This window comes from Thalassophryne amazonica, chromosome 2 (assembly GCF_902500255.1).
Source record: "Thalassophryne amazonica chromosome 2, fThaAma1.1, whole genome shotgun sequence".
NCBI lineage: Eukaryota > Metazoa > Chordata > Actinopteri > Batrachoidiformes > Batrachoididae > Thalassophryne > Thalassophryne amazonica.
The window spans coordinates 2,695,471-2,767,559 of NC_047104.1; the positions used below are offsets into that span (position 1 = coordinate 2,695,471).

General features: G+C 42.4%; 1 protein-coding gene across 3 annotated transcripts; it reads right to left on the reverse strand.

The window, feature by feature from the left end:
- Positions 1–10,141: 10,141 nt before the first annotated feature.
- On the reverse strand, positions 10,142–44,279 carry si:ch73-204p21.2. 3 transcript variants are annotated; one of them, XM_034160617.1, is made up of 6 exons: positions 44,140–44,279; positions 43,037–43,097; positions 28,464–28,533; positions 21,277–21,339; positions 21,116–21,187; positions 10,142–10,558 (listed from the first exon to the last, which is right to left on the reverse strand). In XM_034160617.1, exons 1-6 carry the CDS (start codon positions 44,259–44,261, stop codon positions 10,254–10,256), a joined length of 693 nt encoding a protein of 230 aa, XP_034016508.1. In that variant the 5' UTR covers positions 44,262–44,279; the 3' UTR covers positions 10,142–10,253. The 3 variants fall into 3 exon arrangements, with proteins under 3 accessions (XP_034016508.1, XP_034016499.1, XP_034016515.1); XM_034160608.1 differs by having other exon boundaries at positions 10,142–10,582; XM_034160624.1 differs by lacking the exon at positions 21,277–21,339 and having other exon boundaries at positions 10,142–10,582.
- Positions 44,280–72,089: the final 27,810 nt, after the last annotated feature.

The window sequence follows — 72,089 nt, forward strand, 5'->3', positions numbered from 1 at the left end:
TGCTGGATCACGCACAGAGAAATGGGCCACATGGACAAAATGTCCCAGCTGACGCTGCCTCACAACGTGATGCTTCACAAGAGGCAGCTCACTGTCTCCTAGAGAGCTGGGTCCCTAACGTAGGCCTGCTTATGGTTCTTGTTAGCATTAACCCTGAGGCCGTTAGCTTTGGCCTGTCGGCAGATGACGGCTGTCACACTGCAGTCAGGTGAACAAACGTGTTCAAAGCAGGAAACCAGTTGTGTTGTCCAGCAGTTTGCTGTGCGTTACCGACTGCAAACTGATTTTCGAGGCATGTTGGTCGTCCTGTTGGTTTAGCGGACTCCAGCCTTGTCAACAGGCAGAAAAGCTGCACGTTAGGAACAGAGGATTCCACGACATCAGCGTCACCCACCTGCTTTAAACGCAGGCTGGTGGCCAAGTGGTTAATGCGCTTGGTTTCAGTGCAGAAGGTTCCGGGTTCAAATCCCACCCCTACCACATTTCTCCATGTAATGTGGAGTTGCGTCAGGAAGGGCATCCGGCGTAAAACCGGTGCCAATTCAACATGCAGATCCACCTTGGATTTGCTGTATATTTGTGACTTTAAACTCTCAAATGTAATCTCCATTTTTTTCTCCATCTTTAATGGCCCTAATACGCCGTTGTATAAAACATTTAGCACTTTTCAAACATTTCTCTCTGCTCAGCTGTCAGTCTGTCTGTCTGTCAGTCAGTCAGTCCTTCTCGAGCATCGCATAACGTTTCAAAACAGACTTCAACTGCTGCTCACCTTCTAGCCAATCAGAGGCCAAAAGGGTGGAACCTTCCTCTACCATCCTCCGTTTCGCGCGCCGGAATCCTGCTGAGCCACTCCTGGTTTTCCCAGCAGCCCCCGCGGCAGCACTGCGGCCCGTAGTAAACAAGCGGACCACGTGGGGAGGAGCCTTGCTGTGATTGGCTCAGCTCCGCTGGGCGCGGACACACCCCACGGAGGGCTGCTGTTTACCGCGCGGCGGAACCACGGACACGGACACGCTGCAAGCGAGTTACTGCAGGAAAACTGCAGTACTTCGTTATCACAGTACAGCGGAAGTACTGCGGTACTGCAGTGCGAGCTGGTACTTAATGGAACCTTCAGATATACGAAATAAAAACTGGATCAGTGTTTCCAAAAGAAAGAAAGGAAATATTCCACAGTACTGCACATAGTACTGTGGAATATTTATTTGCTATGGAAATTTTTATTACAGTTACTACGGAAAAAGCTTGGAAGGTTCACAAATATTTGGACATTTGTACTGTACAGACACACACACATAGACAGACACGCACACACACACGCACACACACACACATTCAACGATATGTTGGAGTTGAAAGCAAATTATGAACAAACGGTGTTGAATTTTCACTACTCCCTTACCAAAAAGTAGTATATGCAAGTATGTTTCAAGTATACTTCTAGTTTACTTTTTATATACTTATCAGTACTATTTTTTGGTAAGGGCTTGCATCATTTTTAAAAATAGTTTCAAAAGTTAAGTGGACAGTTTTTGATATGTTAATCTGAAACAGACACGAAAAACATATTTGGATTTGGTGGCCGAGAGAAGCCACTATACGACGGCGTGAGACTAGCACATGGAGAAAATGCTTATAAACTGAAAAAAAAAAAAAGGTCAGATTTGCCAAGGGTCAGTCATTGGGGCAAAGGTCATGCTTGTCTGTTGGTCAACTTCTCCCAGGTCCTTTTGCAGATTTTGTCCAAATTTGGCAAGTCAATGAAGGTTGACTACAAAATTGCCCTTAAAGAATTAATTCTTGTAAAGGTCAAGGAATTAGATTTGCCACCTGATTGGGCCAGAGGTCAATCATTTGGGTGAAGGTTAAGGTCACCGGGGCCAAATGTCAGACTGGTGTAACCCGTACCACAGGTACTATTATTGATTCATGTAAAAATATATATAAAACAAAATACCAGCTTGTCTGAATATCAATCAATCAATCAATTTTTTTTATATAGCGCCAAATCACAACAAACAGTTGCCCCAAGGCGCTTTATATTGTAAGGCAAGGCCATACAATAATTATGTAAAACCCCAACGGTCAAAACGACCCCCTGTGAGCAAGCACTTGGCTACAGTGGGAAGGAAAAACTCCCTTTTAACAGGAAGAAACCTCCAGCAGAACCAGGCTCAGGGAGGGGCAGTCTTCTGCTGGGACTGGTTGGGGCTGAGGGAGAGAACCAGGAAAAAGACATGCTGTGGAGGGGAGCAGAGATCGATCACTAATGATTAAATGCAGAGTGGTGCATACAGAGCAAAAAGAAAAAGAAACAGTGCATCATGGGAACCCCCCAGCAGTCTACGTCTATAGCAGCATAACTAAGGGATGGTTCAGGGTCACCTGATCCAGCCCTAACTATAAGCTTTAGCAAAAAGGAAAGTTTTAAGCCTAATCTTAAAAGTAGAGAGGGTGTCTGTCTCCCTGATCTGAATTGGGAGCTGGTTCCACAGGAGAGGAGCCTGAAAGCTGAAGGCTCTGCCTCCCATTCTACTCTTACAAACCCTAGGAACTACAAGTAAGCCTGCAGTCTGAGAGCGAAGCGCTCTATTGGGGTAATATGGTACTACGAGGTCCCTAAGATAAGATGGGACCTGATTATTCAAAACCTTATAAGTAAGAAGAAGAATTTTAAATTCTATTCTAGAATTAACAGGAAGCCAATGAAGAGAGGCCAATATGGGTGAGATATGCTCTCTCCTTCTAGTCCCCGTCAGTACTCTAGCTGCAGCATTTTGAATTAACTGAAGGCTTTTTAGGGAACTTTTAGGACAACCTGATAATAATGAATTACAATAGTCCAGCCTAGAGGAAATAAATGCATGAATTAGTTTTTCAGCATCACTCTGAGACAAGACCTTTCTGATTTTAGAGATATTGCGTAAATGCAAAAAAGCAGTCCTACATATTTGTTTAATATGCACTTTGAATGACATATCCTGATCAAAAATGACTCCAAGATTTCTCACAGTATTACTAGAGGTCAGGGTAATGCCATCCAGAGTAAGGATCTGGTTAGACACCATGTTTCTAAGATTTGTGGGGCCAAGTACAATAACTTCAGTTTTATCTGAGTTTAAAAGCAGGAAATTAGAGGTCATCCATGTCTTTATGTCTGTAAGACAATCCTGCAGTTTAGCTAATTGGTGTGTGTCCTCTGGCTTCATGGATAGATAAAGCTGGGTATCATCTGCGTAACAATGAAAATTTAAGCAATACCGTCTAATAATACTGCCTAAGGGAAGCATGTATAAAGTGAATAAAATTGGTCCTAGCACAGAACCTTGTGGAACTCCATAATTAACTTTAGTCTGTGAAGAAGATTCCCCATTTACATGAACAAATTGTAATCTATTAGACAAATATGATTCAAACCACCGCAGCGCAGTGCCTTTAATACCTATGGCATGCTCTAATCTCTGTAATAAAATTTTATGGTCAACAGTATCAAAAGCAGCACTGAGATCTAACAGAACAAGCACAGAGATGAGTCCACTGTCCGAGGCCATAAGAAGATCATTTGTAACCTTCACTAATGCTGTTTCTGTACTATGATGAATTCTAAAACCTGACTGAAACTCTTCAAATAGACCATTCCTCTGCAGATGATCAGTTAGCTGTTTTACAACTACCCTTTCAAGAATTTTTGAGAGAAAAGGAAGGTTGGAGATTGGCCTATAATTAGCTAAGATAGCTGGGTCAAGTGATGGCTTTTTAAGTAATGGTTTAATTACTGCCACCTTAAAAGCCTGTGGTACATAGCCAACTAACAAAGATAGATTGATCATATTTAAGATCGAAGCATTAAATAATGGTAGGGCTTCCTTGAGCAGCCTGGTAGGAATGGGGTCTAATAAACATGTTGATGGTTTGGATGAAGTAACTAATGAGAATAACTCAGACAGAACAATCGGAGAGAAAGAGTCTAACCAAATACCGGCATCACTGAAAGCAGCCAAAGATAACGATACGTCTTTGGGATGGTTATGAGTAATTTTTTCTCTAATAGTTAAAATTTTGTTAGCAAAGAAAGTCATGAAGTCATTACTAGTTAAAGTTAATGGAATACTCAGCTCAATAGAGCTCTGACTCTTTGTCAGCCTGGCTACAGTGCTGAAAAGAAACCTGGGGTTGTTCTTATTTTCTTCAATTAGTGATGAGTAGAAAGATGTCCTAGCTTTACGAAGGGCTTTTTTATAGAGCAACAGACTCTTTTTCCAGGCTAAGTGAAGATCTTCTAAATTAGTGAGACGCCATTTCCTCTCCAACTTACGGGTTATCTGCTTTAAGCTACGAGTTTGTGAGTTATACCACGGAGTCAGACACTTCTGATTTAAAGCTCTCTTTTTCAGAGGAGCTACAGCATCCAAAGTTGTCTTCAATGAGGATGTAAAACTATTGACGAGATACTCTATCTCCCTTACAGAGTTTAGGTAGCTACTCTGCACTGTGTTGGTATATGGCATTAGAGAACATAAAGAAGGAATCATATCCTTAAACCTAGTTACAGCGCTTTCTGAAAGACTTCTAGTGTAATGAAACTTATTCCCCACTGCTGGGTAGTCCATCAGAGTAAATGTAAATGTTATTAAGAAATGATCAGACAGAAGGGAGTTATCAGGGAATACTGTTAAGTCTTCTATTTCCATACCATAAGTCAGAACAAGATCTAAGATATGATTAAAGTGGTGGGTGGACTCATTTACTTTTTGAGCAAAGCCAATAGAGTCTAATAATAGATTAAATGCAGTGTTGAGGCTGTCATTCTCAGCATCTGTGTGGATGTTAAAATCGCCCACTATAATTATCTTATCTGAGCTAAGCACTAAGTCAGACAAAAGGTCTGAAAATTCACAGAGAAACTCACAGTAACGACCAGGTGGACGATAGATAATAACAAATAAAACTGGTTTTTGGGACTTCCAATTTGGATGGACAAGACTAAGAGACAAGCTTTCAAATGAATTAAAGCTCTGTCTGGGTTTTGGATTAATTAATAAGCTGGAATGGAAGATTGCTGCTAATCCTCCACCCCGGCCCGTGCTACGAGCATTCTGACAGTTAGTGTGACTCGGGGGTGTTGACTCATTTAAACTAACATATTCATCCTGCTGTAACCAGGTTTCTGTTAGGCAGAATAAATCAATATGTTGATCAATTATTATATCATTTACCAACAGGGACTTAGAAGAGAGAGACCTAATGTTTAATAGACCACATTTAACTGTTTTAGTCTGTGGTGCAGTTGAAGGTGCTATATTATTTTTTCTTTTTGAATTTTTATGCTTAAATAGATTTTTGCTGGTTATTGGTAGTCTGGGAGCAGGCACCGTCTCTACGGGGATGGGGTAATGAGGGGATGGCAGGGGGAGAGAAGCTGCAGAGAGGTGTGTAAGACTACAACTCTGCTTCCTGGTCCCAACCCTGGATAGTCACGGTTTGGAGGATTTAAGAAAATTGGCCAGATTTCTAGAAATGAGAGCTGCTCCATCCAAAGTGGGATGGATGCCGTCTCTCCTAACAAGACCAGGTTTTCCCCAGAAGCTTTGCCAATTATCTATGAAGCCCACCTCATTTTTTGGACACCACTCAGACAGCCAGCAATTCAAGGAGAACATGCGGCTAAACATGTCACTCCCGGTCTGATTGGGGAGGGGCCCAGAGAAAACTACAGAGTCCGACATTGTTTTTGCAAAGTTACACACCGATTCAATGTTAATTTTAATATGTTAATATTAATAATAATATGTTAATATGTCCTCAGTTTAAGAAAATCATCACTTTTACAGCCAGCTGTTTTTACACAACTCAGTGGAAGGACACAAGAGCACATCAAGCTGGGTAACAGAATGATGTTACCTGATGAATATTTGAATAATGAATGAATTAGTGTTCATTTGCCAACACAGCTACAAGACATGGCTGGCCACCAGAGGGCACCATCCCTCTTGATTAAGTAAAGCGCTGCACAGAGGCGCGAAGCTCCCTCTGTTAGTGCAGCAGATAAATGAAACAATCATGTAAATGGTGATAAAAGCATCAAATTCAACAGAAATACTCCTTAGACACTCCTCTTTTGAAAAAAAAAAAATGATTGGCCACTTGACTTTTCAATCAGTGGTCAGGTAGGGGTCAATTGAAGAATTACACAGAGGTCAAAATTAAAAGATGCTCCAATCATATTGAAAAATATTCCACATTATTTGCCTGATCATAACAATTACAAAAAGGTATAGTTTGGACTATCTGTGACTGGATTCTATGGAGTTATGGGATAAAAACAGCAAGAATGGTGACAAAGGTCAGTGTCATTTTGTACACGGCTCAAAAGTTGCTCCAATTTTGGTAAAAAGTGATGCAAATTATTGGTTGAGCTAATAGGATTAATAAATGGAATAGTGTTGACAGTATTGTTTTGAAAATATAATTTATTTACATCTGCAAAAAAAAAAAGATTTAAATGCTTAACTTTTAATAAACCTTTATTTTCATTTCAAATCATTAGTTACAAATGTGTTGAACGTTTAAAAGTCATGTTTAGAAATATTTGAACACGTTAGCCCGCTCAGCTACGCTACTTTATATGCTCCCTAGCTGAGCGACCTCACTTAGCATGATGTTAACTGGCTAGGCTAGCAGAGTCATTATCAACCTGATAAACAAATAACTCAAAGAATGTAAACAGTCTTGGCTTACACTAAACTACAAAATCTATCCATCTGTTTTTGGAATAGTTCATAGTTACAGCAGGATTTAATGAACTTAAGTGGCATAGTATCACGCTAACATGATAGTTGCCATTTTGATGAGCTAACATCTGTTACCTCAGCTGTTTGTGACTGGGCGTTGATGTAAACTGTACGAGGTCTGTCAATATAGTATAGGTCCTTTTTATTTTTTTCAAAAACTATATGGATTTCATTCATATGTTTTTACGTCAGACATGCTTGAACCCTCGTGCGCATGCGTGAGTTTTTCCACGCCTGTCGGTGACGTCATTCGCCTGTGAGCACTCCTTGTGGGAGGAGTCGTCCAGCCCCTCGTCGGAATTCCTTTGTCTGAGAAGTTGCTGAGAGACTGGTGCTTTGTTTGATCAAAATTTTTCTAAACCTGTGAGACACATCGAAGTGGACATTGTTTGAAAAATTAAGCTGGTTTTCGGTGAAAATTTTAACAGCTGATGAGAGATTTTGAGGTGATACTGTCGCTTTAAGGACTTCCCACGGTGCGAGACGTCGCGCAGCGCTCTCAGGCGCCGTCGTCAGCCTGTTTCAAGCTGAAAACCTCCACATTTCAGGCTCTATTGATCCAGGACGTCGTGAGAGAACAGAGAAGTTTCAAAAGAAGTCGGTTTCAGCATTTTATCCGGATATTCCACTGTTAAAGGAGATTTTTTTAATGAAAGACATGCGGACGGGTCTGCGTGTCGGGACGCAGCCGGCGCGGTGTGGCGGCACAGGAAAAACACCTCCGTGTTGATAACCATTTGTAAAATCCAGGCGGCTTTTGATGGCTTTCAGTGGAGTGAGTATATGAGAAATTGTTTAACAGCTGGAGATGTTCCAACTTGTCCTTTAGGCTTCCAACAGAGGTGTTTTTCCTGTGGCGGAGCGTCGCGGCGGCTGCGAGCCGACACTGCAATCCATCCGCACGTCTTTCATTAAAAAAATCTCCTTTAACAGTGGAATATCCGGATAAAATGCTGAAACCGACTTCTTCTGAAACTTCTCTGTTCTCTCACGACGTCCTGGATCAATAGAGCCTGAAATGTGGAGGTTTTCAGCTTGAAACAGGCTGACGACGGCGCCTGAGAGCGCTGTGCGACGTCTCGCACCGTGGGAAGTCCTTAAAGCGACAGTATCACCTCAAAATCTCTCATCAGCCGTTAAAATTTTCACCGAAAACCAGCTTAATTTTTCGAACCGTGTCCACTTCGATGTGCCTCACAGGTTTAGAAAAAAGTTTGATCAAACAAAGCGCCAGTCTCTCAGCAACTTCTCAGAGACAAAGGAATTCCGACGAGGGGCTGGACGACTCCTCCCACAAGGAGTGCTCACAGGCGAATGACGTCACCGACAGGCATGGAAAAACTCACGCATGCGCACGAGGGTTCAAGCATGTCTGACGTAAAAACATATGAATGAAATCCATATAGTTTTTGAAAAAAATAAAAAGGACCTATACTTTATTGACAGACCTCGTACAAATTTACGATTAATGTTCACCCGAATGAGGCAATGAATTATCAAATATATCACCTGTCTCAGTGAATTTGGGCAGATCTCATGATTATAAGGACTGAGACACTGTAGTTATAACTGCAGCATTAGTATGTTAAAGTGCATAAATCAGTATGTTAATGTGATAAAAAAAAGTAAAAGTTAATGCTAAAATATCATTTGTATGTTCATGCTAACGTGTATAAGCTTAATAGTTTATCATATTAATATCTGCAACACAGCCTACATGCTAACTGGAAAGTCCACAGACACACTGGGGAGGAGAGGGGAGGTGATGGTCTAGTGCAGTGATTTTCAACCTTTTTTGAGCCGCGGCACCCTTTTTATATTTACAAAATCCTGCGGCACACCACCAACCAAAATAATATTATAATGCTATTACCTCTGGTTTTGCGCAAAACCCAATTATCGCAATAGAAAATCGATACAGAAAACACCGCATTTCGAAAATCCTCAAGCATTTTGCGCTCTGATCTCAAGTAGGGCTGTCACGATTAGAAATTTCTGGAGACGATTAATTGTCAGACAAATAATTGCGATTGACGAATATATTGTCTATTTTTTTTTTCTTTTTTTCCCCCCTTCTTTATATTCTACTATTGTAGTATAATTACACAACTCTGGAAGAACGTTTGGCTTCTGTGAGTGGAGAAACTGGGAATGGTGCAACATTTTTATTTTTATCTTCATTTTACATACAGTCCCAACTTTTTCTGAATTGTGGTTGTTTCTGTTGCATTTCTGAAATTGTTTCTCCTCATCAGTCACGTTTTGTGCTTAAACACTGCATTAAGCTCAAGATTGAACAAATAAATACTTTTGGAAAATAACAGCTGTTAAAGTTCAATCAATCAATCAATCAATTTTTTATATATATTTTTATATAAGTTCAGAGTTCTCACCTGCTTTATGTGATCTGTGCGTCTGAACATTGTTTTTTTTTTGTGGCTCAGTTCATTCATATATTCTCATTTTTTCAATATGTTTTTAAAGATATTTGACCATTTATTTCATCTCATGATCTCATAAATTCAGCATACGACGCGCACATGGTGTGAACAGGACGGTAATGGCAGAATCACACCTTTAGAGAAAGTTCAGAGAGAAGTAAAGGCAGCTTCACGTTCACGTGGGACCGTCATGTGACTATCAGAGAAATTGTGGAAGAGGTGGACATCAGCACTTTTTCGGCACATTCCACTGTGACAGAAGATTTTGCCATGAAAAGAGCTGCAGCGAAATTCATCGGCACGAAGCTGATGGCGGAACAAAAGTGCCACCATGTTGAAGTCTCACAGGACATGTGACATGCTCACCTCGTCCACAATTTCTCGGATAGTCACACGACTGAAAAGTCACAGAAAGCTGTCTGAATCTTCTGAATGGTCTGAATCTTCCCACATCACCACAGCGTTCACTTTGGAAATGATCTGGTCATTTCAGCATGTTGATGGCTGACCGGAGCGCGGCTTGCTCTCCACCGTTGTGCGGCCATCTTTAAACCGGTTGTGCTGCTCCTTAGTCTGTGTGATGCCCAGAGGATCATCACCGAAAGCCGTCTGAATAATCCGAATGGTTTCCACCTGGCTGTTGCCCAGTTTGTGGCAAAATTTGATGCAGTCGCGCTGCTCCAGTCGTTCCGCCATTTTTCTTGCAAAGAAAAAATGACGAGAGACTCCACCCATCCTCACACAAAGGCTGCTTACAAGCAAATGACGCAATCGACAGGCGTGAAAGAAATCACGCATGCACACGAAGGTTCAAGGTTGGCTCATGCAAGCACACGTGATTCAAATCCAAAAGGTTTTTGAAAAAAATAAAAAGGTCGGATACTTTTCTAACAGACCTCGTATTTACAAACCAGTTTGAAGGACGTGAGCTCACATTGCTTATCTTTTTTTTGTTTGTTTTGTTTAGGTTTTTTTAATCATTGTCCTCTATTCCTGTACAGTTTGTCTTCTCCGTCCGTCATGTCTCCAGCACTGCCTTTCGATTGGGTAGCGGAGGTGAAGACTCCGCCCACTGCTCTTCCTTTGTGTGACGGACAGGGAGCGGCGTTGGACTCTTCTCCTTCCTGTCAATTCTTGCATAGGTATTCCTGCTGTTTGTGTCCCTCACGTCTTCATTGAGCTTGTCTCCACCGTCCTCACTGTGCCAAGTAGGAGCTGGTTTGTGATTGGTTGCTAGTGAAGGTGGGAGGGTTTCACTCTGGGTTGCCCCCACAACATGGTAAATGGGGGTGGAGTCTGAAGAAGTGGAGGTGAGAGGCGGGGCTTCGCACGGCTCCCGGTTTAGAACTGTAACGAGAGTGACAGGTGTGTGAAGGACCTTGAGGCAGCTTTGCTGTGATTTGATGCGATACAAATAAAATAAATTGAACAGACTGTTGTTACAATCTCAATGCAAATCTACTAAATATTATCTTTTTATTCTGATTGTCACATCTGAGACATGTTTAAGGGACTTTGTTCACTTTTCTTTGGGAGCATTACAGACGTTTGTCTCAGTGTTAGTCCATAGATTCTGTCATGTCTGTGTATTGACGTCCACATTAATTTCAATTTCAATTTATTTTCATTTATATAGCACCAAATCACAACAGAGTTGCCTCAATGTGCTTCACACAAGTAAGGACTAACCTTACTAACCCCCAGAGCAACAATGGTAAGAAAAAACTCCCTCTGATGATTTGAGGAAGAAACCTCAAGCAGACCAGACTCAAAGGGGTGACCCTCTGCTTGGGCCATGATACAGACACAAATTACAGAACAATTTACAAAACGAATATACAGGAAATGTTGCCGGTGCACAGGAAAGGAGGGTTACAGAAACAGACACCACACCCATCTCTGGATGGAGCTGCACCTCAAACAGAGAGAAAAAAACAGAATCAGGCATCAGAAAGACAAGAAATACAGTATAATTTGTCAGCATTAATCAACAAGAAGAAAAACAGAGAAATACTAAGGTGATTGCCGGCCACTAGCCCCAAACTTCACTAAAAGACCCAGAATTTAGATAAAGTTGAGGCAGAGGCCCGCTCCAATTACTAATAAAATGAATTAAAAGAGTAAAAAGCATAGTAACAGACTATACCAGTATGCTGCCATATGAAAGGGAAAATAAGTGCGTCTTAAGTCTGTACTTGAAAGTCTCCACAGAATCTAACTGTTTTATTGATGGAGGGAGATCATTCCACAGAACAGGGGCACGATAAGAGAAAGCTCTGTGACCCGCAGACTTCTTATTCACCTTAGGGACACAAAGTAGTCCTGCACCCTGAGAACGTAAAGGCCGGGCTGGTACGTAAGGTTTAATTAGGTCAGCTAGGTAAGGAGGTGCCAGTCTGTGAACAATTTTATAGACTAGTAGTAGAACCTTAAAATCTGATCTCACTGGGACAGGAAGCCAGTGACGATCAAAAATTACCTTAAGGTTTCTCACTTTGTCAGTGTCATGTATGACACACGAGCCTAGGCTAAGTGTTAACTGGTCAAGTTGATGCCGATGTCTCACTGGACCAAGAACCATCATTTCAGTCTTATCAGAGTTTAAAAGTAGGAAGTTTCTAGACATCCATCTTCTCACTGATGTAAGGCAATCTTCTAAGGATTTTATGTGGATGAGATTACCAGCAGTTATCGGCATATATAACTAAGTATCGTCAGCATAGCAGTGAAAGGTAATCCCAAAACGCTGCAATATGTGCCCAAGGGGTGCTATATAAAGGGAGAAAAGCAGGGGGCCTAAGACAGACCCCTGTGGAACTCCAAATTTCATGTCACTAAGGTTCGAGGTAGTGTTAGTGTACAAAACACTAGAAGAACATGTTCCCTGCACAATGAAATGTGTCTACTGCATTTAACCCATCCTAATTGCCAGTAGGAGCAGAAGTCGCCATTAGGCGCCCAGGGACCAGCTCCAGATGTACATCCCTGCCTTGGTCAACAGCAGGGCTGAGCAAACCAACACCGACCCATAACAAACAACACACACACAACACACAACACATAGGCTGGCCCGGTACATAAAACATATATATGAAAGCAAAACACGAGGGAAAAGGAGAAAAAAAAAACCTCATAGCCGCTGCATTAGCGGCAATGAGGAAAAAAAATCCCCATCAGCACAGAAAAACAATAATCACACAGACTAAAACAAGGACACAGGACGACAACCGAGATTTGAAAAGGTCCAGTTTATCAGAACACTCCGGAGGCAGCCTGTTTGGCGCCGTCAACGGCCTTGTCCGACAATCCTGGAGGGGGAGGGGGCAGCCCTGCGCAGTCTGAGCAGTCCTGAACAGTTCTAACACAGTCAACGTCGGAGCTGGACAAGCTGAGGGGAGGGGGGAAGACCAGGGAGCGAGGCTTAAGTGTTGATCTTCTGAGGAGGTTTTATCACAGCGACCTTGAAGTGCAGCTGTATTTGGGGAAGCCAAATGAATAGCCAGATTAGCAGACGTCTGAAAGATTCCACAGTTCTGAGAACAGAGTGGCTCTCAATGCATCTGAATGTAGAATGTGGTCTTCACAGACGGTCAGAGCGGGTTTCCAGGGCTGCAATTCTGCTCGAGATGTTTCCAACGCGCAGTTAACCCCCGCCGACTGCGCAGCCACTGCCTTCCCAATCAAATCAATCATGTAGGGCAGCCTGGAAGGACCAATCAAAGCTGCTTCCACTTTCTTGATTTTCCGGTAGACCAGCATAGTGCCCGCTCCACACATCAGAAAGCCGGTCACCACCAAGCCGAATATGTACACATCTTCGACGTCCTCCCCAGAAAGCATGTAAAGGCACATGACCTGCCATCTCCTCCACGAGTCCAACACGTAACCCATCGCATGCGTCCCGGCAGGACAGGTCAGGTCCTCCGCCCCCGAATGTCTTGTAGAAAAAATAGTGTCAATTGCATTCAGAGACCACTTTAACAGATCCATTTTTGTCATTTTCCAGAAGAGCAAAGCTGCAGCCTCACAGACAACACGCCACAGAAGCAGGAAAGATAAGGAGGGAGGGAGAAGAGAAAAGTGCGTCCGTCTCGGCCGAGTGCAAGCTGGCAAAAAAAAAAAAAAAGCTCCTGTTTACTACATATTTTGCAGCAGTCAAGGAGTTGAGAAGACCTAAGCTCAACTCCACGCACACACACACGCACACACAAACACTCAAACACAAAACAAGCCATTATTCCTTAACAGAATACAGTAGATGTGGGAGAATCAATCCTAATATTGATAATATTGATACCAACACTGGTATTGATATTGAACGATCCTCCTGCAAAAAGATAGATACTCAAGCTTTTTTTCTCTCCCGCACGCACTGACTGCTGCGGACGCAGATTCATCAAAGTCTACTCTCTGTCTGTAAGAGCAGCGCTGCGCTGTGTCACACAACACGGAGCTAGGCCTGTATTTACTTGGTATCAGGTCCATACCAAAATTCCCGGTATTGCCCACCTCTAGAATACAGCAGTGCCACAGTGAGGCAGAGGTCTTGAAAAATACGAGGTCTATTAGAAAAGTATCCGACCTTATTATTTTTTTCAAAAACCATATGGATTTGAATCACGTGTGATTACATCAGACATGCTTGAACCCTCGTGGAACCCTTAACGGCTGATGAGAGATTTTGGTCTGGTAGTGTCGCCGTAAGGACGGCCCACGGCACCTGACGGCGATCTGCGCTTCGAGGCGGCAGCGTCTCACCGTTTCAAGTTGAAAACTTCCACATTTCAGGCTCTGTTGACCCAGTAAGTCGTCAGAGAACAGAGAACTCAGAAGAAGTCGGCATGAGGAGTTTATTCGGACATTCCATTGTTAACGGACATTTTGTAATGAAAGAACGTGCGGGCAGAGTCGCATGTCGGGCCGGACCCGACCGCGGGGGGTCGCAACAAGAAAAACACCTCCGTTGGAAACCTTAACGGGCAAGTTGGAACATGCCCAAGCTGTTAAACAATTTCTCAGTTACTCACTTGTTGAAAGCCATCAAATGCCGCCTGAATTTTACAAATGGTTTTCAACACGGAGGTGTTTTTCCTGTCGCGGCGCACACAGATTTGCAGAGTCGTCACAGAAACGACTCGGGGAATTTGCGCGCACGTCTTTCATTAAAAAATGTCCTTAAACAGTGGAATGTCTGCATAAAGTCCTCATGCCGGCCTCTTCTGAATCTTCTCTGTTCTCTCATGACGTCCTGGGTGAATTAAGCCTTAAATTAGGATGTTTTCAGGTCGAAACAGGCCGACGACGGCGCCTGGAAGCGCTGCACGACGTCCCGCTGCGTGGGAAGTCCTTACACCGACAGAAACACCCTATAATCTCTCATCAGCCGTTAAACTTTTCACTGAAAACCAGCTTAATTTCTCGAATAGTGTTCACTCGGATATTCCTCACAGGTCCAGAAAAAATTTTGATAAAGCAACGCGCGCAGTCTCCAGCAGCGTGTGAAACAAAAGGAATTCAGCTGAGAGGGCGGGACCACATCTCACTCAAGGCCTGCCCACAGGAGGTCTGCAGTTTCCTGGGCCGTCGGGAGCTTCGAGAGGGCCATGAAGTGGGCCACCTTGGAGAACCGGTCCACTATCGTGAGGATGGTGGTCATGCCCTGGGACGGCAGGAGGCCCGTGACGAAGTCCAGGCCGATGTGGGACCAGGGGCGGTGGGGCACAGGTAACGGCTGGAGGAGACCCTGTGCCCGTTGGTGGTCTGCCGTTCCCCTGGCGCAGGTGGTGCAGGCCTGGACATACTCCCAGACGTCGGCTTCCATAGACGCCCACCAGAAGCGCTGCCTGACCACTGCCACGGTTCTTCGCACCCCTGGGTGACAGGAGAGCTTGGACCCGTGACAGAAGTCCAGGACAGCAGCTCTGGCTTCCGGTGGGACGTAGAGTCTGTTCCTTGGGCCGGTCCCCGGGTCCGGGTTCCATGCCAGGGCCTCCCGGACGGTCTTCTCCACATCCCAGGTGAGGGCTGCCACGATAGTGGACTCGGGGATGATAGGTTCCGGTGGATCTGACAGCTCGACCTTGACCTCTTCTTCATGGACCCGGGACAGGGCGTCAGATCGCTGGTTCTTAGTCCCGGGGCGGTAGGTAATCCGGAAGTCAAATCGCCCGAAGAACAGTGACCAGCGGGCTTGCCTGGGGTTCAGACGCTTGGCGGTCCGAATGTACTCCAGGTTCCGATGGTCCGTGAAAACCGTAAATGGTACCACAGCTCCCTCCAAATGGTGTCTCCACTCCTCAAGAGCCTCTTTCACCGCAAGAAGTTCCCGATTGCCGACATCATAGTTCTGCTCCGCCGGGGTCAACCTGCGGGAAAAATAGGCACATGGATGGAGAACCTTGTCGGACTCTCCGCTCTGGGACAGCACGGCTCCTATCCCTGAGTCAGAGGCATCCACTTCAACAACAAACTGGCGATTGGGATCGGGTTGCACCAGAACGGGTGCAGACGAGAACCGATGTTTCAACTCCCTAAACGCGGCTTCGCACCGATCCGACCAGGTGAAGGGGACTTTAGTGGAGGTCAGGGCCATCAGGGGGCTAACTACCTGGCTATAACCCTTAATAAATCTCCGGTAGAAATTTGCGAAGCCGAGGAACTGCTGCAGCTTCCTACGGCTTGTCGGTTGGGGCCAATCCCTCACCGCCGCAACCTTGGCTGGATCGGGTGCGACGGTGTTGGAGGAGATGATGAACCCCAGGAAGGACAAAGAAGTGTGGTGGAACTCGCACTTCTCGCCCTTCACAAACAGCCGGTTCTCCAATAACTGCTGCAGGACCTGACGTACATGCTGGACATGGGTCTCAGGATCCGGGGAGAAGATGAGGATGTCGTCCAGGTATATGAAGACGAACCGGTGCAGGAAGTCCCGCAAGACATCATTAACCAATGCCTGGAACGTCGCGGGCGCATTGGTGAGGCCGAACGGCATGACCAGGTACTCAAAGTGACCTAACGGGGTGTTAAATGCCGTCTTCCATTCTTCTCCCTTCCGGATCCGAACCAGGTGGTACGCATTTCTAAGATCCAATTTGGTGAAAATTTGGGCTCCATGCAGGGGCATGAACACAGAATCTAACAGAGGCAGCGGGTATCGATTACGAACTGTGACTTCGTTCAGCCCTCTGTAGTCTATGCATGGACGGAGTCCGCCGTCTTTCTTGCCCACAAAAAAGAAACCTGCACCCATCGGGGAGGTGGAGTTCCGGATCAACCCGGCAGCTAAGGAGTCCCGGATGTAGGTCTCCATTGATTCGCGCTCAGGACGAGAGAGGTTGTACAGCCTGCTGGACGGGTACTCAGCGCCTGGGATCAAATCAATGGCACAATCGTACGGACGGTGCGGGGGAAGAGCGAGTGCCAGATCTTTGCTGAAGACGTCAGCAAGATTATGGTACTCCTCAGGCACCGCTGACAGATTTGGGGGGGACTTTAACCTCCTCATTAGCTGTCACACCAGGTGGAACCGAGGATCCTAAACATTCCCGGTGGCAGGTATCGCTCCACTGCATCACTACCCCAGACGGCCAATCAATCCGGGGATTGTGCTTTAATATCCATGGAAACCCCAAAATCACTCGGGAGGTAGAAGGTGTTATATAAAACACAATCTCCTCCCTGTGATTTCCAGTCACTGGTTGTGTCTGGTGTGTGATTAATGGGAGAAGGGTGCCATCTAGTGCCCGTACCTTCAATGGGGAAGGTAGTGCCACTAGAGGGAGCCCTACCTCCCTGGCCCATCTGCTGTCCAGCAGATTCCCTTCAGACCCCGTGTCCACCAGTGCTGGGGCGTGAAGGGTAAGATCCCCACAAAGGATCGTCACTGGGATGCGTGCTGATCTACGGGCTTTTCCCGTGTGGATGTTATGGCCCACCCTTAACCCAGTCTTTAAGGGCGGGCGTTGTAGTTTAACCGTTTGGGGCAGTTTCTTTGTATGTGCTCGTCAGAGCCACAGAAAAAAACACTCCCCATGAGTCAGCCTCCATTGTCTGTCATGTGATTTTACTTTGGCCCTGCTCGTGTCCATAGCTTCGTCAGCAGGGGGAGCTGTGGCTCCACGGAGCTCTCTGACTGTGGAGCGTGGAGACGGCGACACCCTTTCGTACCCGGAAGGAAGAGGGACAGCTCGTGCCCGGCCACGCCCTTCGCCCCGCTCCCGACGGTGTTCTTCTAACCGGTTGTCCAACCGTATAACCAGGTCGACAAGCCCGTCAAAATCCCGCGGCTCATCCTTAGCCAGCAGGTGCTCCTTCAGGACCAGAGACAGTCCATTTACGAAGGCGGCGCGGAGTGCAACGTTATTCCAGCCGGACCTCGCAGCCACGATGCGGAAGTCGACTGCGTACTCGGCTGCACGCCGACGTCCCTGTCTCATAGACAGCAGCACAGTCGAAGCGGTCTTGCCTCTATTGGGATGATCAAACACTTGTTTAAACTCCCTCACAAACCCAGTATATGTCATTAGGAGCCGTGAGTTTTGCTCCCAGAGCGCCGTAGCCCAGGCGCGTGCCTCTCCTCGAAGCAAATTGATGACATAAGCCACTCGGCTAGCATCTGACGCGTACATGACGGGACGTTGTGCAAAGAGAAGTGAACACTGCATTAAGAAGTCCGCGCACATCTCGACACAACCTCCGTACTGTTCTGGTGGGCTTATGTATGCTTCACGGGATGGGGGGGGGGGTTCGTTGAATCACCACTGGAATGTCTGTATTTTGTGCTCGGTTGGCTGGAGGAGGTGCTGCAGCAGCGCCTGGAGTGCGCGCTTCTACCTGAGCGGTGAGAGCCTCCATCCTCCGATTGAGTATGACGTTCTGCTCGGTTACTAAATCCAACCGAGCAGTGAAGGCGGTTAAGATTTGCTGCAGCTCTCCTAATACGCCTCCTGCCGACGCCTGTGCACCCTGTGTTTCCATTGGCGGTTCAAGCGATGGTTGACGCCCCTCGGGATCCATGACGCTGGCCGAGAAATCCTGTTGTGAAAAGTGTAGGAACAAGGACCCACAACAGGGGGCGCAAATGAACGGACAATGGAATAAGCCAAAATATAACAATTTAATGTTGTGAATGTGCACAACAGAGCAACAGACAACACAATTGAGATCAACAGTCAAATAAGTTACGGTGATGTGTGAGCAGGCTCGAGGATAGAAGACGCCCGTCCAGAAAAGAGCCGGATCCCACACGCCTTACACTCTACCGGACCTGAAGCAATCCTGGAGCCACCAAGCGCTGGGTCCCCAGGTGGCCACTGCCTCCGGCTGTCAGATCGGGTACTGCTGGCAGGAAGAACAGACAGGTGATGGTGGGTGCGTGAACACCCAGCAAACAGTTCAACATAAAGGTGGAAAGCACCTCCACCTCTCAATCACAATGCACACGGAGCTCGTACAGATCCTGAAGTCACACTAAACAGAGTCTGTAAACTCAGAATTATGTCAGTCAGCAAAGAAGTAAAGACGTTACCACTGTATGACACTAAAAAGGCTGAGACGTTTACTTGTCGGTAGACGATTTCTCGGCAGTGAGGTGAAGATGCTGCCCGGCTCTTATGGAGGTGTGGATGATGGTGATGAGTGACAGCTGGCGTAGTGACAGCTGCCACTCCCGATTGCTATGGCACCCTCACGTGCCTGAAGCCCGCACTTCAGGCAGGACGCCCTCTGGTGGTGGGCCAGCAGTACCTCCTCTTCAGCGGCCCACACAACAAAAATATAACATATATCTTTTCATTTTAAATAATGCACTAATTCTGAAGTTTTGTAACAAACACAGACAGATGCCAAAGGGATTATGGGTAAATAAGCCTCCGCTAACACTGATTGGTTGACTCCTTCATTCTATATAAAAACCAACGCGTTAATGTGAGGTGTGTGTGTTGGTGTTTACATATACGAGTAAATGTGTTTTTGTAAAATATGCCTTTTTTATTTGTAAAAAAAAAAGCCATTTGCAAAAGCCAAAAAGTCAAGTTGTGATGAGACAACTGTCTAACCGGGGTCAAAATAAATAGAACACTGCCATCTACTGACGTCCAGACTCTCATACTGCCATGAACACTACTGGCCAGTAGATGGCAGTCGAGACCGTGAAAACGTGCCAAAACAAATATTCTAGATAATCCGTGTCTGCTACATTTAAGAGGCATGGAATTTAATAAACGCAAACTGAATTTCAGATATCTTATATACGAGGTCTGTCAATAAATTAACGGTCCTTTTTATTTTTTTCAAAAACCATATGGATTTCATTCATATGTTTTTACGTCAGACATGCTTGAACCCTCGTGCGCATGCGTGAGTTTTTCCACGCCTGTCGGTGACATCATTCGCCCGTGAGCACGCCTTGGGAAGGAGTGGTCCCGCCCCCTCGTCGGATTTTCATTGTCTGGAAATGGCGGAATGAAAAGGACTTTTTTTCTATCAGAATTTTTTCAGAAGCTGTTAGAGACATGCCTATCTCGGCTTTCAGTGCTTACCAGTCGAGTGAGTATAAGAGAACTTGTGGAGAGCTGGACATGTCCCAACTTGTCCTCTAACACTCCAAAACGGAGGTGTTTCTTTGTCTCGCTTCATCAGCGAATCGGTCGTGACGCGCGAAGCCTCCGCGCGGCTTTCCATGACAAACTCTCTTGTTAAAAGTGAAATCTGCTGGAAAATGGCTGATGTCCAGCTCTTGTGATAACCAGAGAAAGAGCACATGATGGTCTCGTATCCACAGAACCATCAGCTTAGAAATGATCCAGTGGTTTGTGCCGCGTCGTCGCAGCTCGGAGCGCGGCGCACCGACCATCCTTAAAGGGGTCCTTAAAGCTGTAGTTAAAGTCCTTATTCTCTGTGAAGCCCGTAAAATTTTCACCGAAAGCCAGATAAATTTTTCGAATGGTTTCCAGGTGTCAGTCTCTAACAGCTTCTGAAAAAATTCTGATGGAAAAAAGTCCTTTTCATTCCGCCATTTCCAGACAATGAAAATCCGACGAGGGGGCGGGACCACTCCTTCCACAAGGCGTGCTCACAGGCAAATGACGTCACCGACAGGCGTGGAAAAACTCACGCATGCGCATGAGGGTTCAAGCTTGTCTGACGTAAAAACATATGAATGAAATCCATATAGTTTTTGAAAAAAATAAAAAGGACCATTACTTTATGGACAGACCTCGTATATTACTCTGGAACAAAGACCACAGACAGTGTTTGATATAATCAGCACTCTAAAGAGCAAACAGGAATCCATTGCAGCTCACAGCGATTTCAACTGAAAATAATGAGAAGCAGCCTGAGCTTCTTCTGGCATTTTTACATAAAACAAACACAATAACAACGTCTAAAAAACAGTTTTAGGCACATGGACAACAGCATTAAACTCTTTGTTTAATGTTGTTGTCCGTGTGGAGCCTGACCAGAGCGTCTCAAATGCATTTCTTCTGTTGTGAATGTACTGAGATTACCCATAATGCACCTGGACACAGCATGCCCACACTGAAACCTTAAAAAATAGGGCATTACTTTAAAACTAAAACATATATCTGATATTTTCACTTTATAAAACTTCAGACGTGACATTAATTTAAATAACTTGTCCGAAATTAGTTTGGTTAAAATTTTAACCGTAAGTTAAAAGTCTCTTCCCTTCCATCCTTCCTCCTTTCTTATTTGCTTCATTCTTCCCTCTCTCCCTTTTGCTTCTTCCTTTCCGTGCACCCTCCATGCTTCCTTCCTCCCTTAACAACTGACTTCCACCTTGAAGAGTTTCCACGTTTTCACCAGAAAATTATTTCTGATTGAAATCAAACACATTATGAAAGAAGAAGAAAGACAGACCATGAGGTTGTGACACCACCAGGTGGCTCCTCCAGGGAATGAAGCTGATTGAGTTTTCATCCTCATTTGACTCTGAAAACACACAGACACTCTCATGATGTCCAAACATCAGAATAACATGAATAAAGTGGTTCGTGTTTGTGCCAAGGAAACTGAAGTACCGGCAGCAGTGTCAGAGTCACTTCCTGTCCTCTTTCCTGCTGTGCTGCCATTGGTCTGAACATCTGAGGAGGACACACAGAGGTCAGAGTGTCACATGAAGGCTTCCACACATTTGACTGACGGAATGAGTGTCACTTGTTTGTGTGTGTCTGACACTCAGAGGATGTGGTAACGGATACGTGCTTTGGGAGAAGTCAGCAGGGGCCTGACGTACAAAGACGTGTGAGGGTTTCCTACTGAAACATGTCGTATGCAAAAAAATATCTATCAAAGTGTGCGAATGCACGGATCCAAACATGTTCCATTTGTGGAGTAAATGAAGCAAACAAAGTGGAGATATGCAGCAATATTTTATTTGGAACCCTGTGAACTAGAATAAACATGAAACGGAAGCAGCGTACTCACACTGGAGGCGCCGCGGCTGACAGTGTGTGACATCACAACGATACACGTTTATTGACAAATACTGTACACAGGGAGACATTCAAAGCGCATATTAAACAAATATGTAGGACTGCTTTTTTGCATTTGCGCAATATCTCTAAAATTAGAAAGGTCTTGTCTCAGAGTGATGCTGAAAAACTAATTCATGCATTTATTTCCTCTAGGCTGGACTATTGTAATTCATTATTATCAGGTTGTCCTAAAAGTTCCCTGAAAAGCCTTCAGTTAATTCAAAATGCTGCAGCTAGAGTACTGACGGGGTCTAGAAGGAGAGAGCATATCTCACCCATATTGGCCTCTCTTCATTGGCTTCCTGTTAATTCTAGAATATAATTTAAAATTCTTCTTCTTACTTATAAGGTTTTGAATAATCAGGTCCCATCTTATCTTAGGGACCTCATAGTACCATATCACCCCAATAGAGCGCTTCGCTCTCAGACTGCAGGCTTACTTGTAGTTCCTAGGGTTTGTAAGAGTAGAATGGGAGGCAGAGCCTTCAGCTTTCAGGCTCCTCTCCTGTGGAACCAGCTCTCAATTCAGATCAGGGAGACAGACACCCTCTCTACTTTTAAGATTAGGCTTAAAACTTTCCTTTTTGCTAAAGCTTATAGTTAGGGCTGGATCAGGTGACCCTGAACCATCCCTTAGTTATGCTGCTATAGACTTAGACTGCTGGGGGGTTCCCATGATGCACTGAGTGTTTCTTTCTCTTTTTGCTCTGTATGTACCACTCTGCATTTAATCATTAGTGATTGATCGCTGCTCTCTTCCACAGCATGTCTTTTTCCTGGTTCTCTCCCTCAGCCCCAACCAGTCCCAGCAGAAGACTGCCCCTCCCTGAGCCTGGTTCTGCTGGAGGTTTCTTCCTGTTAAAAGGGAGTTTTTCCTTCCCACTGTAGCCAAGTGCTTGCTCACAGGGGGTCGTTTTGACCGTTGGGGTTTTACATAATTATTGTATGGCCTTGCCTTACAATATAAAGCGCCTTGGGGCAACTGTTTGTTGTGATTTGGTGCTATATAAAAAAAAAAAAAAAATTGAAAAAAAAAATTGTTCTCAACGCCATTTTCCTCATCACTTTGCACATGTTTTTATATCCATCCACATAACTGCAAACACGTGGGTGTGTTAGTTGTCCATCAGTGTGTCTCTGATGTGCACATCACTCTGTTGACTTCATGTTTTCGCACTATTAACGGTTCCCAACAGCAACAGCTGTAGAAATGTGCATACGCCAGCCTGGATTTTTGTGTGATGCACCGCGCGTTTCCACAGTCATTTCACTTTTGATACATTTGAATGTTAGCGTGGAGATGGACACAAGCCGTGTTTTTGTGTGTCCTTTGTACATGAGACTCCTGATCACTAAATCACATTTGATTGGATTAAGTGATGTTTACACCCCTGAGACCATGTTGTGAACAGTGTCATCATTTATGGCACACACAGGTACACACAGACACACACACACAGGTACACACAGACACACACACACAGGTACACAGAGACACACACACACACACACACACACACACACACACACACACACACACACACACACACACACACACACACAGGTACACAGACAGACACACACACACACACACATACATGCACACACACACACACACACACAGGACATAGAAACAATATGGGGCTGTAAAAACACTCAGACTTTGCAGCAGCCCCAATGTGACAAAAAGTCAGGTTTAGCTTTCTGAGGATGTCTGCTCGAGATCTTCCATCACTGAATTTAATGAATTGGAAGAAATAATCAGTGACATCACACACAGCAGCCGGTTGTAGAAGTGAGAGTTCAATTATTTAAAAGGCAACGTGTGTGTGCGTGCGTGCATTTGTGTACATGCGTGTGTGTGTGTTTGCATACATGCGTGTTTGTGTATGTGCGTGTGTTTGTGTACATGCGTGTGTGTGTGTGAGTGCGTGTGTTTTTGTACATGCGTGTTTGTGTACGTGCGTGCGTTTGTGTACATGCGTGTGTGTGTGTGAGTGAGTGTGTTTTTGTACATGCGTGTGTTTGTGTACGTGTGTGTGTGTGTGTGGGTGTATTTGAGTACATGCGTGTGTTTGTGTACATGCATGTGTTTGTGTACGTGCGTGTGTGTGTATGTGCGTGCGTGTGTGTACATGCGTGTGTTTGTGTACGTGCGTGTGTGTGTGTTTGTGTACATGCGTGTGTGTGTTTGTGGACATGTGTGTATGCGCATTTGTGTACATGCGTGTGCGTGTTTGTGTGCGTGCATGTTTGTGTACATGCGTGTGTTTGTGTTACGTGCGTGTGTGTGTGTTTGTGTACATGCGTGTGTGTGTGTTTGTGTACATGCGTGTGTTTGTGTACGTGCGTGTGTGTGTGGGTGTGTGTGTGTGCGTGTGTGTGTGTGTTTGTGTACATGCGTGTGTTTGTGTACGTGCGTGTGTGTGTGGGTGTGTTTGTGTGCGTGTGTGTTTGTGTACGTGCGTGTGTGTGTGGGTGTGTTTGTGTACGTGCATGTGTGTGTGTTTGTGTACGTGCGTATGTGTGTGTTTGTGTACATGCGTGTGTGTGTTTGTGTACGTGCGTGTGCGTGTGTTTGTGTACATGTGTGTTTGTGTACGTGCGTGTGTGTGTGTGTTTGTGTATGTGCGTGTGTGTGTGGGTATGTTTGTGTACGTGCGTGTGTGTGTTTGTGTACATGCGCATGTGTGTGTGGGTATGTTTGTGTACATGCGTGTGTGTGTTTGTGTACATGCGTGTGTTTGTGTACATGCGTGTGTGTGTGTGTTTGTGTACGTGCGTGTGTGTGTGTGTGTGTACATGCGTGTGTGTGTGGTTGTGTTTGTGTACGTGCGTGTGTGTGTTTGTGTACATGCGTGTGTGTGTTTGTGTACATGCGTGTGTGTGTGTGTGTGTACGTGCGTGTGTGTTTGTGTACGTGCATGTGTGTGTGTTTGTGTATGTGCGTGTGTGTTTGTGTACATGCGTGTGTGTGTGGTTGTGTTTGTGTACGTGCGTGTGTGTGTTTGTGTACATGCGTGTGTTTGTGTACATGCGCATGTGTGTGTGGGTATGTTTGTGTACATGCGTGTGTGTGTGTGTTTGTGTACATGCGTGTGTGTGTGTTTGTGTACGTGCGTGTGTGTGTGTTTGTGTACGTGCGTGTGTGTGTGTGTTTGTGTATGTGCGTGTGTGTGTTTGTGTACATGCGTGTGTTTGTGTACATGCGCGTGTGTGTGTGGGTATGTTTGTGTACATGCGTGTGTTTGTGTACGTGCGTGTGTTTGTGTACATGCGTGTGTTTGTGTACATGCGTGTTTGTGTACATGCGTGTGTGTGTGTGTGTTTGTGTACATGCGTGTGTGTTTGTGTACGTGCGTGTGTGTGTGTGTTTGTGTACGTGCGTGTGTGTGTGTGTTTGTGTACATGCGTGTGTGTTTGTGTACATGCGTGTGTTTGTGTACGTGCGTGTGTGTGTGGGTGTGTTTGTGTACGTGCGTGTGTGTGTGTTTGTGTACATGCGTGTGTTTGTGTACATGCGCATGTGTGTGTGGGTATGTTTGTGTACATGCGTGTATGTTGTGTACATGCGTGTGTTTGTGTACATGCGTGTGTGTGTGTTTGTGTACGTGCGTGTGTGTGTGTGTGTTTGTGTACGTGCGTGTGTGTTTGTGTACATGCGTGCGTGTGTGTGTGGGTGTGTTTGTGTATGTGCGTGTGTGTGTGTTTGTGTACATGCGCGCGCGTGTGTGGGTATGTTTGTGTACATGCGTGTTGTGTGTGTTTGTGTACATGCGTGTGTTTGTGTACGTGCGTGTGTGTGTGGGTGTGTTTGTGTACGTGCGTGTGTGTGTTTGTGTACATGCTTGTGTTTGTGTATGTGCGTGTGTGTGGGTATGTTTGTGTACGTGCGTGTGTGTGTTTGTGTACATGCGTGTGTTTGTGTACATGCGCATGTGTGTGTGGGTATGTTTGTGTACATGCGTGTGTGTGTGTGTTTGTGTACATGCGTGTGTGTGTGTTTGTGTACGTGCGTGTGTGTGTGTTTGTGTACGTGCGTGTGTGTGTGTGTTTGTGTATGTGCGTGTGTGTGTTTGTGTACATGCGTGTGTTTGTGTACATGCGCGTGTGTGTGTGGGTATGTTTGTGTACATGCGTGTGTTTGTGTACGTGCGTGTGTTTGTGTACATGCGTGTGTTTGTGTACATGCGTGTTTGTGTACATGCGTGTGTGTGTGTGTGTTTGTGTACATGCGTGTGTGTTTGTGTACGTGCGTGTGTGTGTGTGTTTGTGTACGTGCGTGTGTGTGTGTGTTTGTGTACATGCGTGTGTGTTTGTGTACATGCGTGTGTTTGTGTACGTGCGTGTGTGTGTGGGTGTGTTTGTGTACGTGCGTGTGTGTGTGTTTGTGTACATGCGTGTGTTTGTGTACATGCGCATGTGTGTGTGGGTATGTTTGTGTACATGCGTGTATGTTGTGTACATGCGTGTGTTTGTGTACATGCGTGTGTGTGTGTTTGTGTACGTGCGTGTGTGTGTGTGTGTTTGTGTACGTGCGTGTGTGTTTGTGTACATGCGTGCGTGTGTGTGTGGGTGTGTTTGTGTATGTGCGTGTGTGTGTGTTTGTGTACATGCGCGCGCGTGTGTGGGTATGTTTGTGTACATGCGTGTGTTTGTGTACGTGCGTGTGTGTGTGGGTGTGTTTGTGTACGTGCGTGTGTGTGTTTGTGTACATGCTTGTGTTTGTGTATGTGCGTGTGTGTGGGTATGTTTGTGTACGTGCGTGTGTGTGTTTGTGTACATGCGTGTGTTTGTGTACATGCACATGTGTGTGTGGGTATGTTTGTGTACATGCGTGTGTGTTTGTGTACATGCGTGTGTTTGTGTACATGCGTGTGTGTGTGTGTACGTGCATGTGTGTGTGTGTGTTTGTGTACGTGCGTGTGTGTGTGTGTTTGTGTACGTGCGTGTGTGTGTGTTTGTGTACATGCGTGTGTTTGTCTACGTGCGTGTGTGTGTGGTTGTGTTTGTGTACGTGCGTGTGTGTTTTTGTGTACATGCGTGTGTTTGTGTACGTGCGTGTGTGTGTGGGTATGTTTGTGTACGTGCGTGTGTGTGTGGGTGTGTTTGTGTACGTGCGTGTGTGTGTTTGTGTACGTGCGTGTGTGTGTGGGTATATTTGTGTACGTGCGTGTGTTTGTGTACGTGCATGTGTGTGTGGGCATGTTTGTGTACGTGCGTGTGTGTGTGTGTGTTTGTGTACATGCGTGTGTTTGTGTACGTGCGTGTGTGTGTGGGTATGTTTGTGTACGTGCGTGTGTGTGTGTGTTTGTGTACGTGCGTGTGTGTGTGTTTGTGTACGTGCGTGTGTGTGTGTGTTTGTGTACATGCGTGTGTTTGTGTACGTGCGTGTGTGTGGTTGTGTTTGTGTACGTGCGTGTGTGTTTTTGTGTACATGCGTGTGTTTGTGTACGTGTGTGTGTGGGTATGTTTGTGTACGTGCGTGTGTGTGGGTGTGTTTGTGTACGTGCGTGTGTGTGTTTGTGTACGTGCGTGTGTGTGTGGGTATATTTGTGTACGTGCATGTGTGTGTTTGTGTACATGCGCATGTGTGTGTGGGTATGTTTGTGTACATGCGTGTGTGTGTTTGTGTACATGCGTGTGTTTGTGTACGTGCGTGTGTGTGTGGGTATGTTTGTGTACGTGCGTGTGTGTGTGGGTGTGTTTGTGTACATGCGTGTGTGTGTTTGTGTACGTGCGTGTGTGTGTGGGTATATTTGTGTACGTGCGTGTGTTTGTGTACGTGCATGTGTGTGTGGGCATGTTTGTGTACGTGCGTGTGTGTGTGTGTGTTTGTGTACATGCGTGTGTTTGTGTACGTGCGTGTGTGTGTGGGTATGTTTGTGTACGTGCGTGTGTGTGTGTTTGTGTACATGCGTGTGTTTGTGTACGTGCGTGTGTGTGGTTGTGTTTGTGTACGTGCGTGTGTGTGGTTGTGTTTGTGTACGTGCGTGTGTGTTTTTGTGTACATGCGTGTGTTTGTGTACGTGTGTGTGTGTGGGTATGTTTGTGTACGTGCGTGGGTGTGGGTGTGTTTGTGTACGTGCGTGTGTGTGTTTGTGTACGTGCGTGTGTGTGTGGGTATATTTGTGTACGTGCATGTGTGTGTGGGTATGTTTGTGTACGTGCGTGTGTGTGTGTGTGTTTGTGTACATGCGTGTGTTTGTGTACGTGCGTGTGTGTGTGGGTATGTTTGTGTACATGCGTGTGTGTGTTTGTGTACATGCGTGTGTGTGTTTGTGTACATGTGTGTGTGTGTGTGTTTGTGTACATGCGTGTGTGTGTTTGTGTACATGTGTGTGTGTGTGTTTGTGTACATGTGTGTGTGTGTTTGTGTACATGCGTGTGTGTGTTTGTGTACATGTGTGTGTGTGTGTTTGTGTACATGCGTGTGTGTGTTTGTGTACATGCGTGTGTGTGTTTGTGTACATGTGTGTGTGTGTGTTTGTGTACATGTGTGTGTGTGTGTTTGTGTACATGCGTGTGTGTATATGCGTGTGTGAATGGAGGAATGTGAACCATTAGAGCATTAGACTATTGTGCAGAAGGTCACTGGTTTGAATCCTGTTTTGAGGAGGGTGAACAGGAGAGGAGGTGGGCGTAGCTCATGGGATGCAGTGCTCTAGAAACGGTGGGAATCCAACATCCCCCATCCACCAGCCTATGAACCCTAACATCAGTTCACTCACCTTTTTCATCACTCTGAATCTCGTGGAGGACGGGATTCTCTCTCGCCGTCATGGAGTCTTCCAGCTTCACCTGTCAATCAAGAGGACATCACTGACAGGTGACCAATCAGAGACTTTGGTTCAACAGAAATGGTTAAAAGTTCACTCTGATGGATTACTGATTTCAAGAAGATCAATAACATGTCTGTAAGCTGGATTCTGTGTTCTAGAATGACATGAGCTGAAAATTAGAACAGGACCAGTCATGTAACTTTTTATGACGAGTGCATGTTGTAAAACATGTTAAATGGTTCATGAGTTCACACAAAACAACAGACACCAGCTTTTAAATGAGCTGTCTGTGTAAAAATCACATGACCCGACTGGGATTTTGATCACTCACTCACTCATCTTCAACCACTTAATCCAATTAAGGGTCACGGGGGGCTGGAGCTTATCCCAGCATTCATAGAGCGCGAGGCGGAGTTCACCCAGGACAGGACGCCAGTCTGTCACAGGGCCACAAACAGACAAACACAGTCACACACACACGCACACCTACGGACAATTTAAAGACTCCAATCCACCTAACCCACATGTCTTTGGATGTGGGAGTAAACTGGAGCACCCGGGGGAAACCCACACAAACACGGGAGGAACATGCAAACTCCATACAGAAAGGCCACAGGCGGGAATTGAACCCATGACCTTCTCGCTGTGAGGCAACAGTGCTAACCACTACTCCACCGTGCCGCCCAGATTTTGATCACATTTTCACCAATTGCCCTTGACTGATTAGGCATGGTAAAGTTTGTTTTTTTCCATTAGGCAAAATTTTACTTGAGTTTTGTTCAAGTCAAAATTTGATGTCAAAATAGCCTGAAGTCTTGTTACATTAAAATATTTAGTAAAAATGCTCAACTTTGAGGCAACACTGTCCATCTAGAAGTGTGTGGTTTGAAAAACTGGCTATGGGGCATCATCAACCATCATCCAGATATCAAAGATTCATTGTCTGTCTGAAGGAACTTTTCTGTATATTTCAGTTATTCAAGCTTTTCGAAATTCATATGTTGCCCTTCCAGGGTCAAATTCTGGAGGAGGAAATTAAAAATGATCATAAAATGAGTAATATTTAACATATCTCAGCAAATGAGGTATCATTTTTTATGTTTTTAGGTTTGGGAAGTTCATTTATGGGGTTGTTTGTGTGATCCAAGGTACATTTTTACATGTTTTCCATATTAACTCTGGCAGGACCAGAGATTTTTGTTTCTGCTGCCTGCCCCCTCCTCTTTGCAAAACATGTTAATTCCTCTCCATATGTTAACATTTGGAGGGTAATTAACATGCAGTTCAAGTGAACCTGTCTGGGCACATTCCAAAGAAACAATAGGCCACATTCCTCTGTCGTGTCTGATTGAGCCTGAGTGCAAATTATTATTTCAGCTGGAGATGACTTCTCAGTTTGTTTGCCACCACTGCCCCTGCAACATTATTCATCTTGCAGTCAATTTCATTGAGGTCATATCTTATTTCATATACTAGGAGTAACCATTTTCATTTTATATTTTATTTAGCCAACAAACAGTTTTACCCTATTTTTAATCATTTGATCCAAGATACATTTTCTATTTGTCATTAAAAAAAACACTTATCAATCAATCAATCAATCAATTTTTTTTTATATAGCGCCAAATCACAACAAACAGTTGCCCCAAGGCGCTTTATATTGTAAGGCAAGGCCATACAATAATTATGTAAAACCCCAACGGTCAAAATGACCCCCTGCGAGCAAGCACTTGGCTACAGTGGGAAGGAAAAACTCCCTTTTAACAGGAAGAAACCTCCAGCAGAACCAGGCTCAGGGAGGGGCAGTCTTCTGCTGGGACTGATTGGGGCTGAGGGAGAGAACCAGGAAAAAGATATGCTGTGGAGGGGAGCAGAGATCGATCACTAGTGATTAAATGCAGAGTGGTGCATACAGAGCAAAAAGAGAAAGAAACAGTGCATCATGGGAACCCCCCAGCAGTCTACGTCTATAGCAGCATAACTAAGGGATGGTTCAGGGTCACCTGATCCAGCCCTAACTATAAGCTTTAGCAAAAAGGAAAGTTTTAAGCCTAATCTTAAAAGTAGAGAGGGTGTCTGTCTCCCTGATCTGAATTGGGAGCTGGTTCCACAGGAGAGGAGCCTGAAAGCTGAAGGCTCTGCCTCCCATTCTACTCTTACAAACCCTAGGAACTACAAGTAAGCCTGCAGTCTGAGAGCGAAGCGCTCTATTGGGGTGATATGGTACTACGAGGTCCCTAAGATAAGATGGGACCTGATTATTCAAAACCTTATAAGTAAGAAGAAGAATTTTAAATTATATTCTAGAATTAACAGGAAGCCAATGAAGAGAGGCCAATATGGGTGAGATATGCTCTCTCCTTCTAGTCCCCGTCAGTACTCTAGCTGCAGCATTTTGAATTAACTGAAGGCTTTTTAGGGAACTTTTAGGACAACCTGATAATAATGAATTACAATAGTCCAGCCTAGAGGAAATAAATGCATGAATTAGTTTTTCAGCATCACTCTGAGACAAGACCTTTCTAATTTTAGAGATATTGCGTAAATGCAAAAAAGCAGTCCTACATATTTGTTTAATATGCGCTTTGAATGACATATCCTGATCAAAAATGACTCCAAGATTTCTCACAGTATTACTAGAGGTCAGGGTAATGCCATCCAGAGTAAGGATCTGGTTAGACACCATGTTTCTAAGATTTGTGGGGCCAAGTACAATAACTTCAGTTTTATCTGAGTTTAAAAGCAGGAAATTAGAGGTCATCCATGTCTTTATGTCTGTAAGACAATCCTGCAGTTTAGCTAATTGGTGTGTGTCCTCTGGCTTCATGGATAGATAAAGCTGGGTATCATCTGCGTAACAATGAAAATTTAATTTAATTACTTATTGTAATAACTGCCTGTCATTTTAAGAATGGCAGAAGTATTTCTGATAAAAATCCTTCATGAATGGTAATTTGGTTGTAGGCTAAACACCAATTACAATGACAATGTACTAAACTAAGATCACAATGTCATAGAACTGGGATTAGCACCCCCCCCCCCCCCCAACAACAACAACAAAAGGAAGAAAACAAAATTTTATTTCTCCCAAAGAAAAGGCTTGTTACTATACAAAGACTATACAAAGCACACAAATGTAGCATGCAGTTGTCATAACTAGCAGTTTCCACATTGGTGCGTCTTTCCTACATTTGCCCCAGGTGTCTTTTCGGCAGTGTACACAACGTTCAGTGGTTCTGTTATTATTGCAGAGTATGCTCACCTGGCACTGTCTTTTTCTTCTGAGAAACCCTCATCTCACAACACTGCTGTTTGCGCTCTTCCTCTAGTGCCTTTTCCTGCAAATGTCTGTTTTGAAGTTCCTCGTTGAGCTCCAGCATGAACAATTGCCGACTTTCTTTTGATCCTGTACATGCTGTGTATAAAAAATGCGCATTTGTGGCAGCCATGTCCAACAGCTTGTAAAACACAACCATGGACCATCTCCGTGTTCCTGCATGCACGGAGTAGTTGCGTAATTTCTGGTCCATGATATCAACACCGCATTTGAAATGGTTGTAATCAACAACAGTGTTCAGTTTTTGTTTTCGGGTGTCCACAATTTACACTTTCTGATCCCTGGTGCTCAGAAGACAGATTTCTTTCTTTCTTTCTTTTTTTTTTTTTGCATACGCCATCAGCAAGGCACTTCCAGATGTGACCACCTGTGTTGAGCACAACTGGCAGTCTGAGGTTTCCTTGGAAGCTGCTGGTAGCTCCTGATGATTTTTATTGATGGTGCCAAGCAGATTTGTTTTTCACTGAGGAAGCCTGTTAGCCAAAGACAGAGAGGTGAAGAAATTGTCCATAGTTGTAGTCCTTCCCTGGTCCATAAATGGTTCCATCAACTTCAAAACAACATTCTCTGACAGCTTCTCTCCCGCCGGACGAGGGGGATCTTTTCCCAAGTAAGGGATGGCATTACACATGTATTTCATGTCCAGATCTGCTGCAATCCAAAACTTGATTCCAAACTTGTTAGGAATCAATTAGAAAAGGACAACGAACCTTTGACAGAAATAATTGCTCATCCACTGTAACATTCTGCCCTGGACTGTAGGACAACACACTTGCCAGATGTCAGAAATTGCTGCAAATTTGTCCATTTGTCCTTGCAGGTGTCCTTGTTGTCGAAGCGAAGGTACGGCTTTATTTCAAGAAAGTGGTTACGGGGCATTATGGCTTTGATATCTGGGTTGCCAAATCTGTTGGCCCACATGAATCACATGGCACCAACGTAGCCCTTGGCAGCCCTTAGGAAAAGGATTGCAAGGAACGCCATCAGCTCATACATGCTCATCTGCCAGCTGGGGTTTGTTGTCTGGCCCTCCTGGACTGTGCAGTCTCTGATGGTCAACAAAATGCTGATATCCACCAAACACAGGAAGCTTGGAAGGCGAGTTGTGATTTTGCGTTTTGCAAACTCTGTTGGCCCTCCAGAGCCACTGAATGCTGTCTGTGGAGTTTCATGAACAGAATAGTCTCCAGTCTGATCCTTCTTGATTGCATTGGTTGTGACATTGTAAAATCTGGGGTCTGTGTGAAGGGCATCCCCTATTTATGGTTGAGCTCTCAGCTCAGTTATATAACAAAGGGAGGAGGTTGTCCCGAAGTGAAACTGCCTTCAAGTGTTAATTGGCACATTCCAAAGAAACAATAGTGTTGTGACAGTGTCGTGACACGGACCCACAACAGGGGGCATTAATGAACGGACAATGGATAAGCCAGAAGTAACAATTTAATGTTGTGAATCGCACAACGACGTACAGACAATAACAATATGGTGGACTGTCAATTATACACCAGGTGACGTGTGGGCAGGCTCGACGATAGAAGATGCCTGGCGAGAGAAGAGCCGGATCCCACACAGCTTCCACCACCAATGGAGCTGAAGAACACCGAAGCCGCCAAGCCCTGCGCCTCAGGTGGCCGCTGTCTTCAGCAGTCAGACCCGGTACTGCTGGCAGAGAACAGAGACAGTCCTGATGAGTGTGAGTTCGCACACTCAGTAATCCCACAGTCTGTATTCAGTAAGGAGGGAGCACCTCCACCTCCAATCACACACTCATGCAGCTCCTGTCTAATCACTTATCTGATTGGGGTGTGAAGCGAAGCCGTCGCTGATCACACCAAACGCCAATCCCACAGATAAGGAAAACACCACAGGAAAACGGCTGCAAAGAAGTTCAGATTATTACTCAATGTAAGTCAGCAGAGAAGTTACCTGAATGGTAGCTGATTTCTCGGCGGGGAGGTGGAGTTGCAGTCCGGCCTTTATGGTGGTGGTGATGAGTAGTGGATGAGTGACAGCAGGTACGGATGATGAGTGACAGCTGTCACTCCTGGTCGCTCCGACGCCCTCTCATGCTTGAAGCCCGCACTTCAAGCAGGGCGCCATCTTGTGGTGGTGGGCCAGCAGTACCTCCTCTTCAGCGGCCCACACAACAAACAGGCTGCTTTTCTCTGCAGAAACCTGTGTCAGCCTCCATATGTTCTTACATATGGAGGCGATACAAAGCACACAGGGACTCAGCTCATTTATATAACAAAGGCAGGAGACTGGTCATATGTTAAACTTTGGGGGGATTTTCACTGCAGACTAAAGTCTGCTCACTGGGTCTATTAGTGTTAAATTACCCCTCCCAGTCAGGTGAATGTCCAAACACCTGTCTTTTGTTAAATAATCAGAGATATACACTCAACAAAAATATAAACGCAACACTTTTGGTTTTGCTCCCATTTTGTATGAGATGAACTCAAAGATCTAAAACTTTTTCCACATACACAATATCACCATTTCTCTCAAATATTGTTCACAAACCAGTCTAAATCTGTGATAGTGAGCACTTCTCCTTTGCTGAGATAATCCATCCCACCTCACAGGTGTGCCATATCAAGATGCTGATTAGACACCATGATTAGTGCACAGGTGTGCCTTAGACTGCCCACAATAAAAGGCCACTCTGAAAGGTGCAGTTTTGTTTTATTGGGGGGGGGGATACCAGTCAGTATCTGGTGTGACCACCATTTGCCTCATGCAGTGCAACACATCTCCTTCACATAGAGTTGATCAGGTTGTCAATTGTGGCCTGTGGAATGTTGGTCCACTCCTCTTCAATGGCTGTGCAAAGTTGCTGGATATTGGCAGGAACTGTTACACGCTGTCGTATACGCCGGTCCAGAGCATCCCAAACATGCTCAATGGGTGACATGTCCGGTGAGTATGCCGGCCATGCAAGAACTGGGACATTTTCAGCTTCCAAGAATTGTGTACAGATCCTTGCAACATGGGGCCGTGCATTATCCTGCTGCAACATGAGGTGATGTTCTTGGATGTTGGCACAACAATGGGCCTCAGGATCTTGTCACGGTATCTCTGTGCATTCAAAATGCCATCAATAAAATGCACCTGTGTTCTTCATCCATAACAGATGCCTGCCCATACCATAACCCCACCGCCACCATGGGCCACTCGATCCACAACATTGACATCAGAAAACCGCTCACCCACACAACGCCACACACGCTGTTTGCCATCTGCCCTGAACACTGTGAACCGGGATTTATCCGTGAAGAGAAAACCTCTCCAACGTGTCAAACGCCAGCGAATGTGAGCATTTGCCCACTCAAGTCGGTTACGACGACGAACTGGAGTCAGGTCGAGACCCCGATGAGGACGACGAGCATGCAGATGAGCTTCCCTGAGACGGTTTCTGACAGTTTGTGCAGAAATTCTTTGGTTATGCAAACCGATTGTTTCAGCAGCTGTCCGAGTGGCTGGTCTCAGACGATCTTGGAGGTGAACATGCTGGATGTGGAGGTCCTGGGCTGGTGTGGTTACACGTGGTCTGCGGTTGTGAGGCTGGTTGGATGTACTGCCAAATTCTCTGAAACGCCTTTGGAGACGGCTTATGGTAGAGAAATGAACATTCAATACACGAGCAACAGCTCTGGTTGACATTCCTGCTGTCAGCATGCCAATTGCACGCTCCCTCAAATCTTGCGACATCTGTGGCATTGTGCTGTGTGATAAAACTGCACCTTTCAGAGTGGCCTTTTATTGTGGACAGTCTAAGGCACACCTGTGCACTAATCATGGTGTCTAATCAGCATCTTGATATGGCACACCTGTGAGGTGGGATGGATTATCTCAGCAAAGGAGAAGTGCTCACTATCACAGATTTAGACTGGTTTGTGAACAATATTTGAGGGAAATGGTGATATTGTGTATGTGGAAAAAGTTTTAGATCTTTGAGTTCATCTCATACAAAATGGGAGCAAAACCAAAAGTGTTGCGTTTATATTTTTGTTGAGTGTATTTTAGAAGCTTTAGAATGATACCATATATGGTCTGATTTAAACAGTATCCCGACTTGAAAAGTAAACAAATGTAAACTAACAAGAATTCTGTTCCAGGTGAGCAATTAGCAAATGATCACATACACGATTCTGCTAAATCTTTACAAATACAACAGAGAAGGAATCACACCATAAGTATTAAACCTTTTATCTAATAATGCAGCAGTGATACAACTTTGAAGGTCAAGGTCACTCAGACACATGAAGGTGAATCATACATCAACATCTTATTTCAGGTGCTTTAATACACCCTAAGATATCACCGCGGTCTAGAATAACAGATGCATTCAGTACCATTTAAAAGCTGTGACGTTGTCGGACTCTGTAGTTTTCTCTGGGCCCCTCCCCAATCAGACCGGGAGTGACATGTTTACCCGCATGTTCTCCTTGAATTGCTGGCTGTCTGAGTGGTGTCCAAAAAATGAGGTGGGCTTCATAGATAATTGGCAAAGCTTCTGGGGAAAACCTGGTCTTGTTAGGAGAGACGGCATCCATCCCACTTTGGATGGAGCAGCTCTCATTTCTAGAAATCTGGCCAATTTTCTTAAATCCTCCAAACTGTGACTATCCAGGGTTGGGACCAGGAAGCAGAGTTGTAGTCTTACACACCTCTCTGCAGCTTCTCTCCCCCTGCCATCCCCTCATTACCCCATCCCCGTAGAGACGGTGCCTGCTCCCAGACCACCAATAACCAGCAAAAATCTATTTAAGCATAAAAATTCAAAAAGAAAAAATAATATAGCACCTTCAACTGCACCACAGACTAAAACAGTTAAATGTGGTCTATTAAACATTAGGTCTCTCTCTTCTAAGTCCCTGTTGGTAAATGATATAATAATTGATCAACATATTGATTTATTCTGCCTTACAGAAACCTGGTTACAACAGGATGAATATGTTAGTTTAAATGAGTCAACACTGTTGTGTGTTGGGGGGTTTGGCTGGATGTTTTTGTGTTGTTTTCTTTTCTTTGCTCTCCAGGTGGTATGCAAACTGGTTTTTTGTCTGTGGAGAAGGTGCTGGCAGAAGAATCCTTCACCCTCATCAGCACGATTTGCAGCACCTGTGGATGATGCTCACGTGCAACCTTAAAGACTTTCAGCTGAGGCAGATAATGAGATGGCGTTCTGCATTTAAGCCATGAGTGATTTGAGCAGAATTGCCGGGAACTTGACCTTGTGACGTTCGTTTGTGAGACGCTGAGGACCACGCCTGGGTTTGACATATCATGCCTGTGAAGGAGGACGGGTGAGGGACGCATGCTGTCAGCACACATCAGAGGTGATTGATTGTCTGAATAAGTGTTAACAGTAATTTGGTATTTTGTTACGCAGTATATGTGAATATTGATGAGAGTTGTGCAGCTCGCTTCTCACGGCCGTGGCGTGCGGACAGATGATCCTCCACCTGTTGTGAGAAGCTGCTCATTTACATAAAGCTTGAGTTCAGACCTGAATGTGTTGCTGATAGTGTGTGCCTTTGAAGGTTATTAGTTGTAGCTGTTGACTTACCTCACCTCTTCTATCCTTCACAGAGTCAGTTTGTCGTGTCCACCTGGGGGGTGTTTGGCGGTGAATGTGAGTCCAGAAGCGCCGGGCTTCGATCCCTTTGGGCGCTGGAAAGTGCGCCGTCCTTCACTCCACCAGACAAACGCACTTTATGTTGTACACCGAGTTTTGCGCAAGAGGGGGATAATAAAATTGTTTTGTTTTTTGGAACCGCTTTCTGGTTATTTGGCACTGGGTTCAGTCAGACGCAGGTCCGCTCCTCAACCCACGTCGGCACATAACAAACACCCCCGAGTCACACTAACTGCCACAATGCTCGTAGCACGGGCCGAGGCAGAGGATTAGCAGCAATCTTCCATTCCAGCTTATTAATTAATCAAAAACCCAGACAGAGCTTTAATTCATTTGAAAGCTTGACTCTTAGTCTTGTCCATCCAAATTGGAAGTCCCAAAAAACAGTTTTATTTGTTATTATCTATCGTCCACCTGGTCGTTACTGTGAGTTTCTCTGTGAATTTTCAGACCTTTTGTCTGACTTAGTGCTTAGCTCAGATAAGATAATTATAGTGGGCGATTTTAACATCCACACAGATGCTGAGAATGACAGCCTCAACACTGCATTTAATCTATTATTAGACTCAATTGGCTTTGCTCAAAATGTAAATGAGTCCACCCACCACTTTAATCATATCTTAGATCTTGTTCTGACTTATGGTATGGAAATTGAAGACTTAACAGTATTCCCTGAAAACTCCCTTCTGTCTGATCATTTCTTAATAACATTTACATTTACTCTGATGGACTACCCAGCAGTGGGGAATAAGTTTCATTACACTAGAAGTCTTTCAGAAAGCGCTGTAACTAGGTTTAAGGATATGATTCCTTCTTTATGTTCTCTAATGCCTTATACCAACAGAGTGCAGAGTAGCTACCTAAACTCTGTAAGTGAGATAGAGTATCTCGTCAATAGTTTTACATCCTCATTGAAGACAACTTTGGATGCTGTAGCTCCTCTGAAAAAGAGAGCTTTAAATCAGAAGTGCCTGACTCCGTGGTATAACTCACAAACTCGCAGCTTAAAGCAGATAACCCGTAAGCTGGAGAGGAAATGGCGTCTCACTAATTTAGAAGATCTTCACTTAGCCTGGAAAAAGAGTCTGTTGCTCTATAAAAAAGCCCTCCGTAAAGCTAGGACATCTTACTACTCATCACTAATTGAAGAAAATAAGAACAACCCCAGGTTTCTTTTCAGCACTGTAGCCAGGCTGACAAAGAGTCAGAGCTCTATTGAGCCGAGTATTCCTTTAACTTTAACTAGTAATGACTTCAAGACTTTTTTTGCTAATAAAATTTTAACTATTAGAGAAAAAATTACTATCTAATCTATCTTTATTAGTTGGCTATGTACCACAGGCTTTTAAGGTGGCAGTAATTAAACCATTACTTAAAAAGCCATCACTTGACCCAGCTATCTTAGCTAATTATAGGCCAATCTCCAACCTTCCTTTTCTCTCAAAAATTCTGGAAAGGGTAGTTGTAAAACAGCTAACTGATCATCTGCAGAGGAATGGTCTATTTGAAGAGTTTCAGTCAGGTTTTAGAATTCATCATAGTACAGAAACAGCATTAGTGAAGGTTACAAATGATCTTCTTATGGACTCAGACAGTGGACTCATCTCTGTGCTTGTTCTGTTAGACCTCAGTGCTGCTTTTGATACCGTTGACCATAACATTTTATTACAGAGATTAGAGCATGCCATAGGTATTAAAGGCACTGCGCTGCGGTGGTTTGAATCATATTTATCTAATAGATTACAATTTGTTCATGTAAATGGGTTATCTTCTTCACAGACTAAGGTTAATTATGGAGTTCCACCAGGTTCTGTGCTAGGACCAATTTTATTCACTTTATACATGCTTCCCTTAGGCAGTATTATTAGACAGCATTGCTTAAATTTTCATTGTTACGCAGATGATACCCAGCTTTATCTATCCATGAAGCCAGAGGACACACACCAATTAGCTAAACTGCAGGATTGTCTTACAGACATAAAGACATGGATGACCTCTAATTTCCTGCTTTTAAACTCAGATAAAACTGAAGTTATTGTACTTGGCCCCACAAATCTTAGAAACATGGTGTCTAACCAGATCCTTACTCTGGATGACATTACCTTGTCCTAAAAGTTCCCTGAAAAGCCTTCAGTTAATTCAAAATGCTGCAGCTAGAGTACTAGCAGGGACTAGAAGGAGAGAGCATATCTCACCCATATTGGCCTCTCTTCATTGGCTTCCTGTTAATTCTAGAATAGAATTTAAAATTCTTCTTCTTACTTATAAGGTTTTGAATAATCAGGTCCCATCTTATCTTAGGGACCTCATAGTACCATATCACCCCAATAGAGCGCTTCGCTCTCAGACTGCAGGCTTACTTGTAGTTCCTAGGGTTTGTAAGAGTAGAATGGGAGGCAGAGCCTTCAGCTTTCAGGCTCCTCTCCTGTGGAACCAGCTCCCAATTCAGATCAGGGAGACAGACACCCTCTCTACTTTTAAGATTAGGCTTAAAACTTTCCTTTTTGCTAAAGCTTATAGTTAGGGCTGGATCAGGTGACCCTGAACCATCCCTTAGTTATGCTGCTATAGACGTAGACTGCTGGGGGGTTCCCATGATGCACTGTTTCTTTCTCTTTTTGCTCTGTATGCACCACTCTGCATTTAATCATTAGTGATCGATCTCTGCTCCCCTCCACAGCATGTCTTTTTCCTGGTTCTCTCCCTCAGCCCCAACCAGTCCCAGCAGAAGACTGCCCCTCCCTGAGCCTGGTTCTGCTGGAGGTTTCTTCCTGTTAAAAGGGAGTTTTTCCTTCCCACTGTAGCCAAGTGCTTGCTCACAGGGGGTCGTTTTGACCGTTGGGGTTTTTATGTAATTATTGTATGGCCTTGCCTTACAATATAAAGCGCCTTGGGGCAACTGTTTGTTGTAATTTGGCGCTATATAAATAAAATTGATTGATTGACGTTGTAACTGTGTGTCTTTTGTGGGCTGGTAAAGTGAGTTGGTTAAAGTGAAACTAGGCTTGACTCAGCACCGTCAGTAAAATAGTTAGGTTCACCAGTACTGGTGTAAAAGTATGTATCTGTCTTGATGAGGAATAACGTGGTACAAATGCAACACTTTGAAATAACTGAAATCATTATTCATTTAGTTCAGTATTTTACATCATACTAATCTACTTCTGTGTTGCAGTAAGATAGAAAAAAACATTTTACTTTTTGTAAGAGGACAACGTAAAGTTTGACCTTGAAATGCCTCTTTACCTCGACATTCAAAGTTAAGTAATTATGATATAGGATACAAACGGTCTACAACTTGTGTTCTGGCTGTATGTTTGAATGATACACACAGACATACAGTAGTGTTCAGAATAATAGTAGTGCTGTGTGACTAAAAAGATTAATCCAGGTTTTGAGTATATTTCTTATTGTTACATGGGAAACAAGGTACCAGTAGATTCAGTAGATTCTCACAAATCCAACAAGACCAAGCATTCATGATATGCACACTCTTAAGGCTATGAAATTGGGCTATTAGTAAAAAAAAAAGTAGAAAAGGGGGTGTTCACAATAATAGTAGTGTGGCATTCAGTCAGTGAGTTCGTCAGTTTTGTGGAACAAACAGGTGTGAATCAGGTGTCCCCTATTTAAGGATGAAGCCAGCACCTGTTGAACATGCTTTTCTCTTTGAAAGCCTGAGGAAAATGGGACGTTCAAGACATTGTTCAGAAGAACAGCGTAGTTTGATTAAAAAGTTGATTGGAGAGGGGAAATTCTTATACGCAGGTGCCAAAAGTATAGGCTGTTCATCTACAATCATCTCCAATGCTTTAAAATGGACAAAAACACCAGAGATGCGTGGAAGAAAACGGAAAACAACCATCAAAATGGATAGAAGAATAACTAGAATAGCAAAGGCTCACCCATTGATCAGCTCCAGGATGATCAAAGACAGTCTGGAGTTACCTGTAAGTGCTGTGACAGTTAGAAGACGCCTGTGTGAAGCTAATTTATTTGCAAGAATCCCCCACAAAGTCCCTCTGTTAAATAAAAGACATGTGCAGAAGAAGTTACAATTTGCCAAAGAACACATCAACTGGCCTAAAGAGAAATGGAGGAATATTTTGTGGACTGATGAGAGTAAAATTGTTCTTTTTGGGTCCAAGGGCTGCAGACAGTTTGTGAGACGACCCCCAAACTCTAAATTCAAGCCACAGTTCACAGTGAAGACAGTGAAGCATGGTGGTGCAAGCATCATGACATGGGCATGTTTCTCCTACTATGGTGTTGGGCCTATATATCGCATACCAGGTATCATGGATCAGTTTGGATATGTCAAAATACTTGAAGAGGTCATGTTGCCTTATGCTGAAGAGGACATGCCCTTGAAATGGGTGTTTCAACAAGACAATGACCCCAAGCACACTAGTAAACCAGCAAAATCTTGGTTCCAAACCAACAAAATTAATGCCTCGCAGATGTGAAGAAATCATGAAAAACTGTGGTTATACAACTAAATACTAGTTTAGTGATTCACAGGATTGATAAAAAAGCAGTTTGAACATAATAGTTTTGAGTTTGTAGCCCAATTTCATAGTCTTAAGAGTGTGCATATCATGAATGCTTGGTCTTGTTGGATTTGTGAGAATCTACTGAATCTGCTGGTACCTTGTTTCCCATGTAACAATAAGAAATATACTCAAAACCTGGATTAATCTGTTTATTCACATAGCACTACTATTATTCTGAACACTACTGTACATGTGTGTGTCTTTAATGTGATACTTTGGGAATAACTGTCTTTAAAGAGAATTCTCATTCATCTATATCTCACATGCTTTGGAGCCAGCATGCTGCTTAAATGAGGTCATATATGGTATTGTTCTAAAGCTAATGATAGTATCTCTTGAAATATTAATGATAGGATGATATTTAAACATGTCCTTGACTGTGAGATGTGGTGAAATGTTTGAAATAGATGAAAATATAGGAAAATCAGACATTGACCTTGACATTTCTCAATGACCTTGACCTTGGATCACACAACCCCCTAAATGAACTCCCCAAACCCAAAAACATACAAAATGATACCTCATTTGCTGAGATATGTTAAATATTACTCATTTTGACCCTGAATTTGACCCTGGGAGGGCAACATGTGAATTTCAAAAAGCTTGAATAACTGAAATATATGGAAAAGTTCCTCCAGACGGAGCAGTTGAGCATTTTTACTAAATATTTTAATGTACGAGATTTCAGGCTGTTTTGACATCAAATTTTGAACTGAACAAATCTCAAGTAAAATTGTGCCATGTACCATGCCTAATCAATCTATTTGAAGGGTAATTGGTGAAAATGTGATCAAAATCCCAGTCGGGCCACGTGGACGCCCCGCCTGATTTTTACATAGACAGCTGATGAAAAGAGTTTATGTCCAGTAATGTCCTGATACACTTTATTACATCATCAATAAAATGGAATTTTGTGTCAACATGTTGAAGGACAGAATGTCCACGAACAGCATATTGTCCAACTAAGAGATCAAAGGTCGGCGGCTCTTACCACATTGATGAGAACAGAAGGATGTTTTTCCACTTTTGCATCTTGCAGCTCAAATGAATGTCTGTGGGGGGGGGGGTATTTTTACTGTTAGAATCTTTGAAAATTGTTATTTAATTTTCTTTTTTCCAAACAGCACGAATGAGCTGCAATCAAAATTACCTCCAAATGGAGTAACTGTGCAACATCCTTATGAGGCCTGTTGCAGTAATCGAATATAAATGAATGATATAAATGATATAAATATATATAAATATATAAAGACAAGCACGATCATTTTGATGGTCTCAAAATATCACCGTTTACTAACACGTTTGTTATCATCCAGCGAGTTGTACTGCTTCTTTGCCCCCCCCCCCCCACACACACACACACACAGCCGAGTCCAGCTGTTTTTCATTCCAGCTCTGAAGTCAACGTGAGCTTGAAGACAACAGCAATGAGACATGAAATACACCTTAAACATCACCAGCTCATCCAGTTTTCCCAAATGGGAACAAAAACTACAGATGGACATGGAGAGGAGCCACACCCCCCCCCCCCCCCCCCATATAAAACCAGTGTTTGAAAGCATGAAGTTGCATTACTGTGCTGTTTTATTATATCAGTGGCATAAAATGGTCTTAAAATAATATTGACAATCGTATTGCGATATGATCGATTAGCCTGATGTTTTCTTTGACAAAATCTGATAAGATTTGTTCTCATAACAGGCCTCCTCCTGATGCCTCTGTTTTTAAGCTCAGCCAACGTATTAATGCTTTTTGTGTAATACATGTTTTATTCGTGCTGTAGAGTGTAAATAATGGTGAATTCTTTTCTTACGGCTCAAAGCATCCACGGAATGTTTCCAGACAAACGTGTCCAAAGTGGACTCAAGCTTCAGAAGACATGAGTGTTTCATCAGAGTTCTTATCATTCAGCAACAATTTACAGCAGAAAACTGATTTTGTTGTTTTCAATTCAAAATAATCGGTGACAATTTAAGAGTAGTTTAAATTACAGGGCCGTCTCAGGAGCAGAACACGGGATGATTCATTTTTCAGAACCCTTTATTTTCTGTTGCTTGATTAACTGTTCGATCCCCGTTTCTTGGTACCGCTGACCTGATGCAGTCAGTGCAGAGAGCCGCCAGGAAGACGGAGAGCAGGAGGAGGAGGACGAACAGAATGATCACATCTGATGAAAGCAAGAACGACCCGCTGACCTCTGCTCCAACCGGCGCCATGACCCGAAATCCACCAAACTGCTGTGAAATGACAGAAAGGTTTTTAATTCAATGAGATGTGTAAAACAAATCCACTAAAATGAAGACAAACATGTTTATACAGACAATTCTTGTGTACAGACATAATAAATTATAGATAAAACAGTTTGTGTAAAATAACATATTGACATAATAAATTATAGATAAAACTGTTTGTGTAAAATAAAATATAGACATCATAAATTATAGATAAAACTGTTTGTGTAAAATAAAATATAGACATAATAAATTATAGATAAAACAGTTTGTGTAAAATAACATATAGACATCATAAATTATAGATAAAACTGTTTGTGTAAAATAAAATATAGACATCATAAATTATAAATAAAACAGTTTGTGTAAAATAACATATAGACATCATAAATGATAGATAAACAGTTTGTGTAAAATAACATATAGACATAATAAATTATAGATAAAACAGTTGGTGTAGAATAACATATAGACATAATAAATTATAGATAAAACAGTTGGTGTAGAATAACATATAGACATAATACATTATAGATAAAACAGTTTGTGTAAAATAACATATAGACATAATAAATTATAGATAATACAGTTGGTGTAAAATAACATATAGACATAATAAATTATAGATAAAACAGCTGGTGTAGAATAACATAGACATAATAAATTATAGATAAAACAGTTTGTGTAAAATAACATATAGACATCATAAATTATAGATAAAACAGTTTGTGTAAAATAACATATAGACATAATAAATTATAGATAAAACAGTTGGTGTAGAATAACATATAGACATAATAAATTATAGATAAAACAGTGGGTGTAGAATAACATATAGCCATAATAAATTATAGATACAACAGTTTGTGTAGAATAACATATAGACCTAATAAATTATAGATACAACAGTTTGTGTAGAATAACATATAGACATCATAGATTATAGATAAAACAGTTTGTGTAAAATAACATATAGACATAATAAATTATAGATAAAACAGTTTGTGTAAAATAACATATAGACATAATAAATTATAGATAAAACAGTTTGTGTAAAATAACATATAGTCATAATAAATTATAGATAAAACAATTGGTGTAGAATAACATATAGACCTAATAAATTATAGATACAACAGTTTGTGTAGAATAACATATACACATCATAGATTATAGATAAAACAATTGGTGTAGAATAACATATAGACATAATAAATTATAGATAAAACAGTTGGTGTAGAATAACATATAGACATCATAAATTATAGATAAAACAGTTGGTGTAGAATAACATATAGACATAATAAATTATAGATAAAACAGTTGGTGTAGAATAACATATAGACATAAATTATAGATAAAACAGTTTGTGTAAAATAACATATAGACATAATAAATTATAGATAAAACAGTTTGTGTAAAATAACATATAGACATAATAAATCATAGATAAAACAGTTGGTGTAGAATAACATATAGACATAAGAAATTATAGATAAAACAGTTTGTGTAAAATAACATATAGACATAATAAATTATAGATACAGCAGTTTGTGTAGAATAACATATAGAATCATAGATTAAAGATGAAACAGTTTGTGTAAAATAACATATAAACATAATAAATTATAGATAAAACAGTTTGTGTAAAATAACATATAGACATAATAAATTATAGATAAAACAGTTTGTGTAAAATAACATATAGACATCATAAATTACAGATAGAACAGTTTGGGTAAAATAACATATAGACATAATAAATTATAGATAAAACAGTTTGTGTAAAATAACATATAGACATCATAAATTATAGATAAATCAAATCAAATCAATTTTATTTATATAGCGTCAAATCACAACAAACAGTTGCCCCAAGGCGCTTTATATTGTAAGGCAAAAGCCATACAATAATTACAGAAAAAGCCCAACGGTCAAAACGACCCCCTGTGAGCAAGCACTTGGTGACAGTGGGAAGGAAAAACTCCCTTTTAACAGGAAGAAACCTCCAGCAGAACCAGGCTCAGGGAGGGGCAGTCTTCTGCTGGGACTGGTTGGGGCTGAGGGAGAGAACCAGGAAAAAGACATGCTGTGGAGGGGAGCAGAGATTAATCACTAATGATTAAATGCAGAGTGGTGCATACAGAGCAAAAAGAGAAAGAAACACTCAGTGCATCATGGGAACCCCCCAGCAGTCTACGTCTATAGCAGCATAACTAAGGGATGGTTCAGGGTCACCTGATCCAGCCCTAACTATAAGCTTTAGCAAAAAGGAAAGTTTTAAGCCTAATCTTAAAAGTAGAGAGGGTAAACATAAAACAGTTTGTGTAAAATAACATATAGACATCATAAATTATAGATAAAACAGTTGGTGTAGAATAACATATAGACATCATAAATTATAGATAAAACAGTTTGTGTAAAATAACATATAGACATCATAAATTATAGATAAAACAGTTGGTGTAGAATAACATATAGACATAAATTATAGATAAAACAGTTTGTGTAAAATAACATATAGACATAATAAATTATAGATAAAACAGTTTGTGTAAAATAACATATAGACATAATAAATTATAGATAAAACAGTTGGTGTAGAATAACATATAGACATCATAAATTATAGATAAAACAGTTTGTGTAAAATAACATATAGACATAATAAATTATAGATAAAACAGTTTGTGTAAAATAACATATAGACATCATAAATTATAGATAAAACAGTTGGTGTAGAATAACATATAGACATCATAAATTATAGATAAAACAGTTTGTGTAAAATAACATATAGACATCATAAATTATAGATAAAACAGTTGGTGTAGAATAACATATAGACATCATAAATTATAGATAAAACAGTTTGTGTAAAATAACATATAGACATAATAAATTATAGATAAAACAGTTTGTGTAAAATAACATATAGACATAATAAATTATAGATAAAACAGTTGGTGTAGAATAACATATAGACATAATAAATTATAGATAAAATAGTTTGTGTAAAATAACATATAGATATAATAAATTATAGATAAAACAGTTGGTGTAGAATAACATATAGACATAATAAATTAAAATAGTTTGGGTAAAATAACATATAGACATAATAAATTAAAACAGTTTGGGTAAAATAACATATAGACATAATAAATTATAGATAAAACAGTTGGTGTAGAATAACATATAGACATAATAAATTATAGATAAAACAGTTTGTGTAGAATAACATATAGATATAATAAATTCTAGATTAAACAGCTTGTGTAGAATAACTGTAAGTTTAATCAGTGCTTCTTTAGAGCGACACAATTGTGTTAAATTTTAACCTTTGGGTATGCAATTTTTTTTTAAAGGAAAAAATCTCAATGTCTGTAAAATATTAAACCAGAAATGTGTCCGCTGAGGAATGTGAAACATGTTGAGGTGACCTTTCCTGGTGGCGCTGCCTCAACTCCAAACAAATGACTCAAACATTTCTCGTAACCTCGACGCGCCTCACCAGCGGGTCTCAGGAAGTTAGTGACGCATTTGTTTGGCAGTTTATCCATCCTGCCCATAAAGGATCCTAGTCCCAAAGATATTTATCCCAATTATTTGGAAAACAGTCATTTAATCCCATTTTACACACTTCTGTCAGAACAAAGTTTTACTCTCTTTAATAATCTGACTCAGATGTCGAAGAAAAACGTTTTGTTTTGTTGATTCAATAGTTTTTGGCACCTACATGTTAAATTTGGCTGATCTTGCTGTTACTGTAAACAGCTACATTCTGGCTCAAAATGATAAATTTTACAAAGCAACTTTAAAATAATATTCAGATAAAAATACAAATAAACCAATCATCATACCAATACGGTATGATGATTTACAATAAATCATCACTTTTACAGCCAGTTTTCCTTTTTAGCCAGTTTTCTTGAAACAGGCCAGGTGATGAAAACGTATTTCATTTCTATTAACTACTAAGAAATACAAAAATTATGGTCCAGTACAGTAAATCTGTCTGGAGGAGGCAGTTCATAAAATCTGAGAAAAGTGAAGGAAGCCACCAAGACTCCCTCAACAACTCTGAAGGACTCCCAGGCTTATGTGGATAAGAATGGAGAAACTTTTAACTCTTGAATCACTGGTTCTACAGCTTCATGGTGGAGTGGAATAGGGAATGATCTTCGTTAAAACAAGATTTGGCTAACTGCACACATTCTTGTTGGGCATACATCAGGGAGGCCAAAACCTGTGCCAAACCAACATACCAGAGAAGCCAAAGGAAAGTATTTTATCTGACTGTACAGATCAGTAACGGCGTTCCACCAGGTCATGTTCAAGAGCCGTCAAAACTTTTCAATGTATGAACAATGTATGTTTTTCAGTAATGAATTCTGAATTCAGTTTGTATGCAGATGATTCAGTGCCGTATACAACAAGTCCATCTCAGTGTTTTGTCACATCCTATTTTAGTGGGGTTTTTTTTCTGATTTTACCACAGACAGTAACAGGTTTTATATGGGTATTATATCCCATTTGTCCTGTTTGGGGGGGGGTGTCACACGTGGGGCTGAATGTGATGACTCAGCTGGTGGTTTGACTTGTGCACAAAGGATGAGATGCTAAATGCTCCATGAACTGAGCATTTGTAGATTTATGCAAATACAAAGTGACGAGCCTGCAGGCAGACAGGAAGCTTTAACGCTCAAACATCCAAAAACTCTCACCGCTTCTGTTTGCATGATTTACATGAACTCATTATCATGGAGACACAACTTATGACTGCTTGGGAAGTGACATTTACATTTTGTGAGCTTAGCTGGAAAATGTGTAACTGGTTCTTTCCCTCAGCCCCAACCAGTCTCAGCAGAAGACTGCCCCTCCCTGAGCCTGGTTCTGCTGGAGGTTTCTTCCTGTTAAAAGGGAGTTTTTCCTTCCCACTGTGGCCAAGTGCTTGCTCACAGGGGGTCGTTTTGACCGTTGGGGTTTTTCATAATTATTGTATGGCCTTGCCTTGCAATGTGGAGCGCCTTGGGGCAACTGTTTGTTGTGATTTGGCGCTATATAAGAAAAAAGTTGATTGATTGATTGAAAGAGCAGCAGGTGGGAGGAGCCCCAGTTTGTCTGTCAGTAATTAGAGAGTCTGTCTGTGACGGACCGGCGGCCTGTCCAGGGTGAACTTCGACTCTCGTCTCATGAAAAACTGCAATAAGCGGGTTCCATATGTATGAATGAATTGCAGGGGGTCAAAGGTCAGAGCTCATATTCCATCTACAGGTGTGATCAGAAACAGAAACACTGTCACACGATTTGTAATAAGATACCTGGACTGATAAGTGTAGTTAGGTCCAAAAATATCTGGACGCTCAAAGTTTGTGACCTACTTTCACTGAGGTCAAAGTCAAGGTCAAATAGGAGGAAGGAGCTTTTTCCAGGTCATAGCTCTGATAACAACTGAACCCAATATTAAAATGAAAACGCAAACAAATCCAAGTTGTTCATCAAATCACTAATTCCACTTCATGAACGTACTGACGGAAACTACATGTTGTAAAAGAACTACACGTCAGCGCAGGTTCTCTGGGTCAGTGACAACAAACAAATCAATTCATTTTTAACCCCAAGATTCATTGTTACATTCAAAAATGCCAAAATTTGTATTTCTTGGCCAGATGACAGCTTTGATAGCATGTGTTGGTGCTGTGACACACGTCACAGCCAAAATGTCACAGCTGAAGTTCTGCCACCTCATCTGAAGTGATGCTCCTCATCTGCTTCTCCTTGTGCAGCCACTCATTTGACACAAAGTCAAATGAAAGAACTTTCAGAGACAATGTGCAAAAACAATGAAAGCTGTGGTTCAGTTGCCGTTCTGTCAGCTCACTGTCATGTAAAATGGAAATTAAATAAGTACGTTTGTGTGTGTAAATGTTGAACTGAGCTGAGCACACACACACTGAAATAAAAAGATATTTGGTGCACGGCGGCTGACAGCGTGTGATATTAACATGACACACGCTTTTACTGACAAATACTGAACATAGTCAGGGGCTCGTTAAGAGGATCATCTGTAGTTCCACCGTCAAGAAAAAGAAACATATTAAAAAACATTTGAATGTGCACATGCCCAAATGTGTCCATGCTGGTTTCCGTTCGGAACAATTACACGGATAAATTACTTAACTACCAAGCGGCCCCCCCAATGCTCACCAGGCCTCCAGCCTGATGCGCGTTTGTGCACCACACGATTTGAACATTGATGGAATGAAAATGTTTATTATTAACAAAAACAAACTCATCATGTGATGGCACATTTTATACCAGTTTGGATGAAATCTTCAGCATCCACTCTGGTTCTTGCTTCAGTCCTTAGTGCATCTCAATGGTGCTCATATTTGTGATTACTATGTCAACACTGCAGTTATCTTTCAGTTGCAGTCTACTGATGTTTTCCAAATCAAGTTGCTGATGAAGGCTGTTTGTGTCCTGTTGGACTTCTAAAGTACCAAGAAGGATGTCCGGTACAGGCTCCAGCCAAGGCTGGTACCCATGTACAGCTGGGTGGATTGGAACAATCTAGAGGAAGTGTCTTCCACAAGGACACATCCTGGAGTACACACCCGGAATCCAACCCCATCTATACTGGTAGACCTGTTCCCAACCCCCGAGCCACCTGCTCTGTATAGTACCAAGCACTCCAACATATGGCCGTGTCAAAAGTCAGCGGCTGCATGATTCTACGTCAGTAATCGTTGACTGTTCCATTTATGAAGTGGCCAACGTTTGAGGTCTTCTTCCTCCTGTAAATGAAGGATACATCAGGTGGATCCTTCATGGCCCAAACAACCCCATGAGTCACTGCACAACTTTTTTTCAAGATAAAACAGCTGGAAAATTAGCAAAAAGACAAAAGGACATTTTTAGACTCCATATGTACAAGAAGTAATATTTATAACTAAACCACTGAAGTACTGAAAAATACTAAATTAACACTACTAAATTAGGGGTTATACACACAAGCTGAACATGGCATGTGCAGCTCAGGTTGCCAAGCGACAGGAGGTAGGGGCGGGGAAACATAATGACACAACAGCAAAATGCAAGTGGTGTGTCAGTGGAAGTCGGCTGCAGGGCAGAGTGAACTGCTGGGTCCCGCTGGCCTCCACTTTCTGCACTGAGAAGAAAGAATATTGAATGATGCAGATCTAATGAGATGTCATATAAAACAAATAATGAATGTTTTCTATTTGTGCAATGGAAATAATTTTTTCATTTGTTGCAAGATGAAAGAGCTGCACAGTGACTTAGCGATTAGCACTGTTGCCTCATAGCAAGAAGGTCATGGAATCGATTCCTGCCTGTGTTCTTTCTGTGTGGAGTTTGCGTGTTCTCCCCGTGTTTGTGTGGGTTCCCTCTGGGTGCTTTGGCTTCCTCCCACATCCAAAGACACGCAGGATAGATGGACTGGAAAGTTTCAATTGTCCGTAGGTGTGAATGTGTGTGGAAAGTCTGTATGTGACCCTGTGACAGACTGGCGTCCTGTCCAGGGTGAACCCCACATTTGACCCTATGACTGCTGGGATTAACATTAACTTTTGTTCAGTGCACGTTTGCATGAACACTGAAGTTAACAGTACAAATAACTCTACTGGAACTAGTACTAGAACTCCGCCAATGATTTTGCACACATGTTCAATGGAATATGGGTCGCCAAGTGGTTAGTGCACTTGGTTTCAGCGCGGAAGGTTCCCGGTTCAAATCCCACCCCTGCCATATTCCTCCATGTACTGTGGAGCTGCATCAGGAAGGGTGTCCAGCATAAAACCTGTTCCAAATCAACATGCAGATCCACCTTGGATTTGCTGTGGTGACCCCGAGTGCGAACAAGGGAGCAGCCAAAACACAGTCTGGGTCAGAAGACATATGGTGGTTGGCTCTCACTGCGGTATTGTATCACTTCCTGTTCCGGAGCACAGCGGTGTTTTTCTGTATCTGTTAGCTGTTTAATCTGCGCAGTTAAATTGATCTAGTTATCTAGATTACGATTTGTTTCACAGTGTAATCTTCACTTGCCTTAACTAAAGCACTCCCTCTGCTGAATCACCTCTAAATTATTTACACATTATTCACTTTGTGTGTTTTTAGGAATCCGCTAGCTTAGTGCAGCTACTAGCTCTTAGCCGGTTTAGCATGGCGGCTTCTCCTGTCTCTCCCGCACTTTTCTGCTCTGGGTGTGAAATGTTTAGTTATTCCTCGTCCTCCTTTAGTAGTAATGGTACTTGTAATAAGTGTAGCTTATTCGTAGCTTTGGAGGCCAGGCTGGGCGAATTGGAGACTCGGCTCTGCACCTTGGAAAATCCTACAGCTAGCCAGGCCCCTGTAGTCCGTGCGGACCAAGGTAGCTTAGCCGCCGTTAGTTTCCCTCTGGCAGATCCCGAGCAGCCGGGAAAGCAGGCTGACTGGGTGACTGTGAGGAGGAAGCATAGCCCTAAACAGAAGCCCCGTGTACACCGCCAACCCATTCACATTTCTAACCGTTTTTCCCCACTCGGCGACACACCCGCTGAGGATCAAACTCTGGTTATTGGCGACTCTGTTTTGAGAAATGTGAAGTTAGCGACACCAGCAACCATAGTCAACTGTCTTCCGGGGGCCAGAGCAGGCGACATTGAAGGAAATTTGAAACTGCTGGCTAAGGCTAAGCGTAAATTTGGTAAGATTGTAATTCACGTCGGCAGTAATGACACCCGGTTACGCCAAATGGAGGTCACTAAAATTAACATTGAATCGGTGTTTAATTTGCAAAAACAATGTCGGACTCTGTAGTTTTCTCTGGGCCCCTCCCCAATCGGACCGGGAGTGACATGTTTAGCCGCATGTTCTCCTTGAATTGCTGGCTGTCTGAGTGGTGTCCAAAAAATGAGGTGGGCTTCATAGATAATTGGCAAAGCTTCTGGGGAAAACCTGGTCTTGTTAGGAGAGACGGCATCCATCCCACTTTGGATGGAGCAGCTCTCATTTCTAGAAATCTGGCCAATTTTTTTAAATCCTCCAAACCGTGACAATCCAGGGTTGGGACCAGGAAGCAGAGTTGTAGTCTTACACACCTCTCTGCAGCTTCTCTCCCCCTGCCATCCCCTCATTACCCCATCCCCGTAGAGACGGTGCCTGCTCCCAGACTACCAATAACCAGCAAAAATCTATTTAAGCATAAAAATTCAAAAAGAAAAAATAATATAGCACCTTCAACTGCACCACAGACTAAAACAGTTAAATGTGGTCTATTAAACATTAGGTCTCTCTCTTCTAAGTCCCTGTTGGTAAATGATATAATAATTGATCAACATATTGATTTATTCTGCCTTACAGAAACCTGGTTACAGCAGGATGAATATGTTAGTTTAAATGAGTCAACACCCCCGAGTCACACTAACTGTCAGAATGCTCGTAGCACGGGCCGAGGAGGAGGATTAGCAGCAATCTTCCATTCCAGCTTATTAATTAATCAAAAACCTAGACAGAGCTTTAATTCATTTGAAAGCTTGTCTCTTAGTCTTGTCCATCCAAATTGGAAGTCCCAAAAAACAGTTTTATTTGTTATTATCTATCGTCCACCTGGTCGTTACTGTGAGTTTCTCTGTGAATTTTCAGACCTTTTGTCTGACTTAGTGCTTAGCTCAGATAAGATAATTATAGTGGGCGATTTTAACATCCACACAGATGCTGAGAATGACAGCCTCAACACTGCATTTAATCTATTATGATCAGTGGTGTCAAAAGTACACACATTTGTTACTTAAGTAGAAGTATAGATACTGCAGTTTAAAAACACTCTGGTAAAAGTTGAAGTATCAACTCGACCTCTTTACTCAAGTAAAAGTGAAAAAGTATGTGCTCCAAAACCTACTTAAAGTATAAAAGTATAAAGTAACCTTTAAAAAAAAAAAAAAAAAAAAGAAGGTAGATGCCACTATATGAATTGAAAGCTTAATTTAAAAACTGATTCATTCTACATGTGGCCCAAGACCCAAAATTACCCCCCAACACCACCTGCATGAAAATGTTTCAATTCTAGAAGCTCTGAAATGCAATCTGGGACTATTCCAGACAATAAACTGGAGTGAGTGCAGCATCCATTTAGTGAAGGAAAAAAAACAACACAACTTTCCTAATTCAGATTCATTCCAGTAGTATTCTGCTCTTACTAGGATGCAGCAGTTTTCTAGTTTGGCAGAAAGTTCTGGAGAAAATCACTGAAGAAATTAACAAACTGAAAATATGGTTTGACCGAAACAAACTCATTAAATAAGACAGAGATGAAGTGGAGGTGGAAGAGTCACTAGGTGTTCACAGGAAACATTTATTTATTTATGTATGTTCTTTGTTAGTTGCTTTTATATTTTCTGTTGTGTTTCTATTCAGGTTCTTTTTGCCTCTTTCTCTAGAATTGTATATAATAATCATTAGATTATTAATATATAAACAAAAATAAATTTAAGAAATATTACAATTTGAAAACAAATGCACCCGAACGTGATGAGAGCTGCAATTGCTTAATGCTAACTTTTAACATTGAAAATGCCATAGACATGCTAACACGTTAGCGTCGCTCCCGTTTTTAAGTTATAAAATACATCCATCAACTGTTTCAGAAGACCATAACAGGTCGGTTTAACATACAAAAGGTAAATAATACTCACAGAAGTATGCTCTTTAGGGTTTTAGCGGGGGAAAATTAAGCGAAAGAAAGAAAGAATAAACGAAGCAATGGTCGAAGCATTGCTTCAATCTGCGAACCACTGCTTCAATTGGTTCACGGTTCAAAGCAAAGCCGCGCTGCAGAAAAGTTGATTACAGACGCACATGATGTGAAATATATATATAAACATTAAACTGAAGCCAAGAGTAACGAGGCTCTTTGTTTTAAAAATGTAAGGGTCAGAAGTAGGCAGAAAAATAAGTAATGGAGTAAAGTATAGATACCTAAAAAGTGTACTTAAGTACAGTAACGAAGTATTTGTACTTCGTTACTTGACACCTCTGATTGTTAGACTCTATTGGCTTTGCTCAAAATGTAAATGAGTCCACCCACCACTTTAATCATACTTTAGATCTTGTTCTGACTTATGGTATGAAGACTTGATTGCAATTCACGTCGGCAGTAATGACACTCGGTTACGCCAATCGGAGGTCACTAAAATTAACATTGAATCGGTGTGTAACTTTGCAAAAACAATGTCGGACTCTGTAGTTTTCTCTGGGCCCCTCCCCAATCAGACCGGGAGTGACATGTTTAGCCGCATGTTCTCCTTGAATTGCTGGCTGTCTGAGTGGTGTCCAAAAAATGAGATGGGCTTCATTGATAATTGGCAAAGCTTCTGGGGAAAACCTGGTCTTGTTAGGAGAGACGGCATCCATCCCACTTTAGAGGGAGCAGCTCTCATTTCTAGAAATCTGGCCAATTTTTTGGGATCCTCCAAACTGTGACTGTCTAGCGTTGGGACCAGGAGGCAGAGCTGTGGTCTTATACACCTCTCTGCAGCTTCTCTCCCCCTGCCATCCCCCTATTACCCCATCCCCGTAGAGACGGTGCCTGCTCCCAGACCACCAATAACTAGCAAAAATCTATTTAAGCATAAAAATTCAAAAAGAAAAAATAATATAGCACCTTCAATTGCACCACAGACTAAAACAGTTAAATGTGGTCTATTAAACATTAGGTCTCTTTCTTCTAAGTCCCTGTTGGTAAATGATATAATAATTGATCAACATATTGATTTATTCTGCCTAACAGAAACTTGGTTACAGCAGGATGAATATGTTAGTTTAAATGAGTCAACACCCCCGAGTCACACTAACTGTCAGAATGCTCGTAGCACGGGCCGGGGCGGAGGATTAGCAGCAATCTTCCATTCCAGCTTATTAATTAATCAAAAACCTAGACAGAGCTTTAATTCATTTGAAAGCTTGTCTCTTAGTCTTGTCCATCCAAATTGGAAGTCCCAAAAACCAGTTTTATTTGTTATTATCTATCGTCCACCTGGTCGTTACTGTGAGTTTCTCTGTGAATTTTCAGACCTTTTGTCTGACTTAGTGCTTAGCTCAGATAATTATAGTGGGCGATTTTAACATCCACACAGATGCTGAGAATGACAGCCTCAACACTGCATTTAATCTATTATTAGACTCTATTGGCTTTGCTCAAAATGTAAATGAGTCCACCCACCACTTTAATCATATCTTAGATCTTGTTCTGACTTATGGTATGGAAATAGAAGACTTAACAGTATTCCCTGAAAACTCCCTTCTGTCTGATCATTTCTTAATAACATTTACATTTACTCTGATGGACTACCCAGCAGTGGGGAATAAGTTTCATTACACTAGAAGTCTTTCAGAAAGCGCTGTAACTAGGTTTAAGGATATGATTCCTTCTTTATGTTCTCTAATGCCATATACCAACACAGTGCAGAGTAGCTACCTAAACTCTGTAAGTGAGATAGAGTATCTTGTCAATAGTTTTACATCCTCATTGAAGACAACTTTGGATGCTGTAGCTCCTCTGAAAAAGAGAGCTTTAAATCAGAAGTGTCTGACTCCGTGGTATAACTCACAAACTCGTAGCTTAAAGCAGATAACCCGTAAGTTGGAGAGGAAATGGCGTCTCACTAATTTAGAAGATCTTCACTTAGCCTGGAAAAAGAGTTTGTTGCTCTATAAGAAAGCCCTTCGTGAAGCTAGGACATCTTTCTACTCATCACTAATTGAAGAAAATAAGAACAACCCCAGGTTTCTTTTCAGCACTGTAGCCAGGCTGACAAAGAGTCAGAGCTCTATTGAGCTGAGTATTCCATTAACTTTAACTAGTAATGACTTCATGACTTTCTTTGCTAACAAAATTTTGACTATTAGAGAAAAAATTACTCATAACCATCCCAAAGATGTATCGTTATCTTTGGCTGCTTTCAGTGATGCCGGTATTTGGTTAGACTCATTCTCTCCGATTGTTCTGTCTGAGTTATTTTCATTAGTTACTTCATCCAAACCATCAACATGCTTATTAGACCCCATTCCTGCCAGGCTGCTCAAGGAAGTCCTACCATTATTTAATGCTTCAATCTTAAATATGATCAATCTATCTTTGTTAGTTGGTTATGTACCACAGGCCTTTAAGGTGGCAGTAATTAAACCATTACTTAAAAAGCCATCACTTGACCCAGCTATCTTAGCTAATTATAGGCCAATCTCCAACCTTCCTTTTCTCTCAAAGATTCTTGAGAGGGTAGTTGTAAAACAGCTAACTGATCACCTGCAGAGGAATGATCTATTTGAAGAGTTTCAGTCAGGTTTTAGAATTCATCATAGTACAGAAACAGCATTAGTGAAGGTTACAAATGATCTTCTTATGGCTTCGGACAGTGGACTTATCTCTGTGCTTGTTCTGTTGGACCTCAGTGCTGCTTTTGATACTGTTGACCATAAAATTTTATTACAGAGATTAGAGCATGTCATAGGTATTAAAGGCATTGCGCTGCGGTGGTTTGAATCATATTTGTCTAATAGATTACAGTTTGTTCATGTAAATGGGGAATCTTCTTCACAGACTAAAGTTAATTATGGAGTTCCACAAGGTTCTGTGCTAGGACCAATTTTATTCACTTTATACATGCTTCCCTTGGGCAGTATTATTAGACGGTATTGCTTCAATTTTCATTGTTACGCAGATGATACCCAGCTTTATCTATCCATGAAGCCAGAGGATACGCACCAATTAGCTAAACTGCAGGATTGTCTTACAGACATAAAGACATGGATGACCTCTAATTTCCTGCTTTTAAACTCAGATAAAACTGAAGTTATTGTACTTGGCCCCACAAATCTTAGAAGCATGGTGTCTAACCAGATCGTTACTCTGGATGGCATTTCCCTGATCTCTAGTAATACTGTGAGAAATCTTGGAGTTATTTTTGATCAGGATATGTCATTCAAAGCGCATATTAAACAAATATGTAGGACTGCCTTTTTGCATTTACGCAATATCTCTAAAATCAGAAAGGTCTTGTCTCAGAGTGATGCTGAAAAACTAATTCATGCATTTGTTTCCTCTAGGCTGGACTATTGTAATTCATTATTATCAGGTTGTCCTAAAAGTTCCCTAAAAAGCCTTCAGTTGGTTCAGAATGCTGCAGCTAGAGTACTGACGGGGACTAGCAGGAGAGAGCATATCTCACCCGTGTTGGCCTCCCTTCATTGGCTTCCTGTTAATGCTAGAATAGAATTTAAAATTCTTCTTCTTACTTATAAGGTTTTGAATAATCAGGTCCCATCTTATCTTAGGGACCTCGTAGTACCATATTACCCCATTAGAGCGCTTCGCTCTCAGACTGCGGGCTTACTTGTAGTTCCTAGGGTTTGTAAGAGTAGAATGGGAGGCAGAGCCTTCAGCTTTCAGGCTCCTCTCCTGTGGAACCAGCTCCCAGTTCAGATCAGGGAGACAGATACCCTCTCTACTTTTAAGATTAGGCTTAAAACTTTCCTTTTCGCTAAGGCTTATAGTTAGGGCTGGATCGGGTGACCCTGGACCATCCCTTGGTTATGTTGCTTTAGACGTAGACTGTGTTTCATAATTATTGTATGGCCTTGCCTTGCAATGTGGAGCGCCTTGGGGCAACTGTTTGTTGTGATTTGGCGCTATACAAGAAAAAAGTTGATTGATTGATTGATTGAACAGTATTCCCTGAAAACTCCCTTCTGTCTGATCATTTCTTAATAACATTTACATTTACTCTGATGGACTACCCAGCAGTGGGGAATAAGTTTCATTACACTAGAAGTCTTTCAGAAAGCGCTGTAACTAGGTTTAAGGATATGATTCCTTCTTTATGTTCTCTAATGCCATATACCAACACAGTGCAGAGTAGCTACCTAAACTCTGTAAGTGAGATAGAGTATCTCGTCAATAGTTTTACATCCTCATTGAAGACAACTTTGGATGCTGTAGCTCCTCTAAAAAAGAGAGCTTTAAATCAGAAGTGCCTGACTCCGTGGTATAACTCACAAACTCGTAGCTTAAAGCAGATAACCCGTAAGTTGGAGAGGAAATGGCGTCTCACTAATTTAGAAGATCTTCACTTAGCCTGGAAAAAGAGTCTGTTGCTCTATAAAAAAGCCCTCCGTAAAGCTAGGACATCTTACTACTCATCACTAATTGAAGAAAATAAGAACAACCCCAGGTTTCTTTTCAGCACTGTAGCCAGGCTGACAAAGAGTCAGAGCTCTATTGAGCTGAGTATTCCTTTAACTTTAACTAGTAATGACTTCATGACTTTCTTTGCTAACAAAATTTTAACTATTAGAGAAAAAATTACTCATAACCATCCCAAAGACGTATCGTTATCTTTGGCTGCTTTCAGTGATGCCGGTATTTGGTTAGACTCTTTCTCTCAGATTGTTCTGTCTGAGTTATTTTCATTAGTTACTTCATCCAAACCATCAACATGTCTATTAGACCCCATTCCTACCAGACTGCTCAAGGAAGCCCTACCATTATTTAATGCTTCGATCTTAAATATGATCAATCTATCTTTATTAGTTGGCTATGTACCACAGGCTTTTAAGGTGGCAGTAATTAAACCATTACTTAAAAAGCCATCACTTGACCCAGCTATCTTAGCTAATTATAGGCCAATCTCCAACCTTCCTTTTCTCTCAAAAATTCTTGAAAGGGTAGTTGTAAAACAGCTAACTGATCATCTGCAGAGGAATGGTCTATTTGAAGAGTTTCAGTCAGGTTTTAGAATTCATCATAGTACAGAAACAGCATTAGTGAAGGTTACAAATGATCTTCTTATGGCCTCAGACAGTGGACTCATCTCTGTGCTCGTCCTGTTAGACCTCAGTGCTGCTTTTGATACTGTTGACCATAAAATTTTATTACAGAGATTAGAGCATGCCATGCGTATTAAAGGCACTGCGCTGCGGTGGTTTGAATCATATTTATCTAATAGATTACAATTTGTTCATGTAAATGGGGAATCTTCTTCACAGACTAAGGTTAATTATGGAGTTCCACAAGGTTCTGTGCTAGGACCAATTTTATTCACTTTATACATGCTTCCCTTAGGCAGTATTATTAGACGGCATTGCTTAAATTTTCATTGTTACGCAGATGATACCCAGCTTTATCTATCCATGAAGCCAGAGGACACACACCAATTAGCTAAAGTGCAGGATTGTCTTACAGACATAAAGACATGGATGACCTCTAATTTCCTGATTTTAAACTCAGATAAAACTGAAGTTATTGTACTTGGCCCCACAAATCTTAGAAACATGGTGTCTAACCAGATCCTTACTCTGGATGGCATTACCCTGACCTCTAGTAATACTGTGAGAAATCTTGGAGTCATTTTTGACCAGGATATGTCATTCAAAGCGCATATTAAACAAATATGTAGGACTGCTTTTTTGCATTTGCGCAATATCTCTAAAATTAGAAAGGTCTTGTCTCAGAGTGATGCTGAAAAACTAATTCATGCATTTATTTCCTCTAGGCTGGACTATTGTAATTCATTATTATCAGGTTGTCCTAAAAGTTCCCTGAAAAGCCTTCAGTTAATTCAAAATGCTGCAGCTAGAGTACTGACGGGGTCTAGAAGGAGAGAGCATATCTCACCCATATTGGCCTCTCTTCATGGGCTTCCTGTTAATTCTAGAATAGAATTTAAAATTCTTCTTCTTACTTATAAGGTTTTGAATAATCAGGTCCCATCTTATCTTAGGGACCTCATAGTACCATATCACCCCAATAGAGCGCTTCGCTCTCAGACTGCAGGCTTACTTGTAGTTCCTAGGGTTTGTAAGAGTAGAATGGGAGGCAGAGCCTTCAGCTTTCAGGCTCCTCTCCTGTGGAACCAGCTCCCAATTCAGATCAGGGAGACAGACACCCTCTCTACTTTTAAGATTAGGCTTAAAACTTTCCTTTTTGCTAAAGCTTATAGTTAGGGCTGGATCAGGTGACCCTGAACCATCCCTTAGTTATGCTGCTATAGACGTAGACTGCTGGGGGGTTCCCATGATGCACTGTTTCTTTCTCTTTTTGCTCTGTATGCACCACTCTGCATTTAATCATTAGTGATCGATCTCTGCTCCCCTCCACAGCATGTCTTTTTCCTGGTTCTCTCCCTCAGCCCCAACCAGTCCCAGCAGAAGACTGCCCCTCCCTGAGCCTGGTTCTGCTGGAGGTTTCTTCCTGTTAAAAGGGAGTTTTTCCTTCCCACTGTCACCAAGTGCTTGCTCACAGGGGGTCGTTTTGACCGTTGGGGTTTTTCTGTAATTACTGTATGGCTTTGCCTTACGATATAAAGCGCCTTGGGGCAACTGTTTGTTGTGATTTGGTGCTATATAAATAAAATTGATTGAATTGATTGATATCGTGAAAACCCTTTTTTGTCCTGCAGTCGTCGAGTGCGGCGTGCACACCTTAACATCATTTTATTCATGAACCTGCAGCAGAGTACCATATTAAGAAAGGAACTGCTGTTTGCCACGCCCACTGTCCCTTCAAAGAAGGGGGAGGGGGGCTCTGTCCCACAGAGCTTGTGGGCGTGAACAACAATAGGCGTGTCTCACAGAGACAACAAAATATTGCAAATATTAGACAGAATTATTGGACTTTGACATTAAACACAAAATATAAAAAGGAGATAAAAAAAACAACCCAGACCTGTTATTTAGTTGTCACAGCGAGTGATGATTAACTAGTTTTAGTTTAAAGGAACGATTAAGTACATTTGTGTCAGTATTCTGCACGCTGACACCAACAACACATTTACACTTCAAAACCATCGATCATTTTATCTTAACAAACAATATTTACACCATCAAAACTAAAAAAAAGTCACATTTGAGGGAGTCCAATTAAGAACTAATCAGTAAGACGAGAGTCTCAGTAACATAATAATACAATAAGAGCTGAGGCCGCTTTACCTGCGTCCCGTGCAGACAGCTGTGCGCTCGGGTTCAGTGGATTTTCCTGCTGTAGGTTTACTCAATGACAAGCTGTACAAACATGGAGCTGTTTGAGCTGCTTAAAGACACAAACTGCTGCAGCCAGCGACACACCCTGAACGTTGTCGGTGCTACCGACCCACTGTTCCCCTTCTGCACACTATATCAACTGTTACAGTGACATCATGCAAGAAGAAATATAGAAAAGAAAGAAAGAAACTGTTTATTAAAAAGTCTGAAAAGGGGAGACATCATTGGAGACGTCACAGACAGAGTCAACACAGGAATGTGAGAAGAAGTGTGTTGTTGTCAAGGATTTTATATAGTTCATGCTTATATTAACATTTATTTCCTTTTATGACTATGTGTACTTTTCCTCTTTGTGAGAAGAGGAGGTTTTAAAAAGAAAGACTTGTCTGCATTCTTCATGATTGAGCAACCTATTTTTCATTTTGCATAAGTGCCTTATCCTGCTTTTGACGAGCCACAAGGCTCATGTTGCAGGAATGGAAGGTTTCAGCTGCCACCTTGCCTTGCTATCTTCCTCTTGCAGACATGACTCATGTGTAACCTCTCCCCGACTGTCCTTGTTTGTTTTTTCTCATGTTGGTGAACTAAATAAAAAGCCGAGCCAGAGGAGGGGATTTTAGGAGAGCTTTGGAGCTGAGCACTTACAAGCTGCTACTGCCCGCCCTCCTCCTCTGCACAGAGCATAAAATATATTTGTCTCTCTCTGACTGGTTTCTTTACAGTGTCTGTGCCTCTCATTTCTTTAAAACAGGGTGCAAACCCAACAGTTGTATTTATAGATTTTTACAGTATTTATACAATCACCCTTCCTTTATAACCGAGTCTCCTTGTCTTCCTGGACAGAGGAAGGAAAATAAGGAGACTTGGTGGTGGAACGAAGATGTCCAGGAAATCATAAGGAGAAAGAGGTTGGCAACAAAGTTTTTAGATAGTCGGAGAGATAAAGAAAGTAGACAGGAGTACAAGGTGATGCAGTGTAAGGTGAAAAGAGAAGTGGCAAAAGCTAAGGAAGAGGCAATTAGTGAACTGTACAAGAAGTTGAATAGTAAGGAATGAGAAAAAGACTTGTTCCGATTGGCCAGACAAAGGGACAGAGCTGGAAAGGATGTGCACCAGGTCAGGGTGGTAAAAAAAAAAAAAGCAGAGGGTAATGTGCTGACAAGTGAGGAGAGTGTGTTGATAAGGTGGAGGGAATATTCTGAGGAGCTGATGAATGAAGAAAATGAGAGAGACAAAAGGCTTAATAATGTGGTGAGAGTGAATCAGGAGGTACATGAGATTAGTAAGGAAGAAGTGAGGGCTGCTATGATGAGGATGAAGAGTGGAAAGGCAGTTGGTCCAGATGACATTCCAGTGGAGGCATGGAAATGTCTAGGAGAGATGGCAGTAGAGTTTCTAACCAGATTGTTTAATAAAATCTTGGAAAGTGAAAGGATGCCTGAGGAGTGGAGATGAAGTGTGCTGGTTCCTATTTTTAAGAACAAGGGTGATGTGCAGAGCTGCAGTAAATACAGAGGCCTAAAGTTGATCAGCTACAGCATGAAGTTATGGGAAAGAGGAGTAGAAGCTAGGCTTAGAAAACAGGTGAATGTGAGCAGCAATATGGTTTTATGCTGAAAAAGAGCACTGCAGATGCAATGTTTGCTCTGAGAATACTGTTGGAGAAGTACAGAGAAGGCCAGAAGGAGTTATATTGTGTGTTTGTGGGTTGAGAGAAAGCTTACCAAGAGAAGAGTTGTGGTATTGTATGACGATGTCTGGAGTGGCAGAGAAGCATATGAGGGTAGTGCAGGACATGTACAAGGACAGTGTGACAGCGGGGAGATGCGCAGTAGGAATGACAGACTCATTCAAGGTGGAGGTGGGATTACACCAAGGATCAGCTCTGAGTCCTTTCTTGTTTGCAGTGGTGATGGACAGGTTGACGGATGAGAGCAGACAGGAGTCCCCATGGACTATGATGTTTGCAGATGACATTGTGATCTGTAGTGAGAGTAGAGAGCAAGTCGAGTCTAGTCTGGAGAGGTGGAGATATGCTTTGGAGAGCAGGGGAATGAAAGTCAGTAGAAGCAAGACTGAGTCCATGTGTGTGAATGAGAGGGAGCCCAGTGGAATACTGCAGTTACAAGGAGTAGAAGTGGAGAAAGTAGATGAGTTTAAATACTTGGGGTCAACTGTTCAAAGTAATGGAGAGTGTGGTAGAGAGGTAAAGAAGAGTGCAGGCAGGGTGGAGTGGGTGGAGAAAGGTGGCAGGAGGGATTTGTGACCAAAGAATATCTGCAAGAGTGAAGGAGAAAGTTTACAAGACAGTAGTGAGACCAGCTATGTTGGACGGCTTAGAGACGGTGGCACTAACAACAAGACAGGAGGCGGAGCTGAAGATGTCGAGATTCTCTTTGAGAGTGATGAGGATGGACAAGATTAGGAATGAACATATCAGAGGGACAGCTCAGGTGGGACGGTTTGGAGACAAAGTCAGAGAGGCGAGACAAGATGGTTTGGACATGTGCAGAGGAGGGACCCAGGGTATATAGGGAGAAGGATGCTGAGGATGGAGCATCAGGCAGGAGGAGAAGAGGGAGGACAAAGAGGAGTTTTATGGATTTCACCTCCAAAGAGCGCGGGGTGAGACCAGGCTGTGTCCCCATGTTCAGCAAGAATGTGTTGAAACTGAGACAAACATCCTGACAGCACACAAAATATGACATCTACAGGAGAAAGTAGTTTGAAAAAACTGCCAACGTCCTGCTTTTGAGAAAAAGAAAGAGGCCAAGAGAGAGACCTACCAGGAGAAAGAAACGTCATCTCCCCAATATACCCTAAGGACACAACTATGACAAAACATCCAACAAACATGGACTACAACTCCTACAGCTCTGTGGTTGACTGCGTCTGTTCATAGTCAGTAGAGTCCTGTGGTAAACACACCTACAGCTCATCTCTGGGTGATGACTTCATCACTGAGCTCAGCCTGGTGTCTCACAGTGTCCATAGTCAGCCCACTAACAGCCCCATCAGATCAACACCAAATCACCAAACCAAACTGCACACCATCAAAACACACTACAAATGGAAAGAACATAGAAACAAACCAAAACACATCCAACTACAGTTTCTGGAAAAAAATTTGAACATAACAGTGAAGGTGGAAACAAGGCAGCAGAAAACCTCAAGAATATATTTGACCTTTCAGCATCCCGAGCAAACCTGAAAGCCCCAAACAAAAAGGCCAAAAACAACCAAAACCAGGAAAAATGGCTTGACGAGGAATGCAAAAATATGAGAAAGAAATTAAGAAGCATATCAAAGCAAAAACACAGAGATGCAGACAACCACAATACATGGCTTCACTACAGGCAAACATTAAAACAGGATATATATATATATTCAATTCAATTCAATTCAATTCTGGGAAAATTGGAACAAACAAAAGTATCCAAAAACATGAAGATCTGCCCATAGAAAATGGAGCTGTGTGGTTAAACCACTTCACCAAGACATAGAGGAAAACAAAGAGAAACAACACATACAAGACAAACTACAAAGCTTAGAGTCAGACATCAAGGATGTCCACAACCCACTAGATGACCTCATAACCCTAAAAGAACTGCAGGACAAAATCAAATCCACTGAAACCAAGAAGGTCTGTGGTGTTGAGAACATCCTAAATGAAATTATCAAATCCACAGATCTCAAATTCCAACTGGCCACATTAAAGCTCTTTAATATTGTCCTTAGCTCCAGGATCTTAAGGAGGCCCTGACCAAGTGGAGGCACTGGTTGGAGGGGGTTGCAGTCTCGTTGATTGTTTGGACTGATCACCAAAACATTGAGTACTTTTAGTCCGCCGAGAGACTGAACCCTAGGCAAGCCAAATGGTCCCTGTTTTTAGGAGAATTAACTTCACCCTCACATACAGACCAGGAAACAAGGATGACAAACCAGATGCTCTCCTCCCTCAGTTTAAAGCTTCAGATCCTCCTTCAGGTCATTCAGAAACCATCCTTCCCCAGTCCATGGTCATGGGGGCCCTCACCTGGGATGTCGAGAGAGTCATCCAGGAGGCTCTAATACACCATCCTGGTGCTGGAGCATGACCTGCTGGGCAGCTATTTGTGCCACCAGAAGCTAGATCTGAAGTGATCCAATTTTGTCATTCAATTTTTTGAATTTATTTTCATATATATAGCTCCAAATCAAAACAAAGTTGCCTCAAGACGCTTCACACAAGTAAGGTCTAACCTTACCAACCCCCAGAGCAAGAACACAGGCGATAGTGGTAAGAAAAAACTTTCTCTGAGGAAGAAACCTCAAGCAGACCAGACTCAGAGGGGTGACCCTCTGCTTGGGCCATGATACAGACACAAATTACAAAGGTTACACAGGAGGGTTACAGAAAGAGACACCACACCCATCTCTGGATGGAGCTGCACCTCAAACAGAGTAGACTAGCGTCTACTGGCCTCTACTGGTGGTTGGCTCTCACTGCGGTATTGTATCACTTCCTGTTCCGGAGCACAGCGGTGTTTTTCTGTATCTGTTAGCTGTTTAATCTGCGCAGTTAGATTGATCTAGTTAACTAGATAACGATTTGTTTCACAGTGTAATCTTCACGTGCCTTAACTAAAGCACTCCCTCTGCTGAATCACCTCTAAATTATTTACACATTATTCACTTTGTGTGTTTTTAGGAATCCGCTAGCTTAGCACAGCTATTAGCCCTTAGCCGGTTTAGCATGGCGGCTTCTCCTGTCTCTCCCGCACATTTCTGCTCTGGGTGTGAAATGTTTAGTTATTCCTCTGCCTCCTTTAGCAGTAACGGTACTTGTAATAAGTGTAGCTTATTCGTAGCTTTGGAGGCCAGGCTGGGCAAATTGGAGACTCGGCTCTGCACCTTGGAAAATCCCCGTGTACACCGCCAACCCGTTCACAACTCTAACCGTTTTTCCCCACTCGGCGACACACCCGCCGAGGAATAAACTCTAGTTATTGGCGACTCTGTTTTGAGAAATGTGAAGTTAGCGACACCAGCAACCATAGTCAATTGTCTTCCGGGGGCCAGAGCAGGCGACATTGAAGGAAATTTGAAACTGCTGGCTAAGGCTTAGCGTAAATTTGGTAAGATTGTAATGACACCCGGTTACGCCAATCGGAGGTCACTAAAATTAACATTGAATCGGTGTGTAACTTTGCAAAAACAATGTCGGACTCTGTAGTTTTCTCTGGGCCCCTCCCCAATCGGACCAGGAGTGACATGTTTAGCCGCATGTTCTCCCTGAATTGCTGGCTGTCTGAGTGGTGTCCAAAAAATGAGGTGGGCTTCATAGATAATTGGCAAAGCTTCTGGGGAAAACCTGGTCTTGTTAGGAGAGACGGCATCCATCCCACTTTGGATGGAGCAGCTCTCATTTCTAGAAATCTGGCCAATTTTCTTAAATACTCCAAACCGTGACTATCCAAGGTTGGGACCAGGAAGCAGAGTTGTAGTCTTACACACCTCTCTGCAGCTTCTCTCCCCCTGCCATCCCCTCATTACCCCATCCCCGTAGAGACGGTGCCTGCTCCCAGACCACCAATAACTAGTAAAAATCTATTTAAGTAAAGCTAGGACATCTTACTACTCATCACTAATTGAAGAAAATAAGAACAACCCCAGGTTTCTTTTCAGCACTGTAGCCAGGCTGGCAAAGAGTCAGAGCTCTATTGAGCCGAGTATTTCTTTAACTTTAACTAGTAATGACTTCATGACTTTCTTTGCTAATAAAATTTTAACTATTAGAGAAAAAATTACTCATAACCATCCCAAAGACGTATCGTTATCTTTGGCTGCTTTCAGTGATGCCGGTATTTGGTTAGACTCTTTCTCTCCGATTGTTCTGTCTGAGTTATTTTCATTAGTTACTTCATCCAAACCATCAACATGTCTATTAGACCCCATTCCTACCAGGCTGCTCAAGGAAGCCCTACCATTAATTAATGCTTCGATCTTAAATATGATCAATCTGTCTTTATTAGTTGGCTATGTACCACAGGCTTTTAAGGTGGCAGTAATTAAACCATTACTTAAAAAGTCATCACTTGACCCAGCTATCTTAGCTAATTATAGGCCAATCTCCAACCTTCCTTTTCTCTCAAAAATTCTTGAAAGGGTAGTTGTAAAACAGCTAACTGATCATCTGCAGAGGAATGGTCTATTTGAAGAGTTTCAGTCAGGTTTTAGAATTCATCATAGTACAGAACCAGCATTAGTGAAGGTTACAAATGATCTTCTTATAGCCTCAGACAGTGGACTCATCTCTGTGCTTGTTCTGTTAGACCTCAGTGCTGCTTTTGATACTGTTGACCATAAAATTTTATTACAGAGATTAGAGCATGCCATAGGTATTAAAGGCTCTGCACTGCGGTGGTTTGAATCATATTTGTCTAATAGATTACACTTTGTTCATGTAAATGGGGAATCTTCTTCACAGACTAAGGTTAATTATGGAGTTCCACAAGGTTCTGTGCTAGGACCAATTTTATTCACTTTATACATGCTTCCCTTAGGCAGTATCATTAGACAGCATTGCTTAAATTTTCATTGTTACGCAGATGATACCCAGTTTTATCTATCCATGAAGCCAGAGGACACACACCAATTAGTTAAACTGCAGGAATGTCTTACAGACATAAAGACATGGATGACCTCTAATTTCCTGCTTTTAAACTCAGATAAAACTGAAGTTATTGTACTTGGCCCCACAAATCTTAAAAACATGGTGTCTAACCAGATCCTTACTCTGGATGGCATTACCCTGACCTCTAGTAATACTGTGAGAAATCTTGGAGTCATTTTTGATCAGGATATGTCATTCAAAGCGCATATTAAACAAATATGTAGGACTGCTTTTTTGCATTTACGCAATATCTCTAAAATCAGAAAGGTCTTGTCTCAGAGTGATGCTGAAAAACTAATTCATGCATTTATTTCCTCTAGGCTGGACTATTGTAATTCATTATTATCAGGTTGTCCTAAAAGTTCCCTAAAAAGCCTTCAGTTAATTCAAAATGCTGCAGCTAGAGTACTGACGGGGACTAGAAGGAGAGAGCATATCTCACCCATACTGGCCTCTCTTCATTGGCTTCCTGATAATTCTAGAATAGAATTTAAAATTCTTCTTCTTATAAGGTTTTGAATAATCAGGTCCCATCTTATCTTAGGGACCTCATAGTACCATATCACCCCAATAGAGCGCTTCGCTCTCAGACTGCAGGCTTACTTGTAGTTCCTAGGGTTTGTAAGAGTAGAATGGGAGGCAGAGCCTTCAGCTTTCAGGCTCCTCTCCTGTGGAACCAGCTCCCAATTCAGGATCAGGGAGACAGACACCCTCTCTACTTTTAAGATTAGGCTTAAAACTTTCCTTTTTGCTAAAGCTTATAGTTAGGGTTGGATCAGGTGACCCTGAACCATCCCTTAGTTATGCTGCTATAGACTTAGACTGCTGGGGGGTTCCCATGATGCACTGAGTGTTTCTTTCTCTTTTTGCTCTGTATGCACCACTCTGCATTTAATCATTAGTGATTGATCTCTGCTCCCCTCCACAGCATGTCTTTTTCCTGGTTCTCTCCCTCAGCCCCAACCAGTCCCAGCAGAAGACTGCCCCTCCCTGAGCCTGGTTCTGCTGGAGGTTTCTTCCTGTTAAAAGGAAGTTTTTCCTTCTCACTGTCGCCAAGTGCTTGCTCATAGGGGGTCCTTTTGACCGTTGGGGTTTTTCCGTAATTATTGTATGGCCTTGCCTTACAATATAAAGCGCCTTGGGGCAACTGTTGTTGTGATTTGGTGCTATATAAATAAAATTGATTTGATTTGATTTGAAAAAACAGAATCAGAATGGCCTATCGCTAAAATGTGATCAAAGTTTCTGCTTCATGTCAAAGGTCTGGCTGCAGCATTGTGAACCAGTTGAAGAGCCCTAATGCTGGACTGTGGTAAACCAGAAAATAGAACTTTGCAGTAGTGCTATCTAGAAGAGACAAACACATGAATCAGGGTCTCAGCATCAGCCATAGACAGGATGGGACGAATCTTCGCTATATCTCGCAGGTGGAAGAAAGCAGTCCTAGTAATATTTCTAACGTGGAGGCCAAAGGACAACGAAGTTCAAAAATTACCCCAAGGTTCCTCACTTTGTCATGTGATGTATGACACACAAGCCTAGGCTAAGCATTAATTCCTCAAATTGATGCCGATGTCTCACAGTTCCAAGAACCATCATTTCAGTCTTATCAGAGTTTAAAAGTAGGAAGTTGCGAGACATCCAGCTTCTCACTGATGCAAGGCAATCTTCTAAGGATTAGAGATAGAGCTAGTGTTATTGTACAAAACACAGTAAGAATGACTTGTCAGGTATGACGTCAATCACGCACAGGCACTCCCAGTAATCCCAAAATGATTCTCCAGTCTATCAAGAAGAATATGATGATCCACGGTATCAAATGCAGCACTGATTTCTAACAGCACCAGAACCGTAGTGGTGTCTGAATCCATTGCAAGTAGAAGATCATTCACCACTTTAGTGAGAGCTGTCTCTGTGGAATGATATTTTCTAAAAGCAGACTGCAGTGGCTCAAAAAGATTATTCTCAGTAAGGTGGTCCATTTGTCACAGTTAGCCTGCTAGCCAGGAATCCATCAGAATCTGGACCTACTTTGTCAGCAATTCTGGTGGTCCTCTGTCCAGGCAGACATGCGGGACTTCATTTGAGCTTGCATCTGTGCCAAGGGCAAAATGTCACATCTTCTTCCAGCTGATCTATTACATTCGCTTCAACTCTGGGACACCCATGGTCACACGTCTATCTGGACTTTGTTACAAGTCTGCCTCCATACCAGAGTAACACCGTGGTTCTCATGATCGTGGATCAGTTCTCCAAGGCAGCTCACTTTGTGGCCCTGCCGAAAATATCATCTGCCCAGGAGACAGCGGATTGATTATGCCCACAATTCTCATACCAGGTACCTCAGAGGCATGAGGCATTAAGGTGTTACAGGGCTTGACTGACAGGTGGGGGGGTTCAAGAGTCCTGGAAATGGTGCTTGATGCAGCCTTAGTAGCTACAACGTCGCCGGATTACGTTACTAATCCATATGTATTGATTTCTACTACAGAACTGTCAATAGGTGGAATGAACATAAATATAAGGATCATTGTGTTGTGCTGCCTTTGTTTGCTGCACCTTGCTGCTGGATCTGCCTCACTCCCCCTCCCTTCCTGTGTGTGCTGGAGCCACCTGTGGAATTGATTAGATTCACCTGTTCACACTCATCAACCTCCTGTACAAATTTCTCTCTTCATGCTCTCAGACCCCGGAAACTACAGTTGCCTCCAGGTTTTCTTGGCCTCGTCTCTGCAGCATTTTTTGCTCCATGTTTCTACGTTGTAAACTAACTCTGTGTTTCTTGGGTCCTCAGTGCTCCTGGTTGTGTCAGCTTAACTGTGCCAACTGGTCCTGTTCTGAGCTGGTTCCGGACGAACTGTGTTTGGGTGTGACGTTCCTGCTTCCCGTGTGCTCCAGCGGTCTCTCCTTCCTCCGGTGCCTGGCTTCCCGGTTTATTCTATTTACAATACATATCAATAAATCATTATATTTTTGTACTTTGGCCTGTTTTCTGCATTTTGGGTCCTAACTAACTGTTCCGTGGGTTTATTCCTAAGACATTGAGTCAACAAATAACGAATGTTTTTTCATTCTTTCAATGGAACAACTATTTCATTTGGTGAAAGATTGAATGTTCC

Excerpts from the sequence above, each read along its gene's own strand:
- si:ch73-204p21.2 (XM_034160608.1), bottom strand. The coding sequence starts at position 44,261 with ATGGCGCCGGTTGGAGCAGAGGTCAGCGGGTCGTTCTTGCTTTCATCA. Across the intron at positions 43,098-44,139 it reads CTCTGCACTGACTGCATCAG|ACATTCATTTGAGCTGCAAG; the intron begins GTCAGCGGTACC and ends CCCCCCCCACAG. Across the intron at positions 21,340-28,463 it reads GATTCAGAGTGATGAAAAAG|ATGTTCAGACCAATGGCAGC; the intron begins GTGAGTGAACTG and ends TGTCCTCCTCAG.